General features: G+C 39.5%; 2 protein-coding genes and 1 non-coding gene across 3 annotated transcripts in view; all 3 read right to left on the reverse strand.

Moving 5' to 3' along the window:
• Positions 1–34,520: 34,520 nt before the first annotated feature.
• trnal-caa (transfer RNA leucine (anticodon CAA)) lies at positions 34,521–34,630 on the reverse strand. Its single transcript has 2 exons — positions 34,593–34,630; positions 34,521–34,566 (listed from the first exon to the last, which is right to left on the reverse strand). It is a non-coding gene; the product is annotated as a tRNA-Leu (tRNA).
• A 1,376-nt stretch (positions 34,631–36,006) lies between these two features.
• LOC115816380 (guanine nucleotide-binding protein G(i) subunit alpha-1-like) lies at positions 36,007–44,972 on the reverse strand. Its single transcript, XM_030779337.1, has 8 exons — positions 44,855–44,972; positions 41,653–41,695; positions 41,380–41,521; positions 40,988–41,145; positions 39,841–39,969; positions 37,305–37,434; positions 36,486–36,633; positions 36,007–36,206 (listed from the first exon to the last, which is right to left on the reverse strand). Exons 1-8 carry the CDS (start codon positions 44,970–44,972, stop codon positions 36,007–36,009), a joined length of 1,068 nt encoding a protein of 355 aa, XP_030635197.1.
• A 26,918-nt stretch (positions 44,973–71,890) lies between these two features.
• LOC115816381 (uncharacterized) overlaps positions 71,891–72,089 on the reverse strand; it is an 11,428-nt gene continuing 11,229 nt past the window's right edge. The window contains exon 4 of the mRNA XM_030779338.1: positions 71,891–72,089. This exon is cut by the window's right edge and continues 5 nt beyond it. Coding sequence (XP_030635198.1) covers positions 71,891–72,089 — 199 coding nt within the window.

Consider the following 72,089-nt stretch of genomic DNA (forward strand, 5'->3'; position numbering starts at 1 on the left):
TAAAATGGAGATTATTTTTTTTCCAAAAACAGAAGCAGGCCGTGTTTCTAAGTGATAGCTACCTCTACGCAAGCGTGCATTGTTTAGGGGATGTTCATTAGTTTCTACAAGGAACAAAAGGGCAGATCCGAGGGTGTACAGTGCAGCGCAGGGGCTCCTGAGTAACTGACCCATGATCTTTAAGCATGCAAAATTCCCTATTTCCAAGGAATTTTTGAAGGTAAATATCAGGAGAGATTTGAGAGCCTATTTGCATGTGCAAAATCTCGCTACTATATCACAGACTTGACTGAGGCGCAGCAAGGTTTGGGGGAGAGAACAGAGAGAGACAGGTTTACACAAGACAGGACTCACAGACAAGTTTACAGCAGATACAAGCACTGAGGGACAAGATGTACAAAACATTTTGTAAACCATTTTTTCAAAAACATGACATTTTAAGCTGTAAAAAAACATAGTTCAGCTTCAGTAACAGACTTTGCGTTGCTATGGTTATGAGTGATCTAAAGTAGAGACAGTGTGTATTAAATGAGTATAAGGAAAAATTCTTGTTAAGGTGAAACAGTGCAGGCCTCATTCAGTATAACACAATGCCAGCTGTTTCCAATTTTGAGATTCATACATACTGCACCTGAGCAAAATTATGGTTATTGTTGTTTTTGTTTCTTCAGCTCGACATAAAGCTTGTGCAGTGTTCAGTGTTCAACATTTCACACATTTAAACTTCACACCAACTTTCACACCAACACCCAAAACCTCTGCTTACTCCACAGCATTCACACCAACACCCAAATTATCAGCACATTCTCCCTCTCTTTGTGACCAAACAGAGAGAGCAATGCATTTAAGATCAACACAACGTATTTCTTAATGAAAAGTGGCAAGTATTAATCTTGCAGCTGTATTTTAAGATGTTTATTTCTTACAAATAATCTCCACAGTTTTCCTCTCCTAAATCCCAAAGTCCAGAGTGACTTTCCCTGCTATATATGTTCTTCAGTCACATCTGACAGAATCTCTGTACATGTCAGATCAGTGGTAAAAACATAAAAAGTAGATGCCTTACACATGAAAAGCATTACCAAAGGAATAGAGACAGAAAATTAAAAGAAAGATCCACAACCATCATCTTCCTGCTCTCTCTCCCTGTCAGTACTCCCACGTGAACTTAGTGTTTTTGTCTCCCCCTGTCTGTCGGTGTTTGACAAATGTGGGTTTGTTTTGTTTTCCTCACCATGTGCTGTCTGTTTACTTTGTGTCATGTGCTCTGGGCTCCGCCCCTCACCTGTTATCACTCACACTTGTTCCTCGTTCCCTCATTTCCCTCTGCCTATTTAAGTCTGACAGTTTTTTGTTAGTTCATCTTCCTGTGGTCTGTGTTTTGTACTCACCTGGGTTCCTCCAAGTTTTGTATGGTTTTCGATTTCTGCCTGGTATTTCTGACTTTGTTCTTGGATTTTGGACTCTCTGCTTGCCTGTACCCTGCTTTTTACCTGTCTCTGGATGTGATCTCTCTCTACTGTGTGGATTGCTTTCCTAGTTATGAACTCTGCCTGTGATTTGGATTTTGACTTCTGCTTCCTGGGGGGTATTCCAGAAAGCGGGTTTAGTGAAAACTCTGAGCTTGTTAATCCTGTAATGAGGGAAACTCTCTGGGTTTTCTGTTCCATAAAGTGAGGTAACTCAAACTCTGGGTCAGTTACTGTGAACCTAATCTGCTCGCTGGCAGGGTTTCTTTGACAAATCCTTAGTTTCTCCCTAAGTCCTCCCTCATGCTGAACCTGAAGCAGCTGTCAAACATGACATGCCCTTTCCTCGCTAACCCGATTGGCATTGAAGCCAAATTAATTCACATCATGCCTTACATCAGGAGAGGATCTTCAGACCCCGAATAGATGTATTGTTCCCTAGTGGCTACCTAATCGAGCGTTGCCGTTTTTTTTCATCACAGTATCATTTAGGCTATCTGAACATCTCCAGCTTTACATCTCTGTTAGTAGACACTGTGGACTTCTGGCTCCCAGATCAGAGCAAATTATTTTCGTTGCTCTTCGTTAATTTTTTTTTGGTTTGTTTTTTCCTTTATTCTATTGATGACACAGAACGTAAAAAAAAAAAAAAAAAATGTCCCTTGCACTTAAACGGCTAGTGCACATTTTCATAGTGTTTTCTGAGCGCAAACCTCTAAGGACCATCACAGAGGAATTACATAGGATTGCCGGTGACCGATGTAGAATCATTCAGTTGAAGTTAATGACTATATTTTAAATTACATTGTGTTCATGACATTCTGCTGCAACTTCAGACCGGGATCAGTGGTTAGTTTTTGTTGCAGGGTTTCCCAGTGTTGGGCTGTGTAGAAGGTACATAGATCCCGATCACTGCTCCTTCAGTTAATCAAGTAGACTATGTATAGGAAGTCTTTCCACAGCAGTAATGTGCAGGTACACTGACTACTGCATTCATTTTGAAAAAAAAAAAAATGATCAGAGAAACCTCACTTAAATGGTACATGAAGTTTTTCATCTTGCTGTTTTTGCTTTTCAGATTCATTCAGACTGGGATGTGAACGATTAAATACCTGCTTTCTCTCATATGCTTTACTTTGAATGTCGCTTCAAGCTTGACTTGAATTGACCCTTGTTGAATTTAGTCTGCTGTTTTTCCAGACTGTTTCAAACTCAAGATTTGCCTCATATACAGTCTGATCCTTGCCAGTCTTTTCATCAGTCTTTGACAAATATGCCTACTTGTGGTCCCTTCCTCTTGCTATTCTTGTGTTTCTGAATACAGGAAACACCCCTTAAAGAGTGTTATGAAAAGTATAACAGCGATTACTACTGGTTGAGGAAGTAATGTCTGAGTTGAGACACAAGGTTGCAGAAAAGAATTTTCCATTACAACAACCAAAGATATAACTGGTAAAATAAATTCCACCAATATTGGACTGAGCTATTGCCTTACTACAATATATTTCATTGTGAAATATCTTTTACTATCAGCCTGATTTTCATTTTGCTTTTTATCAAGCCAAACTAAATTATTATTAAATGCATACCTCAGAGTTTTTATTAATGTTTATCTGACCCACTCTGAAGTCCTTTTCCGCATACAGCAAGTGTGATGGGCAGAAACTTCAGATATATGGGAGCTAATCCTCAGCTGCAAAGGTACCAGGCAGTGTTGGGTGATGCTTAAAGAAATTACTATAACACACTGTGATATGTACCATAACACAGGATTTAATTGAAAGATAACACATGAAACTTGAAGACATTTAAAACTCACTGGTAAACGCTGTCATTTATTGATCATTATGTCTCTTCTTTTTACCACTTTGTCTTCTTGCTCAGTGTTGAGAATGAGGAAAGTGCTGAGACAAATTAATAACTGTATATGTACTAATGTGTATATTAATGTACATAGTAACTTTGTCAATATTTTCCCAATTCTGTAAGAAAACAATACTGCAAGAAATGAGGGTGGTTGTGCATATTATTGGTGAATAGGACAACGTAAAAATATTATATATGAAAGAACTTTAGAAATGACCATATCAGGATCTCACCAAAACAATAATGTTATCAAACATACAAAACATCTCCAAACACTGTTACATGTGACATTGGTACTCTGACAATCAGCTGATCAAACACAGGTCCTAAAGATTCCACAAAGCAAGACTAAATCACACATCACACATACACAGATCAAAAACATTACAACAGACGGGCTTCACAAAATCACCAATTTCTGTTCTAGCTAAGATTTATCTTTAAAAACGCTCTGGACAATTGGCTCTTATTCAAATGGCTTAATATGAAGGATCTTTTTGAAAAGTGTAATATCAGATGTTAACTCTGTTTATTTGTCTGTCTGTTCCTTCAATATGCCATGTTACTTTATCTGTGATTCTCCATATTTTCTTATTTTTATTTCACAGACTCGTTTCTGCTTTTGGTCATCACAAAAACGATCCACCAATAAATAATAAGTAGAGGACAGTAACACCAGCGCACAGTCTTCTCCTTCAGGATGTTCTTGATTTTTCCCAGTCCAGTCATCGGGTTGATTCACATACCATTTGCTGAATGGATAAAAAGAAGTTGGAGTCACCTCCAGTTTTTGGAAACAGTCAAACAGAAACATGAATTAATTATATCATTAAAACATATAACTCTGGTCAATTCAACTGAGGATGGATTTACAAAGACCATTTAACAATCATATCCCTAAATAATCACCTTGAGGTCTTACTGAAACGTGTGTTGTCCAACCAGCGCCAGTCTCCCTCAATCTCGGAGTCAGTCAGACCAACCCAGTATTCTTCTTCAACACGTTTAGGAGCGACCTTTTTTAAGAAAGACTAGAACCACAGATATCGTACTCACATGAGGCTACAGTATACATATACCAACCACATTTGTTATCATTGTTATCACCTGCTTTTAAAAGGGATGAATCATAATCAGTGAATGTTTAATGAGTGTGACAGAGGGCTCTGTCTCAGGCCGCGGGCGGCGTCTTTTCCCCACAAACTAGCCACTTCCCTCAGTTGTACTTTGTTCGTGTTTATGTCCTGTTACGTGTACGCCATTCATACATATCTATAATACACATATTCCGATAACATAATGCGTTAGCTTCGAGGGTGCACACTCGAAGCGCGCAGCAGGTTACCCGGTTTCATACACACAAACATTTCCAATTCACGTTCACAAGCTTACAGGTTAAAACACCCCACAAACACCCTAAATTACACCTAAATGTTTGTTAGCGTCTTTACTGTTGTTTGTTTTACCGTTACCGTCTTTATCATGTTACAAACACGCACAATTACTCATTGAAATGTTTGGTCCCATCTTTATTGTACTTAGCGTTTGGTTTAAATGTCTTTTGTTTTGTTATAGGATTTTGTTCGTTGTCTTGTCTTCCTCCGTTCCTCGTTTCCTCTGTCCGTGTGTCTGTTTGTCTGTACTACAGCGGGGTACAACTACCGGTGCAGGGGAGGACCAAACAGAGCTGCAGAAACCCAAGTTCATTTATTTGGTTTAGCTGGAGTGGCGCTCGCGTGATGCCCACGGGGGAAGGGGCCACTCCAGTGAAAAGGGGTTTTTCGTTCGACTGTGATGATTTATGGAAATTATGGGGATAGGTGAAATTGTGAATGTATAAATTATGTGTATAAAATGTATATAAAAGTTGTGGTAATTCTGTTTGTACACTAAAATTATTAGGATGGGCAATATTATTTTTATTTTAAAACAGAACAAAGGTGGTATGTTCTGGGGGAGGGGCTTATGAATGAAAAGAGGGGTTCCAATCATTGTATGTGGAGGGAGTCAGGAGAGTGACAGAGTGTAGCTGTGGAGAATTGAAGTGAGTGGAAAGTGAAATTGAAAGTAGCGATTTGTTTGTTTATTGGTTTATTTATTTATTTGTTTACCTATATATATTTTTGTTTGTTTGTTTTTGTGTTTTTTGTAAATATATATACTTTTTTTTTGTTTCCTGTAAATAATTGACATTTTGGACATTTTTCTTCACTTTTTCTTCACTTTGGTTGGAACTGGGTTTTTTCTTTGTTGCACTGTAAATAAAACACCTTGCACCTACGTGCTATTTGCGGCGGAGCCATTTTTTTTGTTTATTTTTGGTGCATTTTTGGGCGACCCGAACCCCTGTTCGGTTTCACCCTGCCACATTTGGTGTCAGAAGTGGGATGGCCAGCCGCAAAACAGTGCAGCCAGTGAGGAGGAGGACGGGCCTTCGGTCCCAGACAGTAAAGCTGCCTGACCCAATGGAGGATGAAGCTTGGGATACAGTGGAGGAAGAGGAGTCCGAGCGGCAGGGGGCGCGCCCGAGAACCAGTACTCCATACCAAGGGCCTCCCAAGCAAGCAGCAATCCCAGGGGCAGACATGGTGGCGCTGCTGAGGGACTTCCTCTCCGCACAGCAACGGCGGGAGGAAGGTTTCCTGGAGGAGATCCGAGGCCTGGCAGCGTCCATCCGCCAACCACAGCAACCAACCCGACCAGAGGTGACCCATCAACCTGACCTGACCTCCACATCAGCAACAACAGCATCTGAAAGTCCCCGATTGGCTCTTCCTACACCCACACCACGCCGACGCTCCACTGCACCCATCGTCCAGCAAGACATCAGCCCCGCTCCATCCCCAGCTGAGAGGAGTCACTGCAAAGAGCCAAAGATGCCTGCCTACCAGCAAGGGGAGGACATGGAGAATTACCTCCTGCGGTTCGAGCGCATGGCCAGAACCTGGGCGTGGCCAGAGCAGGAGTGGGCGTGCCGCCTGGTGCAACCGCTGACAGGAAAGGCACTGGAGGCCTATACAGCAATGGATGAGGAGAGGTCTAATTCATACACAGACCTGAAGGAGGCATTGCTGGAGAAATTCGACATTTCACCAGAAACCTACTGCCAGCGCTTCAGGGAGACCACCACACCACCAGGAGAGACCCCCACCGAGACCTACAACCGCCTGAAAGGACTGTACCGCCGCTGGATTCGACCAGAGCAGCGCACGAAGGAGGAGATCGGCGAGATGATCATCCTTGAACAGCTGCTGCATGTCCTGCCCTACGATGTCAGAACCTGGGTCAAGGAGCACGACCCAGACAATGGACTGACTGCTGCAAAGCTAGCCCTACAGTACCTGAACGCCCGCCGAAGGAGCTCGCAGCGACCACAGACAACACCCAGAGCACCCAGAGACCCCAGAGACAATCGGGACAATGGAGGTAACCCTGTTGGGGTAGGGGGTGTAAAAGGGGACGGTGGCCGTAATCTGAGTAAAGGGCTGGTGTGCTTTTATTGTCAGCAGCCAGGCCATAAGGCTTCTGTGTGTCCAGTGCGTAAACCTAAATTGACTGGGTTCTGTTATGTGCCAAGGGAGGAGGACAGTCCTGGTTGGGAGGGGGGGATGCTCGGGTATGAAATGTGAAATTCTTGTGAATGGTCAGTCAGTTCAAGCACTTGTTGACACTGGTAGTTCTATGACCCTCATAAAAAAGTGTCTAGTCCCTGAGAATAACGTGAATTATGGCAGGAAAATCATTGTACAGTGTGTGCATGGTGACAAGAGGATGTACCCCACAGTAGAGGTTACAGTCAATGTAAAAGATCAGATGTACTTGTTGAATGCTGGAGTGGTTGAGAGCCTGCCAACTGATATGGTCTTGGGGAGGGACTTGCCAGTGTTATCAGATCTGTTGTCAACTAATGGGGAAAATGCAATGAATGTGGAAATCTCATGTCCTGTGATTACAAGGGCCCAGGCTAAGGCGGGTCTGCAGCCTCTGCCAGACTTGTGTGATAGTCTGTGCCAGGGCGGGACCAAAGGGCCCAGAAAGTCACGCCGTCAGCGGCGTCTAGAGAAACATTTGGGGTCTCCTGTAACCAAAACAGATGTGTCTGGGCTTGATGCTGGGGAGTGGGAGATTCCAGAAAACATTGGGATTTTACAATGTGCAGACCTGTCACTGAAACCATTGTTTGAGAGGGCAGGTACAAATGGGGGTAGCTCTGGGGGTCATAATGGGGAACGGGTTTTTGTGGAGAATGGGATTTTGTATGTGGAAGGAGAAAATGTTAAACGTTTAGTCGTACCCACTGCATGCAGACCCTTGGTCCTCCACCTTGCTCACACCATCCCCTGGGCAGGTCACCTAGCCCTGCAGAAAACATACCTCAGGTTAAGCTCCCGGTTTTATTGGCCCTCCATGTACACTGATGTTCAGTCATATTGCACTACATGTCCTGTCTGTCAGAAAACAGGTGCCGTCCGCAGGTCTGACAGAGCCCCTCTGCACTCATTGCCGGTGATCTCCACCCCCTTCCAGCGTATTGCAATGGACATTGTGGGACCCCTGGAGAAGAGCAGTGCGGGATACCAGTACATCCTAGTCATCTGTGACTACGCCACCAGGTACCCTGAGGCCTTCCCACTCCGCTCTATCACCACCCCAAAGATCATCAGTGCTCTGGTCCAGTTGTTCTCCCGTGTTGGGTTCCCTGAAGAGATTCTGACGGACCAGGGGACGAACTTCACCTCACGCTTGATGCAGCAGCTACATCGGCAGTTAGGCATCAAGGCAATCCGGACCAGTCCTTACCACCCTCAGACGGACGGGCTCGTGGAGCGGTTCAACCAGACCCTCAAGAACATGCTAAGGAGGTTTGTGGCAGACACTGGGAAAGACTGGGATAAATGGCTTCCCTTTGTGCTCTTTGCCTACAGGGAGGTGCCCCAGGCGTCTACAGGTTTCTCTCCGTTCGAGCTGGTATATGGATGGCAAGTCCAGGGGCCATTGGACCTCCTAAAGAAGACCTGGGAAGGGGCCAAATCAGCTTCGTCAGAGACTGGCATTGTGCAGTACGTCCTGCAGATGCAAGATCGTCTAGAGAAGTACCGAGAGGAGGCTGCAGAGAGGCTACAAAAGGCACAGAAAGCCCAGAAGCTGTGGTATGACCAGTATGCCAGGCACCGCGAGTACCAGCCTGGGCAGAAGGTCCTACTGCTGCTCCCGTCATCCACCAGCAAGCTTCTGGCAAAATGGCAGGGGCCTTACACCATCACCAGAAAGATGGGCCCAGTCACTTATGAGGTCCATCATCCAGACAAGGGCAAAGAGAAACAGGTGTACCACGTAAACCTCATGAAAGAATGGAAAGAGAGGCAGACCGCGCAGGCGAAGGTGATGTTGGTGAGAAAGGTGGAGGAAGACGAGGAAAATAAGGATGACTTGGGGGCTTGGCAGCAGCAGGGAAGTACCCACCTGGAGCAGCTGGAGAGTGGCCAGAGAAAGGAGCTCCAGCAGGTGTTTGCTGACTTTCCAGCCTTGTTCCGGCAGAGGCCTGGTCGCACTGAGGTACTGGAGCATAAAATTCATCTTAAAGACTCCACTCCCATACGGCAGCGACCATATCGAGTACCAGAGCGCCTGGTGCCTGGGCTGAAAGAGGAGATCCAAACAATGAGGGATCTGGGTGTTATTGAGCCATCAACTAGTGAGTGGAGCAGCCCGATCGTCATTGTACCAAAGAAGGATGGGTCCCTCAGAGTATGTATGGACTTCCGGAAGCTCAACGCCGTCTCCCAGTTTGACGCGTATCCGATGCCCCGTATTGATGACCTCCTGGAGAGGATTGGAAGGGCCAGCTACATCACAACACTAGACCTCTGCAAGGGGTACTGGCAGGTGCCACTGGAGGGGAAGTCTCGAGAGTACACCGCCTTCAGGACCCCCATGGGCTCGTGCCAGTTTACAGTCATGCCCTTTGGGCTGCATGGGGCACCAGCCACCTTCCAGCGGCTCATGGACCGTGTACTGCAAGGCTGTGAAGACTGCTGTGCGGCCTATCTAGATGACGTGGTCGTCTTTAGCAGTTCCTGGGAGGACCATCTCCGCCACCTCCGCAGAGTCCTCCAGCGAGTCCAGCAGGCGGGGCTGACTCTGAACGTGCAGAAGTGCGAGTGGGCAAGGGCTGAGACCAGATATCTGGGTTACCTGGTGGGCAGAGGAGAAGTCCGGCCCCAAGTGGACAAGGTCGAGGCAATCCAGAACAGCCCGCGCCCTCACACCAAGAAGCAGGTCAGATCTTTCCTGGGACTCGTTGGGTGGTACAGGCGGTTCATCCCCAATTTTGCCACCATTGCGGCACCCCTCACTAACCTCACCAGCAAGATAGAGAAAAATCCAGTCACTTGGACAGAGGAGTGTGAACAGGCATTTGTCACCCTTAAGAGGTGTTTGTGTGCATCCCCAGTACTCCAAAGTCCAAACTTTGAGAAGCGGTTCCTGGTCCAGGTGGATGCCTCAGCTGTGGGTGTTGGGGCGGTACTGGCACAGGGGAAGCCAGGGGAAGAATGTCCCGTCCTGTACCTGAGCCGGAAGCTGCTGCCCAGAGAACAGAGATATTCCACCATAGAGAAAGAGTGCCTCGCCATAAAGTGGGCCTTGGACAGCCTCAGGTACTATTTCTTGGGAAGAGAGTTTGATCTAGACACTGACCACCGTGCTCTCACTTGGATCCAAACCATGAAGGATCACAACGCACGGGTGACTAGGTGGTACCTGGCATTGCAGCCCTACAAATTTGTCATCCGACACAAGGCAGGTCAGCACAACATCATGGCTGATTACCTCTCCAGATTGCCGACCTTCGGCAATCCGGAAGAGGAGGGAGGTAATGTGACAGAGGGCTCTGTCTCAGGCCGCGGGCGGCGTCTTTTCCCCACAAACTAGCCACTTCCCTCAGTTGTACTTTGTTTGTTCGTGTTTATGTCCTGTTACGTGTACGCCATTCATACATATCTATAATACACATATTCCGATAACATAATGCGTTAGCTTCGAGGGTGCACACTCGAAGCGCGCAGCAGGTTACCCGGTTTCATACACACAAACATTTCCAATTCACGTTCACAAGCTTACAGGTTAAAACACCCCACAAACACCCTAAATTACACCTAAATGTTTGTTAGCGTCTTTACTGTTGTTTGTTTTACCGTTACCGTCTTTATCATGTTACAAACACGCACAATTACTCATTGAAATGTTTGGTCCCGTCTTTATTGTACTTAGCGTTTGGTTTAAATGTCTTTTGTTTTGTTATAGGATTTTGTTCGTTGTCTTGTCTTCCTCCGTTCCTCGTTTCCTCTGTCCGTGTGTCTGTTTGTCTGTACTACAGCGGGGTACAACTACCGGTGCAGGGGAGGACCAAACAGAGCTGCAGAAACCCAAGTTCATTTATTTGGTTTAGCTGGAGTGGTGCTCGCGTGATGCCCACGGGGGAAGGGGCCACTCCAGTGAAAAGGGGTTTTTCGTTCGACTGTGATGATTTATGGAAATTATGGGGATAGGTGAAATTGTGAATGTATAAATTATGTGTATAAAATGTATATAAAAGTTGTGGTAATTCTGTTTGTACACTAAAATTATTAGGATGGGCAATATTATTTTTATTTTAAAACAGAACAAAGGTGGTATGTTCTGGGGGAGGGGCTTATGAATGAAAAGAGGGGTTCCAATCATTGTATGTGGAGGGAGTCAGGAGAGTGACAGAGTGTAGCTGTGGAGAATTGAAGTGAGTGGAAAGTGAAATTGAAAGTAGCGATTTGTTTGTTTATTGGTTTATTTATTTATTTGTTTACCTATATATATTTTTGTTTGTTTGTTTTTGTGTTTTTTGTAAATATATATACTTTTTTTTTGTTTCCTGTAAATAATTGACATTTTGGACATTTTTCTTCACTTTTTCTTCACTTTGGTTGGAACTGGGTTTTTTCTTTGTTGCACTGTAAATAAAACACCTTGCACCTACGTGCTATTTGCGGCGGAGCCATTTTTTTTGTTTATTTTTGGTGCATTTTTGGGCGACCCGAACCCCTGTTCGGTTTCACCCTGCCACAATGAGGTATGTTTAATCATTAGAGGTGTACATCTTTCCCTCTGAGATTGACACAATATGCGTCTGGTTATGTGATCAATGATCCAATCCATGAAAGACACATTCAATATGATAGGATTTGGACTCTCATTAGTTATAATGTATGTTTCTTAGCGGATGGTAAAAAAAATCAGTAAACCTGAAGTTGATCACACACAATGTCTCCAAAATGATTGGCCTCCCCACCCCCAACCTCCCACATCCCCACAGCAAAGCCACCATACGTAAAGCTTGTTCAGTCATACATGACCCCAGGCACCCACTCAATCCATTCTTCAGACTGCTTCCATCAGGTTGCAGATACAGATCCCTGGCCTGTAGATGGGCATGATATAGCAGGAGTGTTGTCCCTTCTTCCAGAGCAACATTAAACAAAACACTGCGGTAACCATCATGTGCAAAGAGGCTACGTATGTATAGTTAGCTCTCAGGCTAAGAATTTCATTACTGGTAATGATGTTTGCATTGTTATGTATATGACAATTAACTGGACACTTGAAACAGGTGGGTCCACAATGTGGATTCATGGATTCTTGGTGCTACATTAGAAATGTGTTGTTAAATGTCACTTGATTCTCCGTTGGAGAAGTTCCACAATGAGGGAAGAAAATTCAGGAGTGGGAATTTACGGTTCCCACTGACAGACAGAGAGAAGGACAGAGGCAAGAGTAACAGGAGATAAAATGAGGGAAATAGAGTGAGTTAAAGAGACACTCAAAGTTTGAACGGACATTAATTTGATAATGTTTCTAAATAATAAAAAGACAGATCCATGTTGTGTTGGACTTCACTGACAAAAAGATGACTGTACTGATTCAGTCACTATTACTTCTCAACTGTTGCTCAGTAGTCTGTGTGAATTTGTGCAGCCACATCATCAACATTTAACCTTTTGCCCCAGTGCAAACAGGTGAATCTTTACACCATTTTAATCACCAACGTTTATTTTATACTTTTATTTCATTGCCGCTTTGCCGTACCTCCTCGTCTTCGGACTCTATGATTATCAGCTGTCCACCCATAGAAACACAGGCCTCTTTACTCTCCGTCCAGCTCATTTTGTCAGAAGAGAAGAAATAAAGTGATCCTTTGTAGTACTTCCAGTCAGAAGGAGAGTGAAGCAGTGTATCTGTAGAGGTTTCATGATATCACTGTGAATCATTACTAAACTTGTGAATTGACCTCATCTCTCGAACACTGATTCTTATCTTAAAACATAAAAAGGGCTCTCCTAAAAAGGTCACTTTTTCAGCACACATTCACACCAGGTTTCTTTTGCTGTACTTCTCTGATGGCCCGAATGCATAATTCTATGAATCTGATAAATCTGCCTGAACGATTCCGTCCAAATCCCACAAAGATCCTATAAATAAATAAATAAAATCCAAACCTTGGAGTTTAGCATCCTGATTGTTGAGCCCATCCTGGCATCCTGTTGAAGCAGAGGGTTAAAGTGATTATATCTATAGCCCAAAAAAAAAAAAATCAGATACTGAGCACTTCAGTGACATACTTAAGAAACTCACTTTTCTGGTGTGTTACTGTTTTCGGTTTCCAAACCATAGCAGTTTTGATATTTTAGTCTTGCAATGCCCATAATTAGAAATATAGAAACAAGTTTCAAACACTGTCAATTAGAAATCTACAAATGAAGGAACAATGAAGCAACAATTCACCTTTAAGCTGTGTCACCAGTTCACTCTTTTCTCTATTCAGTTGTGTGTTACTCTCTTCTTTTCTTCTCAAATCAGTTTTAGTTTCTGAGAACAAAATTGAAAACCAAACTATGAACTTACAATATATTGTACTCAGCTGACACAATGGTCTGATCCTGTAAAAAATTGCAGGTATTTCTATGTTTGCGTGTATTTTCAGACATAACTTATATGTCCATATGTATCAGAGTTAGTAAATCGCTTCAATTTTCTAATACTCAATCATAAACGACTGATTTAGACAACAGTGAATTTGGCATGACATTTTCCTAGATAAAACCCACCACAGAATTGGAAAAGTAGTTTATCTTTAAAATCTCTCCTGTTTGTAGCAGCTGTGTCAGCAGGATTTAAAGAGCCATTATCACAAAGAGTTTTATTAGGCAAGACTCTCTATAATTCACATGCTGTGTTAACATTAAGACTGTGTTAATGTTATGTGTTAATATATGTGTGAATATTGAGAGTGTATATTTACAGGTAAGGCTAGTGTAAGGCTAGTTATGTAAATCAGTTAGGTATGTAAGTCTTTATTATAATATCATGTAGAAATAATGAATGACAGCATTGTTCTTCCTAGGTTATGTACACAACAGAATGCCATTTTACAATACAGAATGTATTTTTTTGACCTGAATTGGAATGAAATGGTCATTTGCTTTCTCAGTGTCTTGCTATTTCAGACTCATCCATCCAGTAGGTGGTGTCCATGCTATTTCTAATGTTTCACGGTCATGAAATTTCAGTTTTCAGCAGTCAAGGTATTATCACCAAAGCTGAAAAGAGAAATGATCGCTAACTTCCAGATTTCCAGAAAATATGGAGGACAGCTTTGTAATTTCTGTGAATTGTCACTTGTTTCTGTGTCTTAGCAATTTATTGCCATAATAACGGTAAACGGTAAAAGAGCCCTTAATAATCACCTGATAGTTGAGTCCAGAGGTTGTATCTCTCCTCAGACACTGTCGTATTGTGTTGAGTCTTTGCTTTTGTTTAAATATTTTAATTACATGACCGGTTTGATGTACTGTGTACTGAGCGGCCAAGAGAATTGTTCAAAGTCAATCTCACGAACGCTTATTTTAACTTTACCCACTTGTTGGTCTTTTCGGTCAGCACTTTTATGTCATGTTTTATTTCCCCATATACTGGATAAAATAAAGAAATTGCCAAATAATCCTACACATGGACTTCAAAAAGAGCTTCAAGAATCACCTGAGAGTTCGATTTCCAGGTTGTTCTTCACTTCAGTCAGGTTTTCTGTCTCCTCAGTGTGTCTTCTCATTGCCTCTGTTTCAAAATAAAATGCTTTATTAAAGTGTGTACATAAGTCATAGATTGCAGTTGTCTGTTTTATTTTGCTCGGTATTAGTCAATATTCGTATAATATTGTGTAGTATTGTGCAAAATGATACAGTGTAGTCCAGTATGACATATGACAAATTGTAAGTTTGTTCATATTAGAACATAAGAAAACTTATAAGACAACTTACTTCACGGGTTTTTTTAACTAATGTACTTTAATAGCTAGTATCAATCTGACATGAAAAATTAAGGTTAAGTCCTCTGTTTGCATCATCTGAAAAGATGTTAACAGGTTTTTTTGTTTTGTTTTGTTTCTCCCAATGTAAATATTTTTTTTTCTGAACCTGTATAGTAGTAGAGGTTCACCTTCAAGCTGTGTCACCAGTTCACTCTTTTCTTCATGCAGTTGTGTGTTACTCTCCTCTTTTCTTCTCAAATCAGTTTTAGTTTCTGAGAACAAAATTGAAAACCAAACTATGAACTTACAGTACATCATACTCAGCCGACACGATGGCCTGATCATGATCAATCTGACATGAAAAATTAAGGTTAAGTCCTCTGTTTGCGTCATCTGAAAAGATGTTAACAAGTTTTTTTGTTTTGTTTTGTTTTGTTTTGTTTCTCCCAATGTAAATATTTTTTTTCTGAACCTGTATAGTAGTAGAGGTTCACCTTCAAGCTTTGTCTCCAGTTCACTCTTTTCTTCATGTAGTTGTGTGTTACTCTCCTCTTTTCTTCTCAAATCAGTTTTAGTTTCTGAGAACAAAATTGAAAACCAAACTATGAACTTACAGTACATCATACTCAGCCGACACGATGGCCTGATCATGATCAATCTGACATGAAAAATTAAGGTTAAGTCCTCTGTTTGCATCATCTGAAAAGATGTTAACAGTTTTTTTTGTTTTGTTTTGTTTCTCCCAATGTAAATATTTTTTTTTCTGAACCTGTATAGTAGTAGAGGTTCACCTTCAAGCTGTGTCACCAGTTCACTCTTTTCTTCATGCAGTTGTGTGTTACTCTCCTCTTTTCTTCTCAAATCAGTTTTAGTTTCTGAGAACAAAATTGAAAACCAAACTATGAACTTACAGTACATCATACTCAGCCGACACGATGGCCTGATCATGATCAATCTGACATGAAAAATTAAGGTTAAGTCCTCTGTTTGCGTCATCTGAAAAGATGTTAACAAGTTTTTTTGTTTTGTTTTGTTTTGTTTTGTTTCTCCCAATGTAAATATTTTTTTTTCTGAACCTGTATAGTAGTAGAGGTTCACCTTCAAGCTTTGTCTCCAGTTTACTCTTTTCTTCATGTAGTTGTGTGTTACTCTCCTCTTTTCTTCTCAAATCAGTTTTAGTTTCTGAGAACAAAATTGAAAACCAAACTATGAACTTACAGTACATCATACTCAGCCGACACGATGGCCTGATCATGATCAATCTGACATGAAAAATTAAGGTTAAGTCCTCTGTTTGCGTCATCTGAAAAGATGTTAACAAGTTTTTTTGTTTTGTTTTGTTTTGTTTTGTTTCTCCCAATGTAAATATTTTTTTTTCTGAACCTGTATAGTAGTAGAGGTTCACCTTCAAGCTTTGTCTCCAGTTTACTCTTTTCTTCATGCAGTTGTGTGTTACTCTCCTCTTTTCTTCTCAAATCAGTTTTAGTTTCTGAGAACAAAATTGAAAACCAAACTATGAACTTACAGTAAATCATACTCAGCTGACACGATGGCCTGATCCTATAAAAATTTGCAGGTATTTCTATGTTTTCATGTGTTTTCAGACACAACTTATATGTCCATATGTAACAGACTTAGATAGTGAATTGCTTCAATTTTCTAATACTCAATCATAAAGGACTGATTATGACCACAGTGAATTTGGCATGATATTTTTGTAAATAAGACCCATCACAGACTTGGAAAAGTAGTTTATCCTTAAAATTTCTCCTGTTTGTAGCAGCTGTGTTAGCAGGATTTAAAGAGACATGACTCTTTATAATTAACATGCTGTGTTAATATCAAGACTGTGTTAATGTTATGTGTTAATATATGTGTGAATATTGAGAGTGTATATTTACAGGTAAGGCTTTTGTAAGGCTAGTTATGTAAGTCAGTTAGGTTTGTAAGTCTTTATTATAATATCATGTAGAAATAATGAATGACAACATTGTTCTTCCTGGGTTATGTACACAACAGAATGCCATTTTAGGACTCGAGTCAATTTAATTGAAATGGTGATTGTATTTTGTTGACCTGAATTGGAATGGAATGGCCATTTGCTTTCTCAGCGTCTTGCTCTACTAGACTCATCCATCCAGTAGGTGGTGTCCATGCTATTTCTAATGTATCAGAGTCATGAAATTTCAGTTTTCAGCAGTTAAGGTGTAATCACAGGAGCTGAAAAGAGAAATGATCGCTAATCTCCAGATTTCAGCGGGGACTGAAGAAAATATGGAGGACAGCTTTGTAATTTCTGTGAATTGTCACTTGTTTCTGTGTCTTAGCCATTTTATTGCCATAATAACGGTAAACTGTAAAAGAGCCCTTAATGATCACCTGATAGTTGAGTCCAGAGGTTGTATCTCTCCTCAGACAGTGTCTGCACTGTCGTATTGTGTTGAGTCTTTGCTTTTGTTTAAATATTTTAATTACATGACCTGTTTGATGCACTGCATACTGAGTGGCCAAGAGAATTGTTCAAAGTCAATCTCACGAAAGCTTATTTTGACTTTACCCACTTGTTGGTCTTTTTGGTCAGCACTTTTATGTCATGTTTCATTTCCCTATATACTGGATAAAATAAAGAAATTGCCAAATAATCCTACACATGGACTTCAAAAAGAGCTTCAAGAATCACCTGAGAGTTCGATTTCCAGGTTGTTCTTCACTTCAGTCAGGTTTCCTGTCTCCACAGTGTGTCTTCTCATTGCCTCTGTTTCAAAATAAAATGCTTTATTAAAGTGTGTACATAAGTCAAAGATTGCAGTTGTTTGTTTTATTTTGCTCAGTATTAGTCAATATTTGTATACTATTGTGTAGTACTGTGCAAAATTATACAGTGTAGTCAATCCGACTTGTGCAATCTGACATGAAAAATAAAGGTTAAGTCCTCTGTTTACATCATCTGAAAAGATGTTAACAGTTTTTTTTGTTTTGTTTTGTTTTGTTTCTCCCGATGCAAATGTTTTTTTTCTGAACCCGTATAGTAGTAGAGGTTCACCTTCAAGCAGTGTCACCAGTTCACTCTTTTCTTCATGCAGTTGTGTGTTACTCTCCTGTTTTCTTCTCAAATCAGTTTTAGTTTCTGAGAACAAAATTGAAAACCAAACTTCAAACTTGCAGTATATTGTACTCAGTTGACACAATAACCTGATCTTCTAAAAAATCTTCAGGCATTTCCATGCGTGTGTGTGCTTTCACACAAAACTTATTAGAGTCAGATTGAAGTTTGAAGAAATGTTCTAGTACTCATCAGAAGTGACTGATTCTTTAATATGATCCATTTGGGAAAGCAGTTTATCCTTAGAATCTCTCCTGCTTGCACGAACTGTGTTAGAAGGGTTAAAAGGGCCATAGTCACAAAGCTTTATAAAGCAAGATGCTCTGTAGGTAATACAATTAGAATACATGCATAATACATGCATAGTTTTTAAAATAACATAACTTCTTGTTCTGAAGACATTATCACCTGAGAGCTGACTCAGTAAGGTAATTTTCTCATTTTTCAGGCTAATCACCTCCCTAGAATGTGCAATCTTAGTATCTGTTAAAAAATAAATAATAAATAAATAAGTGTCCTGAGCTTTAGTATCTATCTATGTATCTATGTATCTATGTATCTATCTATCTATCTATCTATCTATCTATCTATCTATTCGGACTTCCTGGACAGAGGGATCACCTGCCACAGGTAGGCGAGAGTCCCTTGCATCTTTTTAATTAGAGAGGTGGACAAAATGTATTCAGGTTGTTAAAGTACAGGAGATGTCACTTACTGTTCAGTTCATTTGTCAGGTTTGCTGTTTCCATAGTTAAGTTCCTTTCTTGCTCCTCCATTTTCCTAAGTGTCTCTGTAAAGATTGTTTTAACATTTGTTTAATCTGTGAAATATCAAACATGCCAATATGAAAATTTACTAAATTTGATTTCAAAATAGCACAGTTTCACACAGTTTCACACAGTTACAAAGATAAACTGAACCAGGTGCAAGTAATGACTGAAACAAACAGATGAAGCAAAGGGAAGCAGGAGGTGACTAGAGACACAACACAAAAATGACCAGCAGAAGGGGAGAAAGAGAACCAGGGTGTGACACATAGGAAAATCACATTTTCATATTCTTCCAAATACTACACTGATCTTTGAGTGTAAAATTAGTGTCTAATTCTTAATTTATTCTCTGAAAAATTCATGGACATAAACTAACCTGAGAGAGTCTTGTTAGTGATGGAAAGAGTCCTCAGAGAGTCATTGTGAATGGAGCTCAGAAGTTCATATTGTGCGGTGAAATCTTGGATTTTGTTGTGAAATTAGAGAGAAAATAAAATTTCATGTTTACTGTGAAAAGCAAATTAGATCACAGAACTAACAGAACACTACTGTTTACAATAAAACACTGTAATGTTTTCTAGATGGAAACAAACTTACTGTTAAGGTTGTTTATCAGATCTGTAATTCTGGCAGTGGAATTCAGCTTTAAGAGTTCCAAGGACGTCCCAGTGTCTATAAAGAAAGAAATATTTTGTGTTTGAATTTTTAAGATATGTTCGCTATGTCCATTAGCATTATTTTGACATCATTCAGTAACAATTTTTCGTGGTCTGTTATTTCTCTGGTCCACAAATATGTATCCTTTAAATTTGTCTTCAACATTGTGCCACAATTAAATGTTAATATAATTAAATGTTGATAAGATTTCTGTTGAAACAGCATCTGAGTAGTGTTTTTTAATAGATATAATATTTGGTTCCGAGATGAAAATGATTATATAAAGCTAAAAGTGGATACACATGTTCTGGGCGAGGTCCAGTCTATAAGATAGTGATCATGTTTTCAGAAACTCCATAACTCACTGTTAAGTTTGTTTAACAAGTTCATATATTCCACAGTGAAGTACATCAGATCAGGTTTACATTGACACAATAGCAGCAACAACAAAGTGCATTCATTGCTCAATAATACATGGCACTAATAACATCAGTGAGCTTTGTATTACTACACTAAACTGTCAAATAGCCTCAACAATGTATTTAGTTTCTTATAAGAAGCAGTGTAACTTTGGAAATGTTTCAAACTTTCTTTTGTTTTATGTCCGAACAAAACATTTTCAGGCTTAGTTCAAGTTCAGTTACACCTGCAAAACAAACATAGTAGTAGAGGAAGAGGTAACATTTTATGAATTAGATATGTATTTTTTTTTTAATTCTTTTAGAAACTATTCCTACAGATAAAGATCAAGATAAAGATAAAGGAGAAAAGAGACAGCTTCATTAGTGATTCCAAAAACATACATTCATCATCTACACAAAATATCTAAATTCAAACAAATCGCAAACAGATGACATTTTTCTGCATCACAGTTGATTAATTCTGTTGAGTGTTATACAGCAGTCATTTCACTTTAACCTCAAGACAGAAACAGAATAAGAGGCTTGAGCTGAGCAAAACCCAGGATTTAATGTTTCAGGATTTAAACATTCAGAAGCACTAATAAGTTATTTCACTCACGTGTAATATTGTTTTCTAACGTCTCATGAGTTTCCTTATGGAACCTCTTCTCCAGTCCATCTGACAGAGAAGAAACCAGACTGTAATATTCTGAAATCATCATCATCATCATCATCATCAGCATCATCATCATGTAGGGGTCGTCAGGTCCGTAAACCATATTACCCATAATTCCCTGTTTGACCGCATGGGTAATCTGTACCCATCTTCTCAGGTTTCACTGTAACGGTATTGGTTACAGCAATGGAGCAGATACAGTGATGACGCAATTTTCGCCATAAAACCGCGGAAAATTCCAAACTTTCCCTCTTTTCCAGCTCCTTTCCAGCCCCGCAATTCTGCAACTCAGCGGGTGTCTCTTTTCTCTGCCGAAGAAAAGGACAGCGTAACAAAGAAGCGAGACATTTGTACAACCAAAGTTTAATTTACTTTCTCTCGCGCAGTTGCAACTTTAACCTCTACCGGCTAGTTACACTGTAACGCACACAGTAATCGACGGAAGAAAAGGCGACCGGATCCCTTTCTACTTCTTTAAATGTCGACGAACTAAATCAAGAACCCTTAAAGATCATCGGACGAGTAACGGAGCCCCTAAGATCTTCAAGTGACAAGGAAAGGAACTTCTCTCTGGACCTGCGAATCGCACTGCTCATCAGACTACCAAAGACGCACCTTCGGTCGCCACGCAATGAGCTATTCAAAGTAAGGCTGGCATCTGGGCATACTTTAGTATTAAGATCATACGCAGTTAACGTGAAGAACACTGTGTGAAAAGTGGTGTATTCGGAAATGTCCGGACAAAGTAAACTTCCGCTAAACCTGCTGTTTTCCGGAGGTATTCGGATGCCCGCAGAACTTTGTCATGCGGACCTGAAAACTCCTGCAAATGTCCGAATACAGCTGTTAGACGGCAGTTTTCAGGCATCCGCGTGACCACACTTGTTAGCTGATGGCTTGGCCTTTCAAATGCTAATAATAGTCAGTGGTCTAGGTGGGACTGGGTATAGAAGCCTGCCCCCCTTCCTCACTGTAACTTTCTAGCAGTTAGCCTATATGTAATATTTAGCCAATATTTTGATAACCACACAAACTTCTTAGGTGTTGCATGGTGTATAATATAGCAGTGGTAGGCCCATGTAGCCTTTTATGTCATTGCTCTGTCGTGCAGGTAAATTACAATGGACACACTTCAAATGGAGCATACAAAAACACACTGAAAACATAATTTAAAAAAAGTCTAAATGAGAGGTTCATTAATTACATATTTGATGGTTATGCAACTGTCCTTTACTTGGGGTCAAAGGCACAGGGTGACCAGATGCAAACAGACCAAATGGGGGACAAGTAGTAAGTTTGTGTGGGACAATATGGGACATGTTACTAATGCTGAGAGATGATGTAAAACTTAGATATAATGTCAGTCTAACTGTATAAGAAACACTTGTATACACTTGTATTGATAGACATCCAACATGCATTGGCCATTACAGGCCCATTAAAGGCAACTGTACTTAAGCAAAGCAGCAGGCATCATACAGCTCAGGTCTTTCAAGTTAAACCCCTGACCAAATCCAACTATAAGAATAAATAAGGCTCAAAATAAAATATTACATAAAATAAAACAATTTCAACGCAAATCTTTATATCAAGCCAAAATCTCTATTGGATGAGAAGCATGGTCAGAAGGGATAAAATAACTTTTTCCTTTCTTTTTGACCATGACGTCGGCTGACAGCGTTTATCTTCATATCTGTAAAGTTTTACTAAGTTTGGTTTTTGTGACGTAGCAAAGAAATTCGTCGGCCCCACAGCTGCACCTTTTGATTGACGGCCGCCACAGACTCTTGATGACCGCCCTCAACGCTCTCCTCTCAGCCATTTGGTGAAAGCAAGGCTTTTAAAAAAACTCGCCTATGTTGCATTTTTACTGCTTTTGACATAGCGCTATTAAATAGATTAGAAACTATGCTCATGTGCGGGCGGGTAAAATAATGGATCCATATATTTGTTATTTCTGACAGTTAAAAACCAAACGACCGGCGAAAATGCAGGACATTATCTCAGTATGAAGGATGCGGGACAAAGGATACAGGACTTTAAAAAAAAAGTTTACAGGGCATAGGAGTTTTTGTTGTTGATTCTCGCTTGTTTGTTCGGAATGTCTCTCCTCAGTACGAGGACGCGCCCCGTTTTCAAACCACCCACTTAGAATCTAAGGTTGAGTCCTGTCCAATCAGTTTTCTGTGCGTGCATGGCGTAGAGTGACAGTAACCAATAGCATTGTGTGCAACTGCAGCGCGAAATTTGCTTTGGGGAAGGGGTTACCTGTAGTAAGGTCAGGAGAAGCGAGTCACTGAAGGATTACAGAAGTTGTACTCCGTATTTTGTAGATAGTGTGCATTTTGAAGATGGCTTGCAAAAGAACACTTAAGTTTTCGAACGGACAGCGGTGTGGAGAGGCTACTCGTGCGCCGGGAATATCCAATTTTTCCAACGCCGAGTCCGAACGAAAACAAACAACTGGTGTCCCCGTTAAATGCATTTTTAAGAAGATGTCTGAACAGCAGTAAACGCTCATGGAGAATGTTAATCGGCGGTTGGACAGGATGGAGTCCCATCAAAGAGGCGCAAGAGGAGTCTGCCCGAGAAAAGAAGACGAGCGGGGAATAACTCTGTTTCGGTAAGTTTATTTCTGTAGCCTTCTGGCTTTCGTCTTTGACTGCCGCGCATTCTGTTCACATTTCTTTATCTGCTTTATCCCTTAATGTGGTTGAATTTAACTCTTGTATTAATTTTGCTTCTACAGGAATCTGTGCGGATAATGCATAATGCTGAAAACAACACGCACAGATATGATCCACGGACAAGGTAGGACAGCGTGTTTTGTTGGTAGACTATATCGTCGCGATTGTTTCATAGCAATGCTTGGAATTCTAAACGAACTTTTAATCAATCTTCCTTTCTTCTCCGCTTTTTTTTCTCTCTAGCATCCTGAAAGACCGACTGAGACTATTCGAAAGAGTTACCGGGTGAATCCAGAGAACAAAGAGGGGGGCAGGATCGCCACTCGAATGAGGCAAAGGAGGAGAAGAGTAAGTCAAAACATCATTTCCCTAGTAGTTCTTAGACTTTTTCTCCATTTGCTATTTTCAGTGATCTAATTTCTGTTTTCACTGTGTTTTGCATCTGCTCAAGGCCAGAGCTAGTGGTCTTTAAACTGAGGAAGAGGCTGCCATATGGAGGACCGCATCAGTAGAGATAATTTCTGAAGAGGACGCCGCCATTTTGGATGGATGGCCAGCGTGGGTCCTCCCGCCTAGCACAGAGTTGTCTGCATTGTGTGGGGTGCTACAGAATAGAGACCACGGAAGCTGGGTTGTTCTTGGGAATGCTCAACATTTAGAGTTTCATTTATGCTCCCAAAAGCATTTGTATTATATACTATGATATTACAGTATATTCTGTTCTAATGTATTCTATTCTATTATATATTGTACATTTATTATATAAAATTTGTCAATTTATATGCCTTATATTATACTGTATGTGCTTTATTTATAATAAAATTTGTGTAATTCATTTTTGTTTGCCAGACTATCTATACAATCTACCTATGAACATAAAACAACACCACCAATAATAATAATATTAATAATAATTATTATTATTATATAAACCATATGAATTCATGTCTGGGGACCCACAATGGACCAATGGGGAAGGGTTTTAGAGGAGGGGCAAGACATTGCTCCACCAATCCAAAGAAAGACTTTTGACCAATTGCAGGATACCTTGTGGCCCAAGGTGTGAAGTGCAAATGTTCCCTTCCAAGCACCCCCAAGGGATTATTCACCATGGCAACTAAGGGCTCTAGGCAGACCCCAAAACACGGTACATATTCAGGAGTATTCCATGCCGCGTAACAGAGCTGCAAACTGACGGATACAGCCGATAATCTGTGGAGTATCCGGGAATATACAGGAGTATTCCAGGCCGAATACACCTCTTTTCACGCAGTGGAAAGTGTTATCATTTGAATTCTTTTATGATTTTAATGTACACGCTGTATTTCATGTACGATGCGTTTTTTTAGCCGTTTATTATTTTCTTGTGAAGGATAGATCTGGCATGCGTTCTCTCTCTCTCTAACTCCCTTTTTCTGATTGCACACCTCCAACATTGGGATTGCAGCGTGACTTAAGGGTTGGGTAGAGTTGTTGAGTTTAGGGCCTACTTACTTGAGACTAGCTCTCAAGTTAGACATTCTCTGGTCTCTCGCACACATGCGATTCTCGTTGCCACCCCCACTCTAGTTGGTGCCTAGCACACACGCTTGCGCACTAAATCCTCATACCACGCATACCTCTTGCTGTACACATGCGCACAGCCTCTCTCCCTCGCTCCTCCTCCTCTCTTCTGTGCGCCTGCGCAGAGCCTCTCTCCAAAGAACTCCTCCCTCTCTCTTCAGTGCGCAGCTGGGCACACGCCCACATACACGCACGCGCTCTCTCTCGCTCGCTCTCTCTCTCTCACACACACACACACACACACACACACACACACACACACTCAGTTCTACACTGAATGCCTGTACATAGACTCATCACCATTTTGTTACCCTTTGATCATTCTATTTGCTGCTGATTATTGATTGTACCATATCAGTATTGGTTTGCCAAGTAGTATTGATTATGTTAATAAATAGTATCATTGAAATAAACTGTTGTCCTGTCTGTTTCTGCCGCAGTATCTACTGAATGCCAACCTCTGCCATCAAAGCACTCCCAATTACCTTCAACCTGGTTGTTCATGAGTGTTATGGGTTTAGTAGTGTAATTGCAATACATTAGTACTGCAATACTCTCTAAGACTGTAGCACAGTGTTACAGCTAGCTTATCCCATTAATCTTAGTTGTTTAATTAATAAAATATTGAACATCGAAATTAATGGTTAATAAATTTGAGACTGATTTATGAGACTGATTTATAGATCCTACCACACCTACATCTGTCTCTGTGTTAGGATTACAATTGCACCTACAATCATCATCGTCGTCGTCGTCGTGTACAGCAAACTTGCAGATGCAAAAGAAAATGAGCTGGAAATGCATTTACCAGATGGATTGTTGTCTTGTTTCTACTTACACAGAACACCCAAAGTGATGGCAGTGACCATTAGGAGAACACAGACTGAAAACAGTAGCCTGTCTTTGGACTTGCTTGAAGTTTCCATGTTTGACTTTTTTGAATCAGGGGTGGTTTCAAATGGGACATGTATGGCAGGAGAGGACAATGGATCACCAGCACCCAGCAGGTTGGAATGGCCAGGATCATCTGCCAAAACTGAGATGAATCAGAAAACACACAGTGGATGGCATTTTCATTTCTCCTTTACCAGAAATTCAAAAGCTATAATGGGAAACTGAAATGAAAGATTACTTCCACGAACATCCACAGAGAACAAAGTGAGGACTTATAGATGCCTCTTTAGGAAAATTGCTAACTCTCCTCTACCTTGTTTTAGGACGTTTGAGTAGATGGCCTCTTCATCTTCAAAAGCTAAAGAATGAAATCAGAATATTTCAAAGTGGAAAAGTGAAATTAAAACTTTATTTACCATAAAATAGCAGAGTCATTTTCCGTTCAAAATTACTTGTGGTTTCAAAACATTTGAAATGGACCTTGTGCTTTCTCATTCATAAGAGAGATTTACAGATCAGAGATAGAAGCTGGAAAAATGATTTGCCTCGTTCTCTCAGAAAACTGGGACACTGCTTAAACCCCTCCACTACCTGGGTCACTCAACTCACCAGCAGTAAATGAGCTTTGCTGCTTTCTTTCACTCAGCTGGACCACATCGCTTTCAGGGCATGTACTCTTCTTGGTTTCTTCAGCTTGAAAGAAAGATACAAATGACAATGAAGACATTTTGACTTGGATGTCAGAAATGACATGGATTTCCGTGCTGATTAATGTTGAATGTGCATGAGCCATGGATTCATATAAGTTGTGTTTTCAAATTTTAATGGAAAAATCCACTAATGTGAGTTTTGTAGATCTAGTAAAGAAAACTAAAAGACTATCTGCAATATTCTCACATACCTTTTTTTGTGATGTTTGAGTACATGGCTTCCTCCTTTTCACAAGCTGGAAAATGCAATTAGGAGAACTCAGCGTATTAAGTAGTCATATTAATTACTGAACAGAAATGGAACAATTACGGAATAATTATGCATTGAACAAAACTTCCAGGGTAATTCTTCCCATTTTTTGACACAGAGAGACAGCTTTAGGTCTCAAACTAAGAAATAGCAGAACTTGCATCACATTTTCAGAGAGCAGGAAAATTGCTTCAACTACTCTTCGAACCAATTCTCTCCATTCACCACTGTATGTACTTGGTTGCTCTCTTTTTAACCCCTTTCACACATGCACTGCAACTCTAAAATAATCTAGGCTCTAATCAGAGGGGCTGTATGTGTGAACGCAAATGTCCGCAATCAGTTGGATCGCATCCTAAATGGACTTTATTTTACCAGCCCCTGGTCCAAAGTCTGTTATATGTCCGATTGAGTCCACGTGCAAATAGAGCGGATTATAGTCTGGACTCATCTGGAGAGTATCAACTTTCGGTTGTGTAAGGTCCTTGTTGTCTTCAACTGAAGTAAAGGTTAAAATATAAATGCAGATTTTGGATTTGGATGCAGACTGACGTGATATTTTTCCTCATATGAAGGTAGAAACCCAATAACACGATTCCTGAAAGTGAATTATATGCATGGACGTCCTCTATGAACAAATTGGATTGCAATGGACATTTCAACGGCACTCCATAAAGCTAACAGTCAAAATAATAAAAATCTGATTCCATATCCTGTTTCTGGAAATTTTAATGTATAACATTAACATTTTCGCAAGCTACAAATGACCATCGATTTACATTAAGAAGAGAGAGGTTATTTCAGCCAGGGCTGGCCCAAGCCTTTATGGGGCCCTAAGCAGTATTTCACTTGGGGGCCCCCATCCTCGGCACCGCCAGTACTATTGACTATTGTCAATGCTGGATCATTCACACGCTGACTGTAAGTCTAACACACCCATTATTAACTTTATTAGTTGTAGCTGTGTTGCCCACATCATACCAGTGTCATCCTGGCATGTTATTACCCTTCTATGGTTTATAATTTTAAAAGGTAGCAAACTCACAAGAGTGGTCTGGTGTTAATTTACACTTTAATATTCAAAGTGATACAGTTCTAAGTAGCATACTGAACGTGGTGTACTGAGAAGTAACAAATTAAACCAGGAGACAATGCATTTGCTGTAAACCAGTTAGCAAGTGTAATTGCTTTTGGCTTTAAAAAAATTTGCAATGTGCAAAAGTGCACAACAACTACGATAGAGTATTAGGGCCACATGAGGAAAAAAAAATTCCGAGGCTTTGAGAATAAGCTCATAATGTTACGAGAATGAAGTCGTAAGTGAGAAAATAGGCATAATATTATGAGAATAAAGTCATAATTTAATGAGAATAAAGTCATAATACTTCAAGAAAAACTCCTAATATTACGAAAATAGACTCGTATTTTTACGAGAACACAAATCATAACATTATGAGTATAAAATTGTAAAATTTTGAGAAAAAGCATAAATTTTATATTACCAGCAACTAACAAAATGGGCAAGGGGACAGCCAATGGCAGCCTGAGTCTGCTTCTGGCAACTGCTGTTTGTCTCAGGTGTCATGCCGTGCCACACACATCAGTTAACTTAAGATAATGTGGTGCTGATGTGCCATAAGATTAAGCTTTTCATTATTTGTGAAACCTATACTAGAGTATAACTTCATAAGATGATCCACATCCCTTCATTTTAATGTAGGAGGCTGATATTTCCCCCTTAAATAATGCATAGTCTAAAATTATGACTTTATTTCCATAATATTACAACGTTTTCTCTCACTAAATTACGACTTTATTGTCGTAATATTATGGCTTTTTCTTGTAAAATTAAAACTTTATTCTGCTAATATCAAAAACCTATTCTTGAAATCTCAGAATTCTCAAAATCTGTTTTTCCTTCATGTGGCCTTAATATCCCTGTCATACCCAACAAACAGTACCTCCCTCACTAAAATTATATAAAAAAATAAGTGCGACATTACTTTTTTGCTGCTTTTTCCATCACGCAGAGGAGAGAGTAACCTAACGTTAGTCTGACTGACTGTGTAGCTAATGTCCTTAACATTGTGCATGCCATGAACGTGAGACCAGCTCTGACAGAGGCAGCGAGGACTGATTAAACCAATGGTATTAGCTAGCCAGCCCGTCAACATACTTTCGTTTTTTTTTGTATGATTACCATTGACATAATACAATATTTCATATGTAAATGAATTAATAAAGAGATTTAAAAAATTCTCTTGTAGGACGTTTGAACGCTCTGGGGGGCCCGCAGGTGGCCACAGAAGCCCTAAGCAACTGCTGAGTTCGCTTATACCACTGGCCGGCTCTGCAACTACAACTTTAATTGCTTTTCATTTAAAAAAAATGCAAAAAAAAAAAAAAAATAACAATAATATTACCAGAATAAAATCGTAAAATGTCATGCGGAAAAAAAACCAATAATTTTTGAGAAAACGTTTTATCAGCAACAAACAAAACGGGTGAGAGGACAGTCAGTGGCAGACTGAGCTTCTGGAAACTGCTGTTTGTCTCAGGCGTCGTGTCGTTCCACACACATCAGTCAACAGGAGACTTTACTTTAATCATCTAATCATTAAATGTTTGATAAATGTAGTTTTGCTTAATGAGCAAATAAAGGATTACAGTTTCAGTCCTCATTTCGACGCAGGCAGCAGTCTGCTCTTCTGATATCTCTCCTCTAAAATAACACGTATCCTAAATTACAACGTAATATTATGACTTTTGTTCTCATAAAATTATGACTTGATTCTCATAATATTATGACTTTTCCTTGTAAAATTACAACTTTATCATCGTTATGTCACGACCTCATTCTCCAAATCTCTGATTTTTTTTTCCTCCACATGGCCCTAATACTCTGTATTAAGAACATCAACTACAATTAAAATCAAATAGATATACAGAGGGATGTGTCCTTTTTGCGACATCATTTTTTTGCTGGTTTTTCCATCGACACAGAGGAGAGGACTGTGACATAACGTTAGTCTGACTGACTGTGATTGCATCCAAGTGCAGTAAATGTCCGTTACAGTACACGAATGTAACAGCAGCTCTGACAGAAGCAGCAGGAATTGATTAGACCAGTAGTATTGGCTAGCTGGCCCATTAACATAATATTGCATTTTTCTAAGATTATAGTTGATATATCACAAAAAAAAGACATTCAAGCTTTCTTGTGGGACATTTCATGGGCCCTATGCAGCAGCGTAGTTCACTTATGTGTCAGGCCAGCTCTGATTTCAGCCACTGTACACCAGTGCATCTTGCATTAATGCATTCAATTGATTTGAAAACTACTGACCAGGAAAGCTTAAGATTTGTGAAAAATACGACAGTTTTCTATGAGAGTGTGGAATCTGAAAATGAGGCAGCATTTAGTAAGCCCTGAACAGAACACTCCTCACTTACCATTGGGGTTGTCCAGCTGTTTACTGTGAGATGACTGGTGAATGCTGACTTCACAGTACGTGACATCATTGCTTTCTTGAGCTTCAAAGAAAGATCAAAGAGCAAATAGAAACATCCATAAGTCCATAACAACAAAGATATCTGAAGCGGACATTATTACCACCTATTTCTTTTGAGTGCATTAGTCCACAATTCCTTGCTCTTTGATTGTTAGTAGCCCACTGCCTTGCACACTGCATAGTGATACCAGAGGTTTCTGACCGATTGCATGCAGTTGACTGGGGGCAGCTGAATTAGAAAAAAAAAAAAAAAAAAAAACGACTCAGTTGTACTAGTGAACAGGTACGACTCACTAAAAAGAGTCATTCAAAAAGTACAACTTGTTTGTGAACTGCACACCACTACTCTGCTCAGAACACATCTGTCAGCTCACACTACGAATCAGACGCCAAGTTAAGCCTCCTTTTAGGCAGCAGAAGTTATAGGCCTATCTCACAAACTGGGTAACAATATTTACAAATGTAATTTTAATTTCTCAGTATGAGATTATGGACTTTTTTGTTGGTTTCTAGAGAGGAGGATAAATGATGATTGAAAGTCAGTGTTGCGTGTGGCTCACTACTCTACTACTGTAAAAAAGAAAATACTGCATTGCTCCATCAAGTTTTAGGGTAACCTGCTGTAAGCAGTCAGTCTTGTTTTTGGCTCAGAGAAAGCATCAGACTTTACAGTATTTCACAGTGTTTTGGAAAAACAGCGCATCTCTGTTAGAATTTGGCTGTATTTCTACAGCAGTTTCTTAGAGTACTGTATTAACAGCTGAATGAATACGTATGAGGGAGTTACTTGCACTAGTTTGGTTTCATTTTGCTCCTCAACTGAACCGAAGTTGTTAATGACACAGTTCCACCCCAATGTGACACTGTCCACACCCGTTACTGAAAGGCTCTGCCATGTTTCATAGTAGCAGACAACCAAAGGAGGCAAAGAACAACAACAGTGTTCAATTTTGTATGTTTTACAGTTAATCTACTAGTATTTTCTGCCATTAAGATCTACTTTTGATGAGCATTAATGCTCATAAATGCTGTAATATATGTACTGTGAAAGATTTTACAGCACAGAACACAGAGCAGTTTATAATGAAGATGAACTAATCTCCTAGTTATTACTACCCCAGCCATTCTGCATTATATTGTTAAATAAAAACAACACTTTGTTGTATATGAAGTAAAACACATCAGCTGATTCATTTCAATACAACAGAGCTTAAGTCTTGTGGAGTAGCAGCCATATCCTTCTTCTTTAAAGTTAAAACAGACAAATGATCTTACCATTGGAAGACTTTTCCACTCTTTCTTTCTTTGTTTTCTTTTTGAAATTAACAGCAGAATAGAGATCAGCTGCTGGTGACGTCTCTGACTCCATGGCTCAGAAGTGCAAGGACAGCCCAGTGTCTCATGCTTAAGTACAGTCTACAACTTCCTCTTACAGCTCTGTTTATCATGTCACATATCAGCACTTTGTCTGTGGTGAACTCAAAGGGTGAGGAGATCGTGCTGTAGTCAGAGAACAGAGCAGACTGGATGACCAGATGAACCAGCTGTATAAGTGAAAAAGAACATTAGTTTATACTGACTGGGTCAGTTATATGGGCTGAATCACAATTATTTCTAATGGGTTTTTTTTCTTGGTGAAATTGGACTGTTGGATTTTTCATTCTGACTACCGATCAGCAGATATGTGTAATTTAGACCATGTTAATCATATGCTTTACATTAAATGCTCCTCATAAATGCCCTTTGACCCTTGCTGAATTAAGGTTGCTGTTTTTGACACGGTATCAAACTCAAGATTTGCCCCATATACAATCTAATCATAGCTGGTGTTTTCATTCTTCAAACTGCTTTTTGAAGAATGAAAACAATCTTGTTTATTTGAAACAGCGAGGACCACAGTCAGTATAATACAATGCCAAACATTTCCAAGTTTGAAATTCATACATTTCTGGGCAGAGACATTAAATGAATTCATAGTTGTTTCCATTTTTCAGCTCGACATACAGCTTGTGCAGTATTCAGTGTTCAACTTATTTAACACTTTCAAACGTCACACTTCTCACAACAACACCCAAAACTTCTGTGTACTTCACACCATTCGCATGGCAAGTGTTAAATGCTAAACTGATGCACACATATTTTTAAAAAGTTTTTTTCTGACACATAATCTCCACAGTTTTCTGATCATCAGTCTCGATTTTCCATGCTACAAGGGGGGTGATGGTTAATCATACAGAGGGAGACCTCGCGACTTACTTGCTTTTTAAATGTTTTATTGGCGACCGCTGGAACATATATACACATATAGATATAGACGATAACGTGGTGACGACCAATTGTAGACCCCTCACAACTATACAACTACCAGAGGAAAACTATCAGCAATGTGGCATGACTGAAAACATTTTTTTTTAAATGTAGCCTATACGACACTGCGTAATATTACATAAGGCTGTGCATAGACATAGGCGGTAATGTGGTGACTACTGACATCAGAGATGCACTTCCAAAATAAAACGATGAACTTACGCTTCAAAAAAGATATACAGCTTCATTGTCAACTGAATAGTGTATGAGATGACTACAGTTAAACTGATGCAATGTTCGAATCTACGAATAAAACGCTGCATCGCACATTTCGTTAATTTGAATTTAAACATTCGTGGGAAATACGTACATTGATTAAAAACCTTCAAGAACAATCTCACTATGTAACAGAAGTGTTGGCCCAACAAACTGTATTTTGTGATATGACTTAAGATGGGGATTACGTTTTCGAAAACACTGAATTGAAGCAGGCGGCGTTTCCAAGTGATAACAGAGCCCATCTATGTGGAGTTTGTCCACTTCCTATTAATGCCCCTGTACCGCTGTTGGCTGCAATTCACCTAGAGGGCACTCGCGAGAGCGTCTTCTGTGAATATGAGTGAATGAAGCTAAACGGTGGAAACGATTATTTACACCTGCATTAAAAAAAAAACAAAACAAAACAAAAAAAAAAAAACAGCCCCATTTTTTATTTTAGTCTTTGCAAATATAGTATCCATATATTAGAACTGCAGTGAAAAAACAGTAATGTCCTTTCATGTTTCTTTCAGGGAAGGTGATTTTGTCCATGAAATGCTAGCATTGTGCTAAAGTGTCAGGTTTATCTTTTCCACATTAAAGTGCCTGCTCAGCTCTTCTGTCTTGAGTATGAATTTTTTTTCTGTGTACTAGTGGCATGACAATACACAGAGAAACTATATATGCTTAATATGCCCTTCAAGCAACCTTTGACCAGTAAAGGCAGTGTTTGTGGTGGCATCATGTAATGTGTCCCCCCCCCCCCCCCCCCCCCTCCTTTCTCATTTCTATGTGCACATAAAACAGCACATCATACTTTCTCAAACTTGGCTAAACAGCAATGCAGCTGTACAACTAACGGTATATGCCTGCCTGCTGTCTAAAATCTCCTTTCTGAAATTTTCATGAAGCTAAACTGATCTGAAAAGATTTTCCAGTGTGTCCTTGCTTATAGACTCTCATGTTTCCTTGTAAAAAATGACTTATTACATATTAGAGAAAAAAAAAAGGTGATCTTTTGAGTTTAGATTCATTGTTTTCTACAGTGTTTTTTAAGTAAATAAATAAATAAGTAAATAAATAAATAAACAAATAAGTAAGTAAGTAAGTAAATAAATAAATAAACAAATCACCTGCAAAACTTTTATGGGTTTCCTCCAGTTCTGGAAAGCAGAAAATATGACATCATATAACGGTTCATTAAATCAGGCTACAAATCCTACAGTTTATAACAACATGTTGTCGTTTCAGTTTGTATTGTTTTGTTTTACATTCAAACAACAGCATACTGTCAATGATAGGACAGCGCTTGCTGTGAATTCGGATGTATCAGCATCAGCTGACTCAAAGTCTTGACTGTTTTAGTAGATAATAATTGTACACATCACCCACTGCTTATTGGTCAGGTATTTCTTTCTTTCTTTTTTTTTTTTTTTCGTTTAACAGTGATCTCCAGTAGGGGGAGGCATCACTTACTGTTAAGTGTGTTTATCATGTCTATGTTTTCATCAGTAAAGTTCCACTGTATCGCCTCTATCTTCTTCAGTCTATCTGTAGAGTAGATGAGTATAAAGTAACAATTAATAGATTAATATTTGTTCAGATGCTGTGTGCATTAATTTAAGATTTTTTTTGTCTACTCACAAAGAATTGCAGGTAATCTTTGGAATTCAGATTTCGCTACAAATGTAGGATCATTTGTTACCATTAGCAACGTGACAGTATTGTTACCAATTATAGAGACACATGGTACTGCCTGTTCTTTGTCACCACAGGCTCATTTAGTTATCATTAATGACAGACAGAGGAGGTGTACACTATAGGCTTTTATAATAATGATGAAAAAGGACAAGATCTGTAAACTTGATAAATCATATTTTTCTTGTCTGCATTCCACTTTCCCTTCCCTTTGTACGGTGTTCTATTATGTCTAATTAAATCAACACATTTTATATCATTACATAATTTTTTTTAAATGTATTATTGTTTATTTATTATTATTATTATTATTATAAGCCATTTACTGCTACTACTTTACATTTATTTGAAGACAAAACTCTGATGTCAGAAGTGGGATTCGAACCCACGCCTCCACCTGGAAACCAGAACACCCATCTGCTGGAAGGTATAGAGCCTTGAGTCTGGCGCCTTAGACCACTCGGCCACCCTGACACAAAAAAGGCTTTAGGAGCAGCTGAAGCTTATCTCCACAGATTAAACTATGTAGTCACCGCTTTACGAAACCTTCTGTGGACCTGTCCTAATGTAACTGTTCTTGGGTTGCCCTTCTCCATCAATATTTTAAAACAGAAATCTTTCCAAAGTTTAAGGAATGGACATTCATCAAAATTAATAGTCAGTATAGTGTATCAGTATCTATATCTTAGAGTAAGTCTCTAATGTTTGTACTCTTTAGGTTCGCTATAGGACGATTAAAACAGACAGACCGGTGATTGATTTATAAAGAGAAGGAAAGAAGTAGCCAGCATGTTTTACATGATTTTTTTTTTTTTAAAGATTTGTCAATACGTATGGTCTCAACAAGATCAATCAATCAATAAATAAAGTATCCAGTTAATTCACAAATAGACAGTAGAGAAATACAAGAAAGTGATCCTATAAATATCCAAGGATTATGCCAATAAATAAACAAATAAATAAATAAATACATAAAAAAATAACAGAGTGACAGAAATATAAATTAAGTATATTTCTGATTTACCAGTATCAGTTTACAATAACATTCTACAGAGATATCTGTCTTAAGTCTGGTCACGGTGACAGCCTGTTCAGAGAGATGAGGGTGTTTGGAGCTAAAGGTTCTGAAGAGGATAGAACATTCTTCAAAGGCTTGTAGAATACGTTATTCTAGTTTCTCATCTTCCTAGTAATGCAATGGCGAGAGTGGTTTACCAAGCAAACTAAGTGTGAAAACATACATCCATCACATTTTTGCTGGGATACAAGAAAAAGAGTAAGAGGTCAATATGTCACTTCAACCTATAAGAAACATATATAAAATTGCAAATGAAAGACATCAAGGAGAGCATACTCAAGAAGGTTTCATTTCCATGAATTTAACAAACCTTGTGAAACACTAAGAAAAAGACATAAACTGCTTCAGTGTGGATTGTAAATGTGTTTTATTAGCAAAATAAGGAAAAGGAGTCTAGAAATATTTCCAAAATGCAGAGAACACACACAGACACACAGTGGTGGCATTAGTTATCAATATTCTGTGTTTACCTGTTCGTTTAACTTGCTGTCGTGTTCCCATGGTTCTCTAGCAGACTTTGACAATAATATTTCATACATGCTTTGAATATTCTCAAAACATACTTCTCTTAAACACACTACAACAGAAACAGAACTCTCCTTTTCTGACTTAATATAAAGCTTTCTTTCTTTGACAGGTTACAACACCTAAACTGTTCATTCACTCGCCCCGCCCACAGTTTTTCCCTGCCACCACCAGGGGGGGGGGGGGGGGGGGGGGGGTGTGTGTGTGTGTCTGTGAAACTGCTGACTTCAGCCCTAAGCCAGCCTCTCTAATCTTTCGGCCCAAGGTGCCAAGGGCAGCCACAAGGGCGGAGAGCCCTGATTAAGACACCAGTGACAGCATCAAAGACAAACTGCATGTCCTTTGTGTCAGTCGCACACGTGAAGTGGGTGTTGATGTGACGGTGCTTACTCAGGTCCTCAAACTGACGCCGGATGTAGTCTGCAGCCTCCTCGTACGTGTTGGATCCTAGCCAAAAAAAAACAAACAAACGCCTACCTTACAAGGGATTGAGGCGAGAACAAATGATGTCAAAAAGGGAGCCTATGCCACACTGAGAGAAACGGTTTCACCTCTCCGTTTCGTCCTCATAAAAGAGATCTTTTGTCCGAACTTGTTTTTTCTCTCGGGCCCCAGATGAGATTGGAAAATAAAAAAATGGCTGTTGGGTACAACCTAATCCCCTCTGGTGATATGTGAAAATGAAATTAAGTCCATTGGTCTGGATCCACCCTGTGAATCCTTTACCTGTATATTCTGGAAAACAAACGGTGAGTGGGGTCTTCTTTATCTTCTCCTCAAACAGATCTTTCTTGTTGAGGAAGAGAAAAGTGTAGTAGCCCACGCGTCGCTTGCAGATGCTGTCAAACAACTTCAGGCTTTCGTACATTCGACTCTGAGGAGACAAAAATGGCAAGGTTATAATATTCGCTGGTGAATATCATACCGGTTCTTTAAGGTTACACCGTTGGTGAACTTAATGTTCGCCCCTTTTTTCCTTTGATTATCCTATGTTTTAAGACAAGTGGTGTAAATGTATCCTTTAGTTTCACACAAAAAGGGTTGTTTTTCACACAAAGGTATATTCTTTGTTTTTCTTCACATTGAGTATATTTTATTCTGCTTCATCTAAATGAGAAAAAAATGTGTCATAAATCTCTCACTGAATGTGAGATGAACTTCATTCACATCACGGAGACTTTACTTTACTTTACTTTATCTTGAGAAAAGTCAGTTGATCAGGAATACTGTTAAGGCTTCCTCCTCCCTGACAGTTCCGCTTTTTGACATTACGCCAAATCTAGCAAACCAGGAAATACGGCTTTGTGAAATATCATTCTGGATAAACATGTCTTACTTATTCTTCGTGAGTTCATCAGCGAATGAGTATTAGAGATTTTCTTCAGCGAAAACCCCTTGCCTTCATTGCTATTACATGACCATTGCAAAATGCTTTTGACATAACAAAGGATGATCTGTAAAACAAAGCTTGGAGTACTCTTTTAGTAGCTGGACTATAAAAATGTCTATAGACTATGACAGACTTGTAGTGTTTTTAAATAATACCATCTCCTCATCCTCTCCCGAGACCTGGTCATAGTCACTCAGTGCCACACAGAAGATAATCGCCGTGGTCCCGTTAAAGCAGTGGATCCACTTCTTCATTTCTGACCTCTGACCTGTGACATCAATCATCCTATAAAAATGTACAAAATGCCAGAATGACACATCTACAAATACAGATTAAACATACTCAAAGTAAAGGTTTCCCTACATGTACATTGGTTCTGTGAACTATATAAAGTATGTAGATTTAACCTTGAAATACACACATATGCAAACCAAGAGTATTAGCACAGAGATCATCCTTATTTACAACCTGTGAAATGCCATTCCAACAAATAGCAATTCTGACATGAATATGATACCTCCCAGAGCCAGCCTGACGCACAGGTGGCACAGGCAAATGCTAGGAGCGTTGTCCATCGTTAGGGGCGCCCCAAATGAGGGAAGAAAAAACAATTCAAAATTACTAAATTATTTTACTTTTTTTTTTTACTAACACTATTTTCTCTACGTCGTGACAAGCTGACAACTTAGATCACAGGATGTCGAAAAGCCTCGCGCTCTAGAATCTTTTATGACAACATTTTAACTCGAATCATTAATACAGCCAATGGACAGCAGTCGTAACGAATAAGTAGCCTGTCCTGTCCGTGTCACTGGTCTAGACCTGGCTGTAACTTCAAAAAAATGTCTATAATATAGTATGTACCTATTTTGAATGACAAAACAAAGACAATTGATGTCAAAGACACATTTTCGTGTCTCGTACACTGGTATGCATATTTTTCACTATTCCTTTGGTGCGCTCCTTCACTTAGTGCCCCTACGTGCTGCATATGTTGCACACCCCCTTTTTGTGCCTCTGAATTCAAATATGTTTATCATATCAGAAAGACCAAAGCATTCTACTGCACAGGGAAGAAAAAGAAGAAGAGGAGGAAAAACATGGAAAGGACAGAAGTAATGTGATGAGTGAATAGTAAAGTTCACTAATTTAATAAATAGCAAGAGTTGACGTCAGTTACTCCCACCTTAAATTCATTAAGGAAAATTGGAAAAAAAAAAAACTGTTCAGGTGTTTGGGGACTGACCTTAAACATAATTTTGAGAAATACACTTTTTCTCTTAAGTGTGCTGCACGAACCATCCACTGTCTGCCTCAAGAAACCAGATGTACATTTTTATTGACATCTTAGGCAAAAGGCAGGTTGCCAGTCTATCGCAGGGCAGAAACAAGGACAAACACACTCACATTCATACCTAGGGGCAATTTAGTGTCTCCAATGCACCTAAGCTGCATGTCTTTGGACTGTGGGAGGAAACCGAAGCTCCCAAAGGAAACCCATGCAGACAGGTAGAACACGCAAACTTCCATACAGAAAGAATCAAACCTGAGACCTTCTTGCTGTGAGGCAACAGTGCTACCCACTGCACCACCGTGCCGCCCTGCTTTTTCATCCCATTGTGCAATTAAGTCGTAAGCCTTTACATTTTCATTATTGATTAGTCTTATATGTACAGCAAACAGCATGCATCATATGAGAGAAGTACTCCATTGAATACATGTTTTCTGCATGAATGCCAGGTGTAATTACTCTTGCTGTTTGTCTTTAGAATGTTACAGGCTATCATGTGGCTTAGCAGTTTCTGTGTGAGTGTATAAACACAACGATTGGTGATGGAATGGGCTGCGATGCAAACAGCACCAGCTAAACTCTTGCCTAGGCCACCAGATTGTTCAGGGCCAGATCTGATACCTCCTATAGGTTCAAAGAGATTCTACTACTCCTCACTTCAGGAACCTGGCAGCTGTTCCTTTCGACCATGTTTTTTCTCTGCCCTTGCGACGCGGTGGTGGAGCGACCTTCCTCAATCAGTTAGAACTGTGGAATCTCTTGCCATCTTCCGAAAGAGACTGAAAACCCACCTTTTCAGAATCCACCTGTCCCCCAATGCGTAACCTCTCTTTTTATGTTGTGGCATATAAAAAAAAATCGAAACAAAACAAAATATACGTACTAACCTTATCTCTATGTCACAGGTCTTCTTCATTGTTTTTCTTCTCTATCATCGAAGAACATACAGGAGTGTGGTGCTGAGAATAATCGGTTTGCATTCTTACCATGATCTTTTGCTTACTAGGTCATTAAACCCGATCGACGCGCTTATTGTAAGTCGCTTTCGTTAAAAGCGTCTGCTAAACACCAAATTGTAAATTGTACTATGCTCTCTAAGAAATGTTCAAAGTTGAAAACAGTTTTTACAAAGTTTAAGAATTTTAAAAAAATGGTTTTGAATTGATGGCCGCTTACACATACGGTAACACAAGCCGGTATCAGCTTGTTTTCCTTGTTTGCATAACAAAGAAAGTGGGAAGCAAATCAGAATACCCCCCCCCCTCCCCCCCTCACCCCAGCCTTCAGACGTCACAATCAGAGCCTCTATTCACAGTCACGTTGTAGGAGCAGTTCCATGGGTCACTTTTACATTCGAAACTCTGGAGTGGGAATACGGCCTATTTCTCTTTGACTCTCACTTGAAATGATAGTCCTTGACTGTGAAGTCAGTCTCAACGACGCCTGTGGTTTCCACTCGGGCTCTTAGCACATCCTGCTGGGTGGGAATATAGGTGGCCTGAGATATCCTGTCCAGATCATTCAGGTAACTGAAAGACACAAACACGTTAGTCAAAACCTTCTCTCTCAGGTCACTTCACCCAGTCCCACTCATATATTCTAATCTCTAACTACGAAATAAGTTTTGAGATAATGAAGGTTTTGGGTCTGTAAATCTTTTTTGTAAATTGCATAAATCCAGTAACGTGGTCAGTGACTGGCTTGTGCATTATTATTTTTTCCAAGTGCAAATAATGTTAACTTGTGCGAATGGTGTGTAAATTTGGCTTCAAAAGCCATTGCTGTAATAGCATTTCAGCTCCTCTGGCCAGTGCTAATATGGTGAAGCATCTGACAGCATAACTCTCTCCAAAAAAGCTTGTGGCTTATGCTCCTCTCCCACTCCGATCTCACTCAAACAATTACACAATAGCCAGCGATGCCATTTCCTTAACTAATAAAAAAAACTTCCAGCACCATGTAGAACATGGATAAGCACAGCAGCAAGACCTATGAAATATGACAGATGCAAATAATATGGTTTGGGTGTTGATTAGGTACTGCTTAGCAACGGCTGAGACCTGAGCTGAGTAACTGCTATGATACAAAAAGAGAGATGAAAGATTACCCATAAATACGTCAGTGGCTTTTCGTGGTAATGACCTGACTCACAGATGGAAACGGTCTTGCAAGATTCAGTTAGTTTCCATACGCTCTCATTCCCACAACATGTATTGCCAATAAGTAAACGCTGATGATATGCATAGAGTAGCACAAACTCTCCAGCTATTGAAGTCAAGGGCATCAGCTTTTTCCAGTCAAAGTTTTGCAGGTTTTGGCAGAACAGGATAAATCTTGACAAGCTCAGTCAAGGCTCAGATGTCAACATCATGGTAAAAGGAGGTGGCTTGTGGGTATACATCTCCTCGGTAAGTGATTGAAAGTGTTTGCAGTTACTAAAACATTTGCTACAAACAGGAAAAAATGCTAGGGGAGGGGGAGAGAGAGAGAGAGAGAGAGAGAGAGAGAGAGAGAGAGAGAGAGAGAGAATCTGAGAGACGAACTCACTATGCCGCTGAGTCGTTGAGCTGGTACTCTCTGGCGCGGCTGAAGCAGGCCTGCACTCCGCCATCCCTCCACAGTCGCTGAATCACTCCAGCCAGCTCCGATGACATAAAGCCCTCCTCCGCTGAGCCGGCTGCTTCAAACAGCTGTCTTGCGTCATCCTGAGAGGAAGAGTTCACAGCACAGTCAGAATGACCGCCGGCATTACTTTACTTGTCACCATCTCCACCATCAGGATTCAACTGCCATTTGTAAGCATTACTATGACTACGAACGTGATCTCCCTCATCGGTACGGCTACAGGAGCCATTCGTCGTATTGCTTCAGTCATGACCCCCAACGCCACCATTGTCATCATCGTGATTGTGCCATTCTTCTAGCCCTAAATAACTTACTGCTCGTGCTGCATCTTCAAATTCGATCTCGAGTCGGCCCATGGCGCGGATAATGGCGGTAATGGATTGGATGGTGTTACTGTGGACCACAGCCTTGTACCGTTTACGCTCCTCTTCAGAATAATCTCCCTCACAGATAATTCTGGGAAAGGGGGAAAGAAATCACAGAGTAAATTCAGAGACAAAGTACAGGATAGTAACAGGATAACAAATGATTATTTCTGCCGTACGTTCAAAGAGAAAAATGAAGGGGGTAATATTAGAACTTTTTACTTCATCTGTTTGGCAATCGTACTCTTTCCTGACTCATCAGCACCTGACAATGGGAAACAAAGAAAGTTCAAGTTCAAGTTCAAGTTTATTTAGAGCCCAATATCACTGTTTACAGTCTCAAGGGGCTTTACAGGCCACAACAGTCAAATCAAAATATGACGGCACCCCCTGACTTAATCCTCATGGCGGGCAAGAAAAAACTCCCCAAAAACCCAAGAGGGAAATGGGAAAATGGGAGAAATCTTGAGGAGGACCACAGAGAGAGGAGACCCCTCCTTGGTCAGACAGGTGTGCAATAGGTGCCGACCACGTGGGCAGTTACAGCTGAAAATAAATTGGGGCATGAACAAAGGGGATGGTGATGTAGACAGGAGGCTGACGGGGGATGGAAGATGATGACACCAGGATGGATCAGTCCACAGGGCGGGAGGAGTCAGGATCACTGGTGTCTCAGGAGTAGCATGTGTGGCTCGACAGAGAGAGAGAGAGAGAGAGAGAGAGAGAGAGAGGGAGAGAGAGAGAGAGAGAGAGAGAGAGAGAGAGAGAGAGAGAGAGAGGCACATTGTTAGATGTTCATTTCCACATAATGGTTGAGGTAAATATACATCGTGTGCCGAGTGCAGGCAGGGACTCCAGCAAGACTAACTAGTACAGCATAGCTAAAAGGGAGAGCTAGAAGGTAATATGGACATGATGGCACTCTGGGACACAAGGCGGCCACCCACTCCACAGTCAACAAACCTGAGTGAACATGTTAAAGTGGGGGGGCGACAGCATCCAAACATCCCAGTTCACCAAACAATCTATGCCCGAGAACCCTCCAGATCTGCTCCTTTGCCTAGTAAAGAGCTATTAGCAAAAGGCTTGGCTAAACAGATAAGTTTTCAGCCTTGACTTAAACATAGAGACTGTGTCTGAGTCTCGAACATTAATTGGGAGGCTATTCCATAACTGTGGGGCTCTGTAAGAGAAGGCTCTGCCCCCTGCTGTAGCCATCATAACTCGAGGTACCAACAAATAGCCTGCACCTTTTGATCTGAAAGTGGTTTCAGTTTATGAACACAAGCTTAATTCTTTATCGTCAGCGCAACAAATTACAATATTTAGAGAGCCACTTACATATGAATGAACAAATATGTCCCTTGAATGATGCGTTCTCAGAATTCACAGGCTTTGGATTAAAAAGCAAAGTAGCGTGATAAACGCTTAATTAATAAACATAAAATAGGCTTACCGTGATGAATGCACTATGATAACTAGCTTGTACCACGATACAGACATAAATATATATATATATATATATATGTGTGTGTGTGTGTGTGTGTGTGTCTTTATATTACCTTATCTGTTCTTTTTATTATGATCTACTCTTACTTACATTGTGCAAGTTGAGCTGGCCCCAAGTAAAAGAATTTTATTACTGATAACGAAGTCCACATTGTTATCTAGTAAATGACAATAAAAATTTGAAACTTGAAACTCGAGTGCAATCTCTCAGCAAAGAACAGTATGAAACCCACAGATCAGAGGGAGATAAGGAGAGCATTCGCATGTGATTGGCTGTGAGGGCACGGAGCAGCTTTGACAGGTTGCGATTGCCGCTAGACTTCGGTCTCTCACAGGCATGAAACCCAAGAGTAAAAGTCCACGCATCATAACAGCTGTCCAAGAGCTCTTGGCCTTGGCTATCATCGCAGTTCCGCTTTGTCAGTTTGCCCGTCTTTAGTCAAGTTGGGTTAGGAATTGATTTAAAATCAGTCCTCCACGTGCAAAGAGGAAAAGTATGGAGTCACAAGATGTGGGTGATTTTCCTATGCAAGCCTTAAAAGGCTGTAGCTCAAACTGTCTTACAGCACACGACAGGAAAAGCATTATTCAGATCAGTGAGTGCGCGTCGGTCCTCTGTTCCGAAGCTGAAATTAAGATGGTGAGCTCTTCCCTCCTTGCAGATCTTACCCCTTCTACCACATGTCTGCATTTTCTGGTGGGCGCAAACTATGAGGGGTGGAAGTAATTTCAATTTCTGACCAGAGGTGCAATGTCCTAAGCTCCCTACGGTTTGATAGCCAAAAACACGGAAGTAACAAAAATTGTTTGCTGTGAACCATAAAATGTCAGCTGAGTTGATTATTGGAGCAACACCGTTTCAAATAAAACGTCAGTCAAGTTTATCAATTTTATCAATTCATTTTTATTACTTCCACCCTGGAGGCTAGGTTCCTTAAATGTTGTGTTGTGAATGAAAATGGTGAATGAAAATGATGAAACATGGCTTTGTTTTCGTCATAACACGATTGTTTTAATCAAGTCAGCTTTAAAGTGATCAAATCACTTGATAATTTATCACTCTACTTTTCATTTCACATCCATTTTTACTCCTCTATCTTTCAATTCACATCATTTTCATCACCTCCATTTTTAATCAATTAATTTTTGTTTCTTCTTCCCCTCATAATTTGCATCTTCAGCTTTTGACAAACTCACTTGTCAGGTTAGTGTGAGAGAGGAGACAGGGGCTCTTTCATGTGTAACTCCAGTAGGCTATGTAGCCTATGTGGAATTATGGTACATGGATACAGACAACCAGTCAAATTTTATTTACTGATCCCTGAAACCCATGTTTTTTCATTGCCAGCACCACTGATTAACGTTAGAGGTTGCTCCCACTGATAAACGATTTGATATGAACGGGGTCGGCCCAAGCCTTTATTGGGCCCATAAGCAGAATTGATTTGGGAGCCCCCCCACCACCTCGACACCACCAATACTATTGACTATTTTCGATGCTTGATCATTCGCACACCTACTGTTAATCTACCACAGCCATTATTAATTTTATTAGTTGTAGCTGCATTGTTTATGTCATACCAATGTCACCCTTCTATGGTTTTTAATCCTAAAAGGTAGCAAACTCACAAGAGTGGTCTGGTGTTAATTTGCACTTTAATATTCAAAGTGATACAGTAGCCTACTGATTGGCATACTGAACCTGATGTACTGAAGAGCGACAAAACAAAAAAGCAGAGAGTGCATTTAAACAAGTTAACCACTTTAACTGCTTCTGGTTTAAAAAATTTGCAACATGCAAAAGTGCAGAGCATACGAAGGAGTACTAGGGTCACATTAAGGGGAAAAGTCTGAGATTTTGAAAATAAGGTCGCAATATTACGAGATTAAAGCCGTAATTGCACGCTTTGCTTACCAAGGAGGAGCACCCCGACCTCTCTTTCTGATCTGTTTCTTTCAGCTCTCAAATTCCTGTCGATCATTTTACTGCGCTTCCTTGCCACCATGTTCTCTTTGCTTAAGGTACACCCCATCCTCAAGCGAATCCCCCAGACAAAGTCAAATAAACTGATAAAATATCTGGAATACCCAAATGTATGGGTAAAAACGAGTCACTCCCTGGGAACCACACGTCCTTATTATAACGCCATGGACCACAGTGATATTTTAAAAGGCAGTGGTCGGAACTGGAATACGTCCTTCGCACCTTCAAAAGTGTATTCCTCGAGAGTTCAACGTCAAAATCTTAAAAATAAATGAGTAAATAAATAAACAAAATCGGGTGTTTGAGCCGTAACGTCTCTCTGCCGTCGACTTCTCAGTCTGTTCTCCGTCATCGAGTGTTCCACGCTTCCTGTTTACATACATGGCAGCTGGTGAACGTGTACAATTGACTGAAGGCACATGCTGAGCGCCTAAGCAGCGGTAAGCCGCTGGGATCCAAGACACTGTTCACAAAGCTCGTGGTGGTCATTTCTCAACTTCATGAAATAGCGTGCAAACCATACAGGGGTACTGCAGGAAGGATACGTTCAAGCAAAGCTGTCAGAGTGGCTATCAAACGGAGTATATACGATTTCTTCAGCGAGCAGAACGGGGAAGGAATCTACAGCGTTCCAAGTTCCAACTAATAGCAAGGAATTTAAATCCCTTCCTTCTGGATTTGCGGTGTATGGGCAGTTCTTCTTTTTGGAGAATTTACTGATGTTGATTAATCTCTTTTGATACACATGCCAGCGCACATGCTATGCATTTCATGCAAAGGTTGAGACATGGCCAAACAATGTGTTAGGAAAACGGTTCAACTTAATTACAAAATGAACCCTTACCTAGAGAACTTCCACAAAATCAGTTGGCTAACAGAGCAAAATTGCTCAGCACATTTGGAAACATTTTAACTGACCAGCGCTGAAAATCTCACTAAGGGCTATATAATAATATAATAATAATATAATAATAATAATAATATGAGTTTATTTAGAGCCCAGTATCAAAGGGCTTTACATGTCTGTAACAAAGTTAAATCAAAACGATGTTATCCATATATTGAAGTTTAATTCAGTTTGACTCAATACAGTTAGTCACATACATGTTTTATGGGCATTTATGTCACATGACATACCCCAAGGGTCAGGAAGGAAAGACAGAAGCACTCGCCTTCCAAACAAGAGAGGAATGACAAAGAGCAAAGCTCTGGTCTAAGAAAGATGGCAGAGACCGCAGGCAGCATTGCGTATATCAGAGTTTGGCAGGAGCTGTAGGCTGCTGTGAGCTTTCAGGCAACATTTTTCTTCTGGACAGTCAGCTGTGTTCTAGCTTTCCCCACCCAGACCTCTCTAAACTGTTTGGGGCTAGAATAGACAACAGTTTGATGCAATGCGGGCGTAATTGCCTGTACCTCAAATAATGACACGTCTAAAACCCTCTTGGTGCTGTAATGGAGGGAGTAAACTGCAGCCATACTGATAGTCCTCCCAAATTTCCTTTCAACGTATGAACTAATCAATAACATCTCAAGTTAATATGTTAATTTCGTAAATATGTTATAAAAGAAAACATATGGAATAGTTAGAATGATGGAGATCGTAATTAGCTGTGTTATGTGAGACCTACTGACCTCTGGTCATTGGCCTCTGTTCACATATAAAGATGCTGGACTCTAAGCTCCTTTCCCACAGATAAACAGATGAGTACTGTTGAAAGGCTGAAAGGCTGGATGACCCGAATGACGTTTCCACTGGAGAGAGGGGGGGAGGGGGAGAGAGAGAGAGAGAGAGAGAGAGAGAGAGAGAGAGAGAGAGAGAGAGAGCTGTCACATAACCTAAAGGTGGTGAACATAATGTCTTTATCTCAAGATACAGAAACACATTGTCATAGATTTTGTTCGTGTGTTACATTGTTTGTGATGAAGCGGTGTAACTGAATGACGGCCACTCTCCCACTGGCAGAATAATTAACTACTCTTTAGAAAATATAAGTATAAACAGAGATTCCAAATAGTTCATACTTTATTTTAGTACATACTCAAGGCTAGTAAAAGTTTTGTTTATAATTGTGCTGAGCTCAAGTTCCATCTCTTTAGTGAAAGAACTCAAGTCTGTTTATGGTAAAGACCCAGACCACGGAGGAGTCTGAAGAAATATGAGAGAGGGAGGTGGGAGATGAGGACAGGGGAGGAAACGGCCAATAGGAACGTGGCGAGTCACGGAGAGACAGAAGCTGTGGTAGCTTATGCTCCACAAATCCAGAGAGAACTACTCCAGGAAAACAACAGCACTTCCAACATCATCATCATCATCATCATCATCATCATCATCATCTCTCTCTCTCTCTCTCTCTCTCTCTCTCTCACCCATTTCTTTACTTTCTGCATCAACACATCTCCTGAGCTACACCTCATCAACTGTACATGCTTGTGGATCATATCCATAATTCGGTTTACACAAGCTAACTCAGTGATTTAATAACCGGCCAGGGAAAGAATGAGGATACTGGGCGACTCAAAGTTCAAAGTGAGATCAGGCTGAGTTCAAGAGAGGGAACTGTAAACACGGCTGAGTTCATCTACAGGGCCGACAGAGAAAAGAGACTGATAATTACCTTGGGCACAAAAAATATATGGCAATGGACAGCCACTCTCATAACTACAGATTTTATCTTGAATGAGGAACAGTTATTTACATGTCTGGAGGGTAAGTATGATAAATTGACAAAGGCTTTGTCTTAAGACCTAAAAATACTGTTCAGGAAACCATGCACGCATTTTAAACACAGGACACACACACACACACTGAGATATATATATATATAAAGGACGGGGGAAACAATATATACTCAATATCTGGCTCAGAAAACACATGGGTGGTGTAGACTTCACACTGACTGATCCAGCGGAGAGGTTTAAATAGTGAAAGGCATCAGAGAGAACTAAAGTGAAGGCAGGTGTGCAGAATGAGGGTGATCAGACCGGTGATTAGTAAACTGGCGACGCTGAGTGGGGAATGGCTGAAACCGGCGAGGGAGGAGGCGAGGTCGTTACAGCTGTCAGCACACAAATGTGTGTAAAAGTGCTCTTGAGTGTGTGTAGATTCTATTCTTACTTAATAACACATACCAAGTAAGAAGAAAATATTTCTGAATGTCAGAATCTTTGCGAAAACTATGTAAGTGGGTTTTAAGAAGAAATGTTTCTTCAGAGCGGTTGATGAATGAAGCCCAATGTGTTTTCTTTATTTGTTTTGTTTTGTCTCTTTTTTTGGTGAAATTGGTCTGATTTCACCTTGATAATATAGTCAGAGAAACCTCACTTAAATGGTACATGAAGTTTTCACCATCTTACTGTTTTTGCTTTTCAGATTCATTCAGACTGGGATGTGAACAATTAAATACTTGCTTGTTTTTTATTTGGTGATCAGCAGATATGTGTAATTTACACCATGTTAAAAACCTATTTATCATATGCTTTACTTTAATTTCCCCTCAAGCTTGACTTGAATTACCCCTTTACCCTTGTTGAATTTAACTTGCTGTTTTTCAGACTGTTTCAAACTCAAGATTTGCCACATATACAGTGTAATCATAGCTGGTGTTTTCATTCATCAGTCTTTGACAAATATGCCTGCTTGTAGTACCTTCCTCTTGCTATTCTTGTGTTTCTGAATACAGGAAACACCCTTTGAAAGGAGTGTGCTGAAAAGTATCACAGCGATTAATACTGGTTGAGGAAGTAATGTCTGAGTTGAGACACTAGGTGGCAGAAAAGAATTTTCCATTGCAACAACCAAAGATATAATTAGTAAAATAAGTTCCACTAATATTGGACTGAGCTATTGCCTTACCACAATATATTTCATTGTCATATCTTTTACTATTAGCCTGCTTTTCATTTTGCCTTTTATCAAGCCAAACTGAATCATTATTAAATGCATTACTCTGAGAGTTTTAATAAATGTTTATTAATGTTTATCTGAGTCCTTTTCCACCTCATACAGCAAGTGTGATGGGCAGATCAGGACAGAAACCCCAGATGTATATGGGAGCTCATCCTCAGCTGCAAAGGTACCAGGCAGTGTTGGGTGATGCTTAAAGAAATGACTATAACACATTGTGATACGTATCATAAAACATAGGATTTAATTGATAGATATTACATTTCACACACATGAAACTTGAGGGCATGTAAAACTCACTGGTAAACGCTGTAATTTATTGATTATAACCGCTCTTCTTTTTACCACTTTGTTTTCTTGCTCAGTGTCGAGAATGAGGAAAGTGCTGACACCGATTAATAACTGTATATGTATAAATGTGTATATTAATGTACATAGTAGCTTTATGTCAATATTTTCCTAATTCTATAAGAAAACAATACTGCAAGAAATTAAGGTGGTTGTGTATATTATTGATGAATAGGACAACGTAAAAATATTATATATGAAAGAACTTTAGAAATGACCATATCAGGATCTCACCACATCAAAAACAATAATGTTATCAAACATACAAAACATGTCCAAACATAGCACGAAGAGACATTGTTACTCTGACAATCAGCTGATCAAACACAGGTCCTAAAGATTCCACAAAGCAAGATCAAGTCACACATCACACATACACAGATCAAAAAACATTACAACAGATGGGCTTCACAAAATCACCAATTTCTGTTCTAGCTAAGATAAATCTTTAAAAATGCTCTGGACATTATTCAAATGGCTTAACATGAAGGATCTTTTTGAAAAGAGTAATGTCAGATTTTAATTCTGTCTGTTCCTTCAACATGCCATGTTACTTTATCAGTAATTCTCTATATTTTCTTATTTGTATTTCACAGACTCGTTTCTGTTTTTTGTCATCACAAAAACGATCCACCAATAAATAATGAGTAGAGGACAGTATCATCACTGCACAGTCTTCTCCTTCAAGATGTTCCTTATTTTCTCCAGTCCAGTTATCAGGTTGTTTTTGTTGCCATTTCCTGAATAGATAAAAAAGAGGTTGCAGTCACCTCCAGGTTTTGGAAACAGTCAAACAGAAACATGAATTAATTATATCATTAAAAAATATAACTCTGGTCAAGTCAACTGAAGATGGATTTACAAAGACCATTTAACAATCATATCTCTGAATAATCACCTTGAGGCCTTACTGAAACGTGTGTTGTCCAACCAGCGCCAGTCTCCCTCATTCTCGGAGTCAGTCAGACCAACCCAGTATTCTTCTTCAACACGTTGAGGAACGACCTTTTTTAAGAAAGACTAGAACCACAGATATCAATCTTACATGAGGCTACAGTATACACATACCAACCACATTTGTTATCATTGTTATCACCTGCTTTTAAAAGGGATGAATCATAATCAGTGAATGTTTAATCAGATATGTTTAATCATTAGAGGTGTGCATCTTTCCCTCTGAGATTGACACAATATGCGTCTGGTTATGTGATCAGTGATCCAATCCATGAAAGACACATTCAATATGATAGGATTTGGACTCTCATTAGTTATAATGTATGTTTCTTAGCAGATGGTAAAATAATTAGGCAACCTGAAGTTGATCACACACAATGCCTCCCCACCCCCAACCCCCCACATCCCAACAGCAAAGCCACCATACGTAAAGCTTGTTCATACATGACCCCAGGCACCCACTCAATCCATTCTTCAGACTGCTTCCATCAGGTTGCAGATACAAATCCCTGGCCTGTAGATGGACATATTATAGCAGGAGTTTTGTCCCCTCTTCCATAGCAACAGTAAACAAAACACCGTGGTAACCATCATGTGCAAAGAGGCTACGTATGTATACGTATGTATGTTTACAGTGGATGTCTGTTGTATGGATGTATCTATGTTGGGTGTATATCATGTTTATGTGTCACTTATGTGCTACGTTGCGTTTACGTAAGTATGTGTTTATGTGAGGCTCTGTTCAAATTATGGTAGCAAATTTCCTTGTAAAAGGACAATAAAGAATCTATCTTAAGAAAAAAAAAAGTTGATAGGTTGCTTATTGGCTCTTACTCATTTTTTATTTATGTGCCTTTTTTAACTTATATTACTATTTTACTTATAATGTAAAGTTGAGTTGGTTTTGAGGCTAAGAATTTCATTACTGGTAATAATGTTTACATTGTTATGTATATGACAATTAACTGGACACTTGAAACAGGTGAGTCCACAATTTGGATTCATGGTTTCTTGGTGCTGCAACAGAAATTTGTTGTTAAATGTCACTTGACATTTGAGTTGACATTCTCCGTTGGAGAAGTTTCACAATGAGGGATGAAAATTCAGGAGTGGGAATTTATGGTTCCCACTGATAGACAGAGAGAAGGACAGAGACAAGAGTAAAGGGAGATAAAATGAGGGAAAATAGAGTGAGTTAAAGAGACACTCAAAGTTTGAAAAGACATTAATTTGATAATGTTTCTAAATAATAAAAAGAGAGATCCATGTTGTGTTGGACTTCACTGACAAAAAGATGACTGTATTGATTCAGTCACTATTACTTCTCATTTGTTGCTCAGCAGTCTGTTTGAATTTGTGCAGCCACATCATAAACATTTAGCCTTTTGCTCCAATGCAAATAGGTGAAACTTTACACTATTTTAATCACCAACGTTTATTTCATACTTTTGTTTCATTGCAGCTTTGCCGTACCTCCTCGTTTTCGGTCTCTATGATTATCAGCTGTCCACCCATAGAAACACAGGCCCTTTTACTCTCCATCCAGGTCATTTTGTCAGAAGAGAAGAAATAAAATGATCCTTTGTAGTACTTCCAGCCAGAAGAAGAGCGAAGCAGTATATCTGTAGAGGTTTCATGATATCACTGTGAATCATTACTAAACTTGTGAATTGACCTCATCTCTGAAACACTGATTCTTATCTTAAAACAAAAAAAAGGGCTCTCCCAAAAAGAAGGTCACTTTTGCAACACACATTCACACCAGGTTTCTTCTGCTGTTCTTCTCTGAAGGTCCCTAATGCATAATTCTATGAATCTGATAAATCTGCCTGAACAATTCAGTTCAAATCCCAGAAAGATCCTATAAATAAATAAATGAAATCCGAACCTTGGAGTTTAGCATCCTGATTGTTGAGCCCATCCTGGCATCCTGTTGAAGCAGAGGGTTAAAATGATTATATCTATAGCACAAAAAACAAAAATCAGATACAGAGCACTTCAATGACATATTTAAGAAACTCACTTTTCTGGTGTGTCACTGTTTTCTGTTTCCAACCCATAGCAGTTTTGACATTTTAGTCGAGCAATACCCATAATTAGAAATATAGAAACAAGCTTCAAACACTGTCAATTACAAATCTACACATGAAGGAACAATGAAGCAACAATTCACCTTCAAGCTGTGTCTCCAGTTCACTCTTTTCTCTAGACAGTTGTGTGTTACTCTCCTCTTTTCTTCTCAAATCAGTTTTAGTTTCTGAGAACAAAATTGAGAACCAAACTATGAACTTACAGTATATCATACTCAGCTGACACGATGGCCTGCTCCTATAAAAAATTGCAGGTATTTCTATGTTTGCATGTGTTTTCAGACACAACTTATATGTCCATATGTAACAGAGTTAGATAGTGAATTGCTTCAATTTTCTAATACTGATTTTGACCACAGTGAATTTGGCATGATATTTTCCTATCACAAAGTTTTGCTAGGCAAGTCTCTCTATAATTAACATGCTGTGTTAATATTAAGACTGTGTTAATATTACGTGTTAATATATGTGTGAATATTGAGAGTGTATATTTAAAGGTAAGGCTAGTGTAAGGCTAGTTATGTAAGTCAGTTAGGTCTGTAAGTCCTTATTGTAATATCATGTAGAAATAATGAATGACAACATTGTTCTTCCTGGGCTATGTACACAACAGAATGCCATTTTAGGACTCATTTTGTTGACCTGAATTGGAATGGAATGGCCATTTGCTTTCTTAGTGTATTGCTCTACTAGACTCATCCATCCAGTAGGTGGTGTTCATGCTATTTCTAATGTTTCACGGTCATGAAATTTCAGTTTTCAGCAGTTAAGGTGTTATCACCAGAGCTGAAAAGAGAAATGATCGCTAATCTCCAGATTTCAGCGAGGACTGAAGAAAATATGGAGGACAGCTTTGTAATTTCTGTGAATTGTCTCTTGTTTCTGTGTTTCAGCCATTTTATTGCCATAATAAGGGTAAACGGTAAAAGAGCCCTTAATAATCACCTGATAGTTGAGTTCACAGGTTGTATCTCTCCTCAGACAGTGTCTGCACTGTCGTATTGTGTTGAGTCTTTGCTTTTGTTTAAATATTTTAATCACATGACCGGTTTGATGCACTGCATACTGAGTGGCCAAGAGAACCGTTCAAAGTCAATCTCACGAAAACTTATTTTGACTTTACCCACTTGTTGGTCTTTTTGGTCAGTACTTTTATGTCATGTTTTATTTCCCCTTATACTGGATACCATAAAAAAATTGCCAAATAATCCTACACATGGACTTCAAAGAGAGCCGCAAGAATCACCTGAGAGTTCGTTTTCCAGGTTAGTCTTCACTTTAGTCATGTTTTCTGTCTCCTCAGTGTGTCTTCTGATTGTCTCTGTTTCAAAATAAAGAGCTTTATTACAGTGTGTACAGAAGTCATAGATTGCAATTGCATGTTTTATTTTTCTTGGTATTAGTCAATATGTTCATACTATTGTATAGTATTGTGAAAAATGATACAGTGTAGTCCAGTATGACATATCGTGAGTTTGTTCATCTTAGAATATAAGAAAACTTATTGGACAACTTACTTCATGGGTTTTTTGAACTAATGCACTTTAATAGCTAGTATTAATCTGAAATGAAAAACTTAAGTTTAAGGTTAAGTTCTCTGTTTGAATCATCTGAAAAGATGTTAACGGGTTTTTTTTGTTTTGTTTTGTTTTTCGTTTTTTTGTTTTATTTTGTTTTTCTCGTGTAAATCAATTTTTTCTGAACCTTTATAGTAGTAGAGGTTCACCTTCAAGCTTTGTCTTCAGTTCACTCTTTTCTTCATGCAGTTGTGTGTTATTCTCCTCTTTTCTTCTCAAATCAGTTTTAGTTTCTGAGAACAAAATTGAAAACCAAACTACAAACTTGCAGTATGTTGTACTCAGTTGACACGATGGCCTGATCTTCTGAAAATCTGCAGGCATTTCCACATGCGTGCGTGTGCTTTCACACAAAACTTATTAGAGTTAGATTGAAATTTGAAGAAATTTTCTAGTATTCATCAAAAGTGATTGATTCTTTAATATGATCCATTTGGGAAAGTGATTTATCCTTAGAATCTGTCCTGCTTGCACGAGCTGTGTTAGCAGGGTTAAAGGGCCATAGTCACAAAGGTTTATAAAGCTAGATGCTCTGTTGGTAATACAATTAGAATACATGCATAATACATGCATAGTTTTTAAAATAACTTAACTTCTTGTTCTGAGCACATTATCACCTGAGAGCTGACTCAGTAAGGTACTTTTCTAATTTTTCAGGCTCTGTTAAAAAATAAATAAATAAGTATATAAGTGTCCTGAGCTTTAGTATCTATCTATCTATCTATCTATCTATCTATCTATCTATCTATCTATCTATCTATCTATCTATCTATCTATCTATCTATCTATCTGTCTGTCGATCTATCTATCTATCTATCTATCTATCTATCTATCTATCTATCTATCTATCTATCTATCTATCTATTTATCTATCTATCTGTCTATCTATCTATCTATCTATCTATCTATCTATCTATCTATCTATCTATCTATCTATCTATCTATCCATCTGTCTATCTATCTATCTATCTATCTATCTATCTATCTATCTATCTATCTGTCTGTCTGTCTGTCTGTCTGTCTGTCTATTCATATACATTACCATTAAAAAGGTAACCTTACCGTTAAATGATAACTTATATAAGGTGAAGTACATGTGTTCCTCCAAATACACTTATATATACACACACACACACACACACACACACACACACACACACACATATATAGATAGATAGATACATACATACATACATACATACATACATACATATGTGTGTGTGTGTGTATACCAGTCAAAAGTTTGGACACACTCACTCATTCAAGAGTTTTTCTTTATTTTTACTATTTTCTACATTGTGCTTTGTTTGCACTTTTTTTGCTTACTACATAATTTCTTATGAGTGGCACACAGGTGCAGTCTGTAGCGCTGTTGCTTCACAGCAAGAAGGTCCTGGGCTTGATTCACGGCTGGGTGGCCAGCGTCCTTTCTGTGTGGAGTTTGCATGTTCTCCCTGTGTTTGCATGGGTCTCCTGCGGGAGCTCCAGTTTCCTCCCATAGTCCAAAGACATGCAGGTCAGTCGAATTGGAGATACTAAATTGAATGTGTGCATGAATGATTCAGGGTGTTTCCCTGCCTTTCGTCCGATGAGCGCTGGGATAGGCTCCAGCACCCCCGCCACCCTAATTAGGATAAGTGGCTTAGAAAATGAGTGAATGAATGAAAGAATAATTCCATATTCATAGTTTTGATGCCTTCAGCATTGTTCTACTACGTAGAAAATAAAAATAATACAAAATAAAGAAAAACCATCGATTTAGAAGGTATGTCCAAACTCTTGACTATATATATAAATGTGCTTGGAGGAAAACATGTAGAAGAGGGAGACATCACTCACCATTAAGTTCAGTTTTCAGTTTTGTGAAGTTGGTCTCCAGTTGCCGCATCCTCTTCTGAATCTCTGTAAAGAATCAGAATTTCTTGCATCTGTAAAATGTTTTGGTGGTATCAAAATGCTTGATATGCATATGCATGGCCTCGCTAAGACTCTCTGGGCTCTATCTTATACCCAGTCCAACACGGTGCAAACCGAAATGCAGATGTCTTTGCAAGCTTCAGATCGACATAGCTGCCATTTTCCCGTCCACTGTCCACAATGGTTTTAAATAGCAAATGAACTAGTGTCCATCTGGGCAGTTCATCTTAAAATGAGGTGTGGTCAGGCACATTGCTAGTGCGTTGCTATTTAGAATGCAGTGGAAAGCCTCTGTGCTTAGACCAACAAAAACCTGGTCTAAAGTTATGTCGCAGCTGTTTTATAGTCATTTTAAGGGTGCAGTTTAGATAGTAACGTGTGCCTACATACAGCCTTAGAGACTTACATTTACAGTTCATTTATTGTATGGCTTTGTAACAGGTGTCAGTGCCAAATAAAATGATTCACAACAAGCCTGCATGGATCTGCACACGTTAGTTTGTCATCATTCCATGTAGCGGAGAACTCAACAGACAGCAGGCCTAACCATACGTCTGCCATTATAATAGCAATTACTGACTGCGGTTGATTGTCTCTTCTATTCTCCCAACTAAATGTTATGAAAAAATATATATATGGTCACCTGTGAGATTTACTTTGCTCATGAAGTAATTCCTCTCAGTTTCGTTGTGGACAGACATCAAATACTCATATTTTGCTGAGATCAAAATGAAATAAAGATACAATGAGAACACATGACAAACATTTTATGTTTTTTTTTTTTTTTTAAATCACAAACAATAGACGCTGAGCGTGAGTAAGCTAAACAGAAACTTGTATTTAATTAAAATTTTGAAAATGTAAATGAAATTGAGACACCTCTTTATTTTAATTGTGGGAGAGGAGTTGCTCTGTGTGAGTTTTTCAAGGTCAGATGAATTAATGATAAATATTTGGATCTTGTCTCGGAAACACCTGGTTCACTGGCCCACTGCTCTATTTTAGCACATAAGAACATAAAATTCATTGATGAATTTTCATTTATGGCCCATCTAAAGAAATTCACTCACAGGAATAGTTCTTGATGAGAAGTTCAGACAATGCTTGGGAATTCTTCACATCTGACAAAGGGAACAAATTTTAGGTTCTGTCATTTTCATCATCATCATCATCATCATCATCATGTGTGTTTTAGCAAAAGCAGTTTAAATAGTCTCCTGGTATATGAAAATAAGACAATACAATTTTTGCTCAGTTACACGAAGAGCCATTGTCTTGACAAAAAGTTCACATTAGCTGGACAGTTGCTCCAAATATCAATTAGAAAGGCAACAGCAGATAATCAGACGTCTGGTATTTGCGCTATGGGTGTTTAGCTCATGCATGAAATAAAAAATGTTACTCACATAGAACTCCTATAACCATAGACACAGCTAACATGACAGCGCACAGAAACAGCAAAGTCTTCTCTGCTCTGGTGCCAAATGTGTCAAACAGTGGTTTTGAACCCGCTGAAGTATGAGCGGAGACAGGGCCTTCCTGGACAGAGGGATCACCTGCCACAGGTAGGCGGGAGTTCCTTGCATCTTTTACATTAGAGAGGAGGCCAAAATGTATTCAGATTGTTCAAGAAAAAATGCTCAGGATATATCATACAATTTAAAGTAAATAGACAAAGAAAGAAAGAAAGAAAGAAAGAAAGAAAGAAAGAAAGAAAGAAAAAGAAATACACTGCTAGGGCAAGTAGTTACTTTCATTACTTTACTGCCTGCATAAACAAATAAACAAACAAACAAATACACAAATAAATACACAAAGTATGCAGCATACTCACTTTGCTTGGGGAAAGTGGCGAAGGAGTAGACGTCATCCTTACTCGTGCCACCTTCACACATTAATATGGTTTTTTTTTTAGATTTAAAACAAGAGCCAGAACCATTACCAAACACAATGAAAAAAGCTACGAGAACTTCTCAGAGTTAAAGAGACAATATGAGACAGTAATGATAACCAGTGACGTTAACAGGTTAAACTCCATGTGGTACTGACTCGCCAAAGATATAAACCCGAATCACTTACCCTCTTTGGTAAAAGCCACTTTGGAGTAGATGACTTTACTCTCCTGTTCAGCTTGGGACACATCAAGAAGTACTCAATTAAAATAAAGGGTCAAAACTCTCATAAATACGCTTGAACACAGTAAAATAATTCTCCACATCACCAACTTTCTGCACTCACCATTTGGCCTCTTCTGCTGCCTGCCCTGGTCTGATGCTCCGAAAACAATTTCAGAGTATGAAATTTCATCGTTTTCTGCAGCTTGAGAGAGAGAGAGAGAGAGAGAGAGAGAGAGAGAGAGAGAGAGAGAGAGAGAGAGAGAGAGAGAGAGAGAGAGAATGAACTTGTGAAAATGGATGTTGTTTCTGAGTGGTGCACCCTAAGTGGAAACAAAACGTAGGTAGCTTAAAAACGGAACAATGCATGCACTTCCACATTGGTGAGGTTACCCCTACTCGAACAAACCAGCATATTTATACCATAGTGAAGAGCAATCCATATGACTTATTTCACGTTTACCACAGTTGCTCTACTCTTTACAACGCGCAGCAAAGAACAGGAACGAGCAGAAAACACGGCCATGTCCAAGGTGCCTACTGAAGACCTGACATGCCGATGACTTTTCAGACAATCTCTAGACGCTGTGAAATCATAAAACTGTGATGAAATGATCACAGCGATAAAAGACACCCTTCAAGCTTTCCTTCAAACACGGTCACTTTTACACTTTCAAAAAAAAAAAAAACACGGCGAAGGTGCAGAGCGAAGTTCCAATTCTTTGAAATTTACCAGTACGACCTTTAAAGATGCAGACGTTAACTATTGAGGGCCTGACACGTGAAAAGATGAAATTAAATGCAATTCAGCGTTAGATCATAATGGCTCCGGTCAGAGCAGAGAATTTAGGTTTCAGTGGGAGGCTAACAGAATAAAATTTGAAGTGAAAGAACAGTGTGCAGCTTTTTGGAACAACTTCCTTAATTTGCTACAAATTAATAATAGTGCATGTAAATGTTGGTCCCTAGAGACATATTGTTCATGACACTCCGTGTGAGGAGACCTTAGAATACACCCTAAATGATGTTAAAACAGATTTTAGAGTGAACCTAACAGATTTGGCAGAATGATTTAGTACATTCTAGGCCAGGGCAAAGCTACCCTGATTTTTTAATAGTATTGGAACTGAATGTTTGCTGGTACAAACTATTGCACATCGAGAACGGTTCCACCTTTATGTGACATTAAACGCGGTATTTTCAAACTGCTGTTTTTTTTTACTACTTTTCACACTGTTCAGAGAAAACAATTTAAAAGGTCTACATGCAAAGAAGCCCCTCTGCATTAGATTTACATTCCCTCAATTCCTTGAAGCTAATGTTCTATCTTGTAACAGTTTCATTCATCCAGTAACTGTACACTAACCATAATTCTAAAAGGTTCATGGCTGATGTTGATAATTCATGTATTTCACTCATGTTTTGGAACACCTTGTCAGACAATTAAAATTTCCAGGATGTAAAGCACGCAGAAACTTGGTGAGACTTCCCCTTTTGTACATTTGCCAGTTAAATTCTCACAGTACCTTACAGAGTCTTTAAAACAACAAAAACCGAAATGGGGCGACCCGACAAACAGGAAACACCCTCCAGTGTATCACTGTGTCAATCCCATGTTGTAATATATTTAACCCTTTAGACTTTAAGCCACGCAGATGCAGTTATTAAACTGCAGTTGTTAAAAGTTGACAGTTGAATGTATTTTATCTGACACAACACATACCTGAAATATAGACGTTGTCCTTCAAATAAATAAAACTACTCAGGGAGGCTTTGAAACAGGAAATGCAACACTCAACGCCCACGCTCAACACCAACACTCAATGCCTTCAGAACCAGAATATGGCACCTGATAGCCTGTTATCCGAATGAGCTCAAAGCGTTTAAGAGAGAGTATGAAAAATCATTTAGAGTGAAAGGTTGAAATCATCTTGAAATCAAAAGACATTGAATAGCACAGGACGGTTTCAGTTGTTTTTTTGAAAGAAAGCACACATTCAGTTTAAAGTAAGGTTAAACACAGGATACTGACACCCCAGTTTATCACACCACTGCACAAACCGGTTAATTTCATCTCTGTCCAGTGAATGTCAGCGTATTCTTCCACCAGACAATAAATAACCCCTTAAAAACAGCCTTAAGCAAACTCTTTTAAAACGTCGCCAACGTTAAATTAGCCGTGTTAAAGCCAAGATCAGAGCAAACATGAAATGACAGATTAGACTGTGCAGAAAATTAGAAAAACAACCAACCAAACAAACAAAAAATGCTAGCACTTACAGATTAAATTACCTCTGGAGGAATGTTCGTCTCTTCTCCTCTTTGACTTTTGTCTCTCTTTAAAATTCAAGTTTGAGTAAATGCCATCTTTTGACAGGTCCTGCGCTGCCATAGTTCAGTGTTATTTGGGGAGTCAGCAGAGAAGGAACAACTCAAACTGTCAGTATGCAGATTCTAAGAAAAACTCAGCTGAGAGTGACACTTCCTCTTCAAAAACTGTGCATATTGTGTGTCTAATTGTAAGTGTTAGGCACTGTTTTCAGATGCAGTTCCTCATTTGTTATGCATCGAGTCCCATCGGGTCCCCTTGTCTTCTGAGAAATGGTAGAAGATAGCGGTCTTGTAATCCACATGAAGAGTGCTTTTGCATGCTGGTTCAACATGACTGCACAAAGGTTATCTCCTGTACTTTGGTAACCTGTTGTGGTTTGAGTACCCACGCTTAATCAAAACAGTTTCTCTCTCTCTTTCTCTCTCTCTCACTCTCTGTGTGTGTGTGTGTGTGTGTGTGTGTGAGGGAGAGAGAGAGAGAGAGACAGAAGGAGAGAGAGAGAGAGAGAGAGAGACTTATATATCAACATACAGAGTATTTTATGCTCTGATGGTTTATCAGTGTGGCGTATTTGACTCGGAACATCTGCTTAATTTCTGAAGTGTAAAATATAGCTCTGCTGGTCAAGGAAAGTTCCTCCTTTTTGACCTAAGTAACCCGAGTAAAATTTTTTGATTTCCTCTCTTGAAACTGATACAATTTTTAGCCCTCACTCAGAGCGACCAGAGTAATGTGGAACTGGGCTGAGAGGAGCACAACCTGTTTTTAATCTAACTCTTTGAAAATGAGGCGATTTTCTTATTCCTTAGTTATCACAAGATTCAGAGACATGTGTGGCCATTCGTTACGATGGTTTGGTTTGTTTAAGGGCTGGACTGACAATATAACGCTGCCTGTTTTGTGTCGGTTATTAACTGAAAACTAACAAATAAACAAACAAATAAATCCAAACCTAACAATTTAAGAGCATATTTACCCACAAGGTATCCCTTAAATCCAAATTAAATGGATTTCTTTGACTGGTTTGGCCATTTACATATTTCCTTCAGCAGAACTGATCATCACATTTCAAAGGGTTTTTTCAACGTATCTCTGTCAAAATCAGCTGGCACAGATAAAACTTTCCATTCTTCAATAATTCCACAACATTTAAAACCGCCGTGTCCTTACTCTGTTTGTGCCCCCTTCACGTCAAGCGTTTCACGCTGTATTAAGACTTTCCACCGTGACACTTCCTCACAAACGCACGAAAGGTGGGTGAGGTTTTATAGTTACTGTTCTCACTCAGCATTACAGGGGACTGAGTTCCTTCATGAACCAGCTGAACGTAATGCTCCAGCATGAAAGAACGCACGGGTGACCAGACCATAAAAGACTTCTTTTTATTTATTTATTTATGTATTTATTTATTTTGGACGCCACTCAGCTAACTAAGCTTTAATGTTTTTAATGTTTTTTTGTTTGTTTGTTTTTGTGCGTGCGTGTGTGTGACCAGATGTAAACAGATCAAATGCGGGAGGAGTAGTACGTTTGTGAGGGACAGCGTGGGACATATTACCAACGCTAAGAGGTAAACGAACACTTTGATATAATGTCTATCTAACTGAATAAGAGACATTTGTATTCTGCCTTTCGGCTCTTAAACACCTGTAGCTTGTCCTCTAGTCGATTAGACAGCACACCAGCTAGGCCATAAAAGGTCACAGCTTTTGCTATGTGAAAGATATGATGACTATAGTGCTGTTTGTCATGCCAAAGGCACGCTAATGTTGCAACATGACACGTCTTTATTGATGGACATCCAGCATGCATTGGCCATTACAGGCCCATCAAAGGCAACTGTCCTTAAGCAAAGCAGCAGGCATCACGCAGCTCAGGTCTTTCAAGTAAAACCCCTGACCAACTCCAACTGCAACATAAATAAATGAAGCTCAGAATAAAATATTACATAAAATAAAACAATTTCTATGCAAACCAAAATCACTGCTGGATGAATAGCGCGGTCAGAGGAGACAAAAGAAAATTTTCCTTTCTTTGTGCCCGCGATGTCGCCTAGTAGCTTTTACCTTCGTATCTGTAAAGTGTGTGTAAATTTGGTTTTTGTGACGTAGCAGAGTTCACCGGCACCACGTCTGCGCAGTTTGATTGACGGCCGTCACAGCCTCTTCATGACCGCCCACTGCGTGTATGTGTATGTGTGTGTGTGTGTGTGTGTGTTTGTGTGTGTGTGTGTGTGTGCGCGTGTGTGTGTGTGTGTGAGTCCCAAGACTCTTAAGAATCTCCTACCCCAAAAATCCCTTTCTGAGGTCATTTTTTTCCCCCTCCCTTTCATTTCCTCTGACGTTTCCAAAACAAGTTCATGCTACAAATAAAGGTGAATTACTTTGCTTTATGTCTAGCATGATAACATTACCCTAAGAACAACTATACGATTATTACAGTTATAGAATCCCTACATTTGAAATGCTCAATAATGTTTATTACTATTGGTCAGTCTTTTTCAGTATTTTTAAGACAAAGTACATGTTGTTTGATGGCTGTGTCTGTGTTATTTGATTCTGTCACATGTTTGCGCGGTGGAGGCTGTCGGCAGCACCCGGGTCTGTCTCGAGGCACAGCGCCCTCTGGAGGACGACACCGTGTACTAGTTGTTATGTAACAAAAAACGTTAAGAGTTGAATTTGACAAGAATTATTTGTTTATTTTTTTGACAGAATCATTGTTTAATGTCGACATATTAACATTCTGTACAAATGCATTTCTCTTTAACATACAAGCAAATACAAAGATGTGATGCTTCTCATAAGCTTGTAACATGATGTGCCGGGTGTTATGTTATACCTACGCGCTTTGAAAATAATTTTAAGTTTGTGTGAATGTACGGTTCTGCCTGCTGCATTCATGCAATGACCACATGAAGGTCTGGAGGGAGAAAAGTGGACTGAGTGGAAAAAAAAATTACTAATAACAATGAAACATATAAAATACAATCAATCTAAACTCCCAGAGGTCAATGTTCCCTTGGAGTTCGTAATGGAAAAGATTTCTATGTCATGGACAGCACAACACAAAGGCACTAGAATCTACATCAGAAATACAACGTACAAATCAGGAGGAGATAGTACACTGGGAACAAAAATGTAGGAAGTGGCATTACACAAGACTAAGTAGATTTTCATACACATTCTCTGTGATTTAAGATCTTTAATAGTCCTCAGATATCAAGGAGTATATTTTATTCAACCTAGTTTTGCTCTCACATATCCTTTTAAGTTGATTGCCACAGTCAGAGCCGAACAAACAGTACGTGCTATCCGTCTTCATCATCAACGTGGCACAGCCTTCACGTGTGTGATTTCGCTCTTTAGTCTCTCCCAGAGCGCAATAACTGAACAAAGAGCAAAACAAAAAAAAACAAAACAAAACAAAACAAAACACAACACAACACAACACAACACAACACAACACAAAACAAAACACAAAACACAAAACACAAAACAAAGCAAAACAAAACAAAACAAAACAAATCAAAACACAAAACAAAACAAAACACAGAACAACACAACACAACAAAACAAAAAACAGAAAACAAAACACAAAACACAAAACAAAACAAAACAAAACAAAACAAAACAAAACAAAACAAAACAAAACAAAAACAGAAAAGGGAGGGGGTAGTGAAATTGAAACATTTTTGCGTTGTTGTTAATGCACAGAATAACAATATAATCCATTGTCCTGAGGAGTTCCATCCCCAGGTCTTAGAAAAACAAACTTAATGCCACCAGAGACATACAAAATTGAATACCATTTACCCTTAGGTCAGTATAAAGGTTTAAATAAAGTTGAAGTTAACGGTTAACCAGAACTGATCACTGTGATAGTTTTCCTCAGACTTACCTAATTGTGTTGTTGCCTATTGTAGTGTTGACTAACCGCCACTCTCCCGTTTTGTTGTACGTCAGTCCGACCCAATAACCTTTCTCATCACGACATGGAAAGTTCTTACTCATGTTCATCAAGAATACCTACATAACAAAGCAGAACAAAACAAAACAAAACAAAAAAAAAACCAAAACCAAAACAAAACAAAACAAAAACACTTTTGCTGGTAAAAAATATTATGGACCGTTGTCAAATATTTTCAACAAAATTTTTTGTGCAGATTTGCAGTGGTTAGCTAAACATATTAGTTTATACCTGCACGTTTTGATTCAGTATGTTGATCAGATGTCCCCCCATAGACACACAGGAATCTCGACTCTCAGTCCAGCTCTTTTTATCAGAGGAGAAGTAGTAGCACTTTCCACTGTGGTACTTCCAGCCAGCGGCACAACCACTGTTCTTGTAATCTGAAAAGAATGAAAGCTATTTTGTTTAATGTCTTAATCCATTTTCTGCTGTGACGCCTTTGTTTTACACTTAACATGAAATTTCAGATTAAACAGGGTGTGGCCACAGTGGTATGACTATTGATGATACGGTCAGATGAAACAGAGTGTAGTCATAATGTAATCGTAATGTGGTCAATATGAATATCTTTGAAAAATTAATCAGTACTACAGATCCTATCATGACCATTCATTTTTCCCCCAAATTTGGCACGCCCAATGTGTATAATACCCTGTGTCACAAAGTTAATGATCAAATAATTTATCCAAATAAAATGATCATCTTTTATAAAGGAGAAAAAAGATGAAAAAAATTAAAACACATCATGATAAATCGTAGCTTGAAGTTCTGGTGATATGCATCACTACAAATATACTCACTGAGAACTTAAGAATTTAAAATTCAATCCAACGCTGAAGCTAGGATTTACCTCCGAGTACTGTCTAACTCTACTCGTGTCTTAAACTCTTTTTTTTCCCACTTAAATTAGTTTCAGTGAGCAAGTAGAAACATTTCTGAAAGATAATCAGCAGTTCTGTCTACAGTGATTTTACTTGTCCTTACATGGGTTTATGTTATACTATTCTGTTTTATTCAAATGAGTTTTAGCTTCAGAAAAGATTGAAAATGAACTATTATTGTATTGTGTTGCCTGCGTGATAAGAACAAGCTTTCTGCTGTAATAATTTGTGTCCCCACACATCAGGCTGCTAATATCCAGAACATTTCATTTATACCTTTTAAATGAATTAACATTCCTTTCTGGATAGACAGTTTGTGATACAACATCGTGTGACCATGGTATTATGGGATATGGTACACATATGTTGTTTGCAATTTGCCCACTGGGCCGGCACCTATTGCACACCTGGCTGGCCAGGAGGGGGTCTCCTCTCTTTGTTGTCCTTTTTCCCTAGCATTTGGGTTTTTTGAGGAGTTTTTTCTTGCCCGCCATGAGGATTAAGTCAGGGGGTGCCACCCTGCTCTGGTTGTTGTAATCCTGTGGGCATGTAAAGCCCTTTGAGACTGTGAATAGTGATATTGGGCTTTAAATAAACTTAAACTTGAACTTAGATATAGTACGGCATTTTATGTTTTGATGTATTACATTGTAGCTTGATGTCATGTGCTGACTGATGTTCATGTCTAAGGTTTGTTTTTTAGTGATTTCCAGCAGGGGGAGACTTCACTCACCATTAAGTTTTCTAATCAACCTCCTCCCCTCGTCAGTGAAGTTTCTTATTTCTTCCATCGTCTTTTGAATCTCTGTGAAGTCAATATACTTAATCACTAAGAAAGCTTTGTAAATGTATGCCTTTGTGAAAGCTCATAAAAGCATCAAATCTGTTTAAAAATACACAAAAGTCAATATTAATCTGCATCCTCCAGCTGGTAAAAGAACTGAGATCAGGTTATATACAGTTTGACGTTGTGCTCTCTGCATGATTAAACAAAACATGAAACACAATACGAAAGTGCAATGCAATTATTGTTACATGTACGTGTTGAATCTGTTACTGCGGGATATTTGTGATTCAACAAAGAAAATCAGCAGTTTTCTCTCCAGTGTTTATACTTCTCCTCAGACAGGTTTATGTTATACTATTCTCTTTTATTCAAATGCGTTTTAGCTTCGGAAAAGACTGAAGAGAATGAATTATTATTGTAGAATATTGCAGTCTAAGAACGGGCTTTCTGCTGTAACAATTGGTCTTCCTGCACTTTTAGCTGCTAATATCCAGAACATCTCATTTATCCCTTTTAAATGAATTAACATTAATTTCTGGATAGACTGTTTGTGATACAACATCATGTGACCATGGTATTATGGGATATGGTACAGATATAGTACGGCATTTTACGGTTTGATACATTACATTGTGGCCTGGGGGCTGTTCCAGAAAGCAGGTTTAGTGATTACTCAAAGTGAATGAACTCAGAGTAAGTAGTAAACCTCCTAATAGAAGAGTCTTATGGCTTCATTCTCCTTGCAAAACAAAGCTGTAGGGCTCTTCTATTAGGAGGTTTACTAAACCCGCTTTCAGGAACACCCTCCCCCTGATGTCGGGCGTTGATTGACGTTCATGTTTAAGGTTTGTTTTTTTAGTGATTTCCAGCAGGGGGAGACTTCACTCACCATTAAGATAATTAACAAACTTTCTCCCCTCGTCAGTGAAGTTTTTCATTTCTTTCATCGTCTTTTGAATCTCTGTGAAGTCAATATACTTGATCACTAAGAAAGCTTTGTAAATGTATGCCTTTATGAAAGCTCATAAAAGCATCATAGCTGTCAGAGAATACACAAAAGTCATTATTCACCTGCAAGACGTTGTAACAGAGTTTCTGTGGAAGATTTTCCAGCTGGTAAAAGAACTGAGATCAGAGTATAAACAATTTAACGTTATAGTTGTGCTCTTTGGATGATTAAAAAAAACAAGGAACACAATATGAAAATGCAATTGTTGTGACATGTACGTGTTGTATCTGTTACTGCAGAATATTTGTGATTTAGCCAAGGCCTGAAACGGAATGATACTCACAGAGACCTCCCAAAGCCATTGCCAACGTCAGCAACAGCAAAACCAAAGCACAGAGAAATATCAACAGACACCTCAGAGTGTTGCTCAGGGTCAAAACCTTTGACTTTGGGTTTGGTGATGAAGAAGCGACGGTTGGGACAGATACTGCAGGAGATTCACCTGCAAGAGTAAAGACATACATATTAATGGTGCGTCAAAATCTAAAGAAAGACCCCACAAAGCTCTGATAGTGACCATTTGACCTCTGGGAGGATGACCCAGGAACTCTTATTATGAGGTTTTAAAACTGAAGATACATTACAGGATTTTGTCAAAGGTGTCAGCAGTCAGTGTCCTTCATATTTACATCTGCAAGGTAACTGAAGCGTAAGGTTCGGTATTGTGCTTTTAATGATTTTCAAAAGCTTACATTTAGCTGAAACACATTACAGTTATATATTGTCAGACAGCTGTGAAATTCAAACACAAAATATTGGTCTTTCTTTTTAAAGGTTTTACTTGGAAATTGTGACTGAGAAAAAAGGTTAAAGTTAAGTTAAAAGTCATGTCTAACTGACACAACTACACAGGGTGCTCCACTCTTAAAACTGCAAATGGTGACTGGTAGAGACTTCATTGTCATGTTTGTAATCTGATTTGAACCACAAGCTATCACAATTTTATCCATCCAATTTTATCCATACTTTTTAATAACATTCATAATATAGTACAGATTTGATTGCAGGTTTTTGCCTCAGCTGCTAAGATAAATAAAACTGTCAACTTACCCGTTTTGTTAAAATTGACCTTGGAGTAAACAACATCCTCCTTCCCTCCAGCTTCAGACACATTCAGAGCTAGTACATTACAATGAGAAACCAAAATAATCACTATTCATTAAATGTGTAATGGTTCTGAAACCGAGACCGAAACTGCAATACGTCCACAATCAAGGGTTAGAGTTAGAAGAAGGAACCACGACCACCCCCCCCCCCAACTCCCTGCCAACTGGTGCAAGTGAAACCTGTTGAGCTCTCATTACGTTGCTAATGTCACAAAACTCATTTCTCATTTCACAGTTAACACTGTAACACATGTAATCATGAAAATATTATTCTACTTAAAGTTAGGTCAAGCTGTATATTTTGTGTTAGGGGTGTAACGGTGCAGATATTTGGTACAGGAGGTTTGGTCGGTGCACGCTGTGATCCGAGTGAATGTAGTCTAGCATTAACCATGCACGTTACGTGCATAACTTTTTTTATGCTCTGATGGTTAGTCAACCAAAACGTGAGTGAATAAAGTGATACCTGATAAGATACTGTGAGACCTCTCTTCTACATTTCTGTATGCGGAGCAAAAATTAAAAGCTCAGTTTCCTGTCCGATTCCGAAGCCGTAATTTAGCAGCTGAATTGGCACATGTTCAATGGTGCAGCCTCGTAAGTATAGCGACCGCTATAAGGGCCTGAGGACCCTCCCGTATCCTTCAGGTCTCCTGTTCGAGAACTTTTCGGTTTTCCAGTGAACTACAGTAGCAGTGGGCAAAGACAGCGTGCCGGTGTTCTAACGAGTTGTGCCACTTTGTCGAGAAATGCTACCATAGTGCGAATCAATAGCAGAGTCTAAGCCCGCCCCTAACCCTAACCTTAACCATAACCCAAGATTGTGCTCTAGGTAGCGGATATCGATAGGTAGCACGACTCGACAGAACACCCGGCATAGTTCAGCTGAAATCGGGTATGCTGCTGGCAGTGTGTAGAACCTGATTACTCATCTGAGATCGCATCATCGTACCGTACCGAACCACGAGTGCAAAACCGAGGTACACATCGAATTGTGACTTTTGCGTACCGTTATACCCCTACTATACAGTGACAGAATAATGACCATAACTACAGACAGTCTAGACCCCCTCTCCTTGCTGGTGTTGTTAACTCACCTTCAGGTGTCCATTGCTGCTTGTCCTGGTCTGATTGATCAATACTGATTTCAGAAAATATAGTTTCATTTTCTGGTTCTTCAAAATGAGGAAAACGTGGAAAGAAACACATAGAGAGAGAGAGAGAGAGAGAGAGAGAGAGAGAGAGAGAGAGAGAGAGAGAGAGAGAGAGAGAGAGAGAGAGGTAATGAAGTTAAATGTTGTCCCTTAGAGGTAAACTCTTCATGAATCTTTAGAGTGAAGGCAAGTGGCAAAACATAACTAGCTAGAGGTGTATTTTTTTGTATGCTTTCTGTGTTACTGTGGGTTATTCAAATATGTGGACTTGTGCATATATGCAGCTCCAGCCTGGTGAGGTTGCCTGTTAGAACAAACTAACACATTTATAACATAGTGAACAGCAATCCATACGACTGATTTGATATTTACCACTGCTATTCCCCTCTTTACAATGAATAGTAGTGAGCATCACTGAGCAGAAAATATGACCATGTCCAAGAGTTCTAGTGATAACACGGGTAATGAAACACACTGAAGATCCATGCGCTGAGTTGTTTCATTTCACAAGCCAAACTCAAATAAATCAGGTCAGAGATCAGGAAACAGAATATAATGACAAGACAATCACCAAAACCAAAAGTCAGAACAACGAGGTCATACACGAGAATACCCATAAGGCCGGTCAGTAAACTAGGGCTCAGTACAAACGGGAAACGCAATACCTCACAGAGAAGCATCTCACTACAAGTCTCATTTATACCAAACAGTAATTACCGACACGTGTTTCTTATAATGACATGCGGCTGGACATGACCAGGTTGGGAGGGGCTGAGTTGAACGCCGGCTGGAAGGTGGCGTTAGAACGTGACATGCTGATGGCCTTTCAGATAATAGCTAGCAGTTATGAAAGTGCGAAACTGCGGTGGAGTGATCACAGAGATAAAAAAAAAAAAAAAAAATCACACTTCAAACTTTCCCCTACGGTCACTTTTGCACTTTTGACCGACGCACAGAAGATGCAGAGCAAATCTCCACTCTTTTAAAATTGTGGGTTTTTTTTTCCAATACGATCTTTAAATATGTAGACATTATCCAATGAGGGTTTGAAACATCAACAGATCGCATTCAACGCAAGTCAGTATACGATCAGAACGGAGCAGCAGCACACATGACCATGCAGTTTATGGGCTTTGAAAAGAAAAGAATATGAATCTAAATAGAACAGAGATGTGAAATGCATAGCTGTATTCTACTTTTAATTATTAAATTAATTAAAAAAAAAAAAGAATTCTGCATGATCAACACACGTAGATCACTTTACCTTTTGAGTGCATTCCACATGATTTCTTCGTCGACCTCCTTTTGTTCTTGAAAGCCAGGTTGGAGTAGATTGCATGCATGAGTGCCTCGTCTTCCGTCATGGCTTGATACTGTATGGAGATGATGGTATGGATGCACAAGCGCAAGTGTTGATACATCGGGGTGTAGCTCAGTGTCTCATAGCCAAGCTTGTGCAATACATCCTGTCACAAGTGCAGTTCCCCTTTTTCTCTTTTCAAAGCGCTTATGACAGCAGGGTCTGCTTTTCTCATGTGAGGTATACAGAGATGTACGCACAGTACCTGAACACTGTTCACGCTGCAGTTCAACCAATGCACAAAAAAATGATTCTCTTTCTCATTGTTGTGACCTGTTCCAGTTTGTGGTCTCTGTACGAAGGAGATTTCCTCTCTCTCTTTCTCTCTCCCCCTCTCTCTCTCTTTCTGTCTCTCTTTCGCTCACACACACACACACACACACACACACACACACACACACACACACACACGTGTGCTGACACATGTGAAGACTCACTCTAGCAATACATTGTTGGTTTCTTTCACAATGACAACTATTGAGGATTAACACATCTTTTTTTTGTCAGTTGTGTAAATGTAAATGTAAAATGTAAATCTCTGTGATTGCACACACACACTGTGAACATTGAGCAGTGAATTTGTCCTCTGCATTTAACCCATCCAACACATCGGTAGTGAACGAACACACACACGCACACCAGACGCAGGAGCAGTGGGCAGCATTCCTTGTGCCCGGGGGGCATTGGGGTAAAATGCCTGGCTCAAAGGCACACAGCCGTGGATGTCGGTCCTGGGAGTTGAACCAGCAACCCCGACGGTCACAGGCCCGGTTCTCTAAACGCAAGACCACAGAGTGGAGGAGTCGGTGTGCGGGTTATTTTCCATTTTACTTGCATTTCCATTTTACTTGCATGTTGTTTTCTATAACATGCAGGGGGAAAAAAAAGAAGAGGATGGGTTTTGAGCTCTCTAAAAGGCAAGTCTAAAGCTCTCTAATAGTCAAGCACAAGACCTGAAAAGTGTGTGGCTGTCACTGTCACATGACAAGCAAACAACAGTCTGTCTTAGTTAAAGCTTCTGTAAAGGTATCTGACATCGCTCTCCCAGCTGCGGTGGGAGTACCAGAGGAAGTAGGTCCACGGCGCATATACGTAGTTAGCGGCCCAGCTCCTCCCCCTTGACATGAATAAGGGTGACGATATTCACAGTAGATTGCTTTCTTTACTTCAGCAAGAGGGAAAATCCTGAGATGACAAACATAGGATAAAAGGAGAAAAACCGTGACATACTGACATACTGAGACTGGATGAACCGCTCCATACGGCATTGCACAAAGGGAGCGCCGAGCGCCCTGACTTGAACCGGCTTTGCGTTCAACAGATAATGAATGGATTACAGATCTGACAGATCGTTCGAGGGCCACTTCCTGGTGACACGGTCACACTTGGTTTGAGAATGACACACAAGCTGCGTGAACCACTGAGCTTTTGAAAGAGCTGGGAGAAGAGGAGAGAACATGGTTTACAGCAGAAATCCTGCAGAAGGCCACCGTAGCTTTGTCTTCTGTGCTGTCTGATTCAAGCTGATTCTGGAACCGAACCGGTAAGGAAGGAATCGTAAGGGGTTGAAGCGCGGAATGACTCGTTTGTTCGTTGCAGCTGTTGCCCCGATGATGCCTGACTCTCCCAAGCTGCACGGCTTATGCTTCTGCTGCTGAGAG

The sequence above is a fragment of the Chanos chanos genome, chromosome 7, assembly GCF_902362185.1.
Source record: "Chanos chanos chromosome 7, fChaCha1.1, whole genome shotgun sequence".
In the NCBI taxonomy this organism is placed as follows: domain Eukaryota; kingdom Metazoa; phylum Chordata; class Actinopteri; order Gonorynchiformes; family Chanidae; genus Chanos; species Chanos chanos.

Excerpts from the sequence above, each read along its gene's own strand:
- LOC115816380 (XM_030779337.1), bottom strand. The coding sequence starts at position 44,972 with ATGGGGTGTACCTTAAGCAAAGAGAACATGGTGGCAAGGAAGCGCAGT. Across the intron at positions 41,146-41,379 it reads TTGAAGATGCAGCACGAGCA|GATGACGCAAGACAGCTGTT; the intron begins GTAAGTTATTTA and ends TCTTCCTCTCAG. Across the intron at positions 36,634-37,304 it reads CGGGAGAGGATGAGGAGATG|AGTCGAATGTACGAAAGCCT; the intron begins GTATTATTTAAA and ends TTGTCTCCTCAG.